This window comes from Cucumis melo, chromosome 1 (genome assembly GCF_025177605.1).
Source record: "Cucumis melo cultivar AY chromosome 1, USDA_Cmelo_AY_1.0, whole genome shotgun sequence".
Taxonomy (NCBI): Eukaryota; Viridiplantae; Streptophyta; class Magnoliopsida; order Cucurbitales; family Cucurbitaceae; genus Cucumis; species Cucumis melo.
Window position 1 is genome coordinate 23,685,343 of NC_066857.1, and position 72,089 is coordinate 23,757,431.

Here is a 72,089-nt window from a genome sequence, read left to right on the forward strand (position 1 = left end):
ATGATGCCCTCCTGCTTCTCAGGGTTTGTTCATGATAGACATGCAACTCTATCATGACGCCCTCTTGCTTCTTAGGGTTTGTTCATGATAGACATGCAACTCTATCATGACGCCCTCTTGCTTCTCTCTTGCTTCTTAGGGTTTGTTCATGATAGAGTTGCGTGTTCATGAAGATCGACTGCGCCGCAATGAAGATGATCATCGTGTGTGCTGCATTGAAGAGGATGATCGTCTACGCCACATTGAAGATGATGATCGTCTGCGCTGCCTTATTGAAGATGATGATTGCTTACGCCGCATGAAGATGAAGATGTTGATCGCCTCGACTACAACACATATGAGAAAATGAAGATGATGCTCTTCTCAGTTGCAATGTATTTAAGACGACGATCTTCTCTGTTGTAACATATTTGAGACGACAACCTTCTCGGCTGCAACATATTTGAGACGATGACATTCTCAGCTACAACATATTTGAGACGACGATCTTCTCTGCTGCAACATATTTAAGAATGACGATCTTCTTGGCTGCAACATATTTGAGATGACGAGCTTCTCGGTTGCAACACATGTGAGAAGATGAAGGTGAAGATCCTCTCGACTGTAACACATGGAAAGATGCTCGTCTGCAGCATATCGAAGAGGAGTAGAGCTCGTTGGTCAACATTTTGGAGAGAGGTGAAGCTGCAGCTGCAACGATGAAGTTTAAAGCTTTGAACTTGAACTTGAAGAAGCAACGACGAAGTTTCCTAAGGATGTCCCCACTTTCATGTTTCTATATGAATGATCCAGAATTACCTCATTTGTACTAACTACAAAGCGAGCCGCATCCATAATTTCTCTAAATAATTAGTAATTTGCTATTTTTCTTTTTTCTATCCATAAATTTGCTATTCTCACGATTTTCCCTTAAATCTATTTTTTGGCTCAATTGATGTAACAATTTGCAATTGATCCAAAATTTCTTGTTCAAAAGTTATATTAATTCTTTTGTTTGACATCTAATTGTAATGGTTAAGTTTTTGTAAATCACAACATTAAGAACATATAATTGATATAGTTTTAAAAGGAAATTGATATAGTTGCAACTTTTGTTGAAATAAATTATTAATTTCATATTATGCTATCAACATTTACTTATATCATTTAGAAATTGAATGTTCAAACTATCAATGATAGATTCATGAAAAACATATTGACATATTGACATGATGTTGATGTAGCATGAAGAAGAGAAGTCAAGCAGAAGGAAACTAAAGGACAAAATTGACATTTTAAAATCATTTACCATATGACCTTTGACAAGTTGCCATTTTTACAAGTATTCTTTATTTTTTTTATAGATTTTTTTTATTTTCTAATTGTGCTATTTGGTATAATCATTTTCTTCCACTTTTTATGTGTTATTATTCTCCTCTTGCACTTTTTTTTATTCTTCTCATGCACTTCTTCCTTTACCAATACAAGCTAGAAGCTAGACTAAGATAGATTATAGAAAAATATATAGCTACGTCTAGTGAGGAATAAATTAAAAGGGCTCGAAGTTAGAACAAGGAACAAGAATTCATTTCCACCACAAACTCTCAAGATATGAGGATAAATTGATATTTTAACACACGACTGACATAAGCAAAAGCATTTTCTTTTTATTTAATTCAAAAGTTGGATTAAATTCCATTTTAACCCCTAAAAAGAAGTCATCCGTACAAAAATGCCTAAAATAACTAACTTATCGCAATTCGATGATATGGCTTAGGCATCATACCATTTTGTTGCATTATAATGCTTTTCGAAATAATGTTTAAGTTGTTAAATGAACACATGAACCTATTTATAACTAAATTAAAAAAAAAGTACATTGATAGCAAGAGTGAAAAAAAAAAAAAGACAATGAATGGAAAATGCCCAGTTAATTTGAACTGTTATTATATTATTTTTGTTAAAAACTCTTAACCTTATAACTTATTGATAGCAGGAGTAAATGAATGTAATATAAATACAAATATAATGTTCAGCGTGCTTAGGCATATGGAAAATGTTCATTTAAATTTGCTTCTTTCTTTTTTAGTTTCATTTGTCATTAATGTTCATACGTACTATGTTTTCTCAAATAGTCTATTGAGTTTAGAAATTTTGAATCAAATCCAAACCCATTGACCTGTAAACCCTGTAAAATAATCTGTCGGTAAACAAATATACATCTAGATGAAGGAAAAGTTAAAATCAATTTTTTTTTCATTTACTTACCCTCCGAAATCCCTTTAATTTTCAAGCTAACCCTGCGATGCAAAGAAATTTGAAGTGAACAAATAAGTCCCATATTGAAACTTCAAAGTTCAAAGTAATCATGATATTCTGATGCATAACAAAAACAACAATAATAATAGTAATTTGTAATTTGTGTTGTCATTTAGCAAAAACAAACCTTGCAAGTCAAATAACATATTCAAAAAAATTGGGTGAACGGGTTAACCAATTTTCAACTTTGAAACGACCCCATCACCCTGGTTAATTAGTTACCCAAAAAATTATTAAATACTAAATTATTAACTATTGAAAAAGATGATCGTTTAAAGAAGACAATAGCTGAGTTAGAGAAGGCAGAAGAATCAGAAGGGAAGTATTCCATACAGTAGGGGATGCTGAAGTATAAAGACAGATTGGTGATTTCCAAATCATCAATAGTAATTCCCAAGAACTATATTGGGGAGGAATGAAGCAAGATGTTAAGAAATATTGCGAGGAATGCATGGTGTGTCAAAGGAATAAATTATTGGCGTTGTTACCAGCGGGTTTGCTACTGCCCCTTGAAATCCCTAACAGTGTATGGAATGATATCTCAAAGATAAGACCTTACCATGAGAAAGAATCGGACTAGTTGCATACAAGATGGAATTGCCCAGTACTGCAACCATTCACCCTATGTTTCAGGTGTTGCAATTGAAGAAAATGTTGGGTGAACATAATGATGTTCAGCAGGACACCCTTATGTAACAGAGAACCACAAGTGGACGACTGTACCAGACAAAGTGTATAGAAATCTGAAGAATAAGGTTCGGATGTGTTCTTTAGTTGGAAAGAGCTGCCAAGACATGAAGCTACGTGGGAGACCTATGAAGAGATTCAACATCAGTTTCCAGAGTTTCACCTTAAGAGTAAGGTAAATTTGGAGAGGGAATGTAATGATAGACCTCCTATCATACTACAATACAGCAGAAGAGACCATACTAGGGTAAATTTGGAGAGGGAATGTAATGATAGACCCCCTATCATACTACAATATAGCATAAGAGACAATACAGCAGAAGAGGAAAGCAAGCTTCAGCACGTGTGAAAGGGGATGAAAGCATGGAAGTTTTGATTAAGTGGCAAGTATAAATAGTTTTTTATTTTGAGAGGGAGTTAGAAGTTTCATATGTCAGTTGTACTCTATTTCATCGTTGAGAGATAGGACAACAGAAGTGTGCCATAGTTCCTGAAATGAGACCATCTCAATTCGTTCTTCTACTTGTTGGATTCTGTAATAGAATTACAATTCATCAATACTATCAATAAGATTCTAAACTTGATATTCAAATATGGTTTCCATCGGTAAACACAAGAAAAAAAAGGTTCTTAAAAATGCATAACTATGAATGTATAAAAAAAGGTGTTGGAGTGTTTTCCAAAACCAAAAGGTAACTTAATCAACCTACAAGAGGCTACCACACGGCAAGATAGCCACAAAACATGTATATACATACTTATACATATAAAATGACAACCATTATTGCAAGATAGCCATATAACAATTCAAACAAGAGATCCTATAAATCACCAACATGCATATAAATTTATCGATTACTCAATCAAGCTCCAGCTCATGCATTTATTCTATGAGCTAGAAAGAGGTTAGTGAATTATGAACACAAAAAATCTCTTCCTATAAGGGGATTAAGAACAACCTACAGTTATATTAATATAATTGTAGTGATGGATCAACATCCATTACCACTGCCCCAATCAAAGTTGATATTGGAAATGAATTCAAGGACCTTTTCACATAATTTTTAATTGACGAACAATTAGAACATTGAAGTGATACATAAATACCTACAAAGCGTGACTAACTCCAAACCAAAGCTATATAAAGGTAATACTAAAATAAGAAAGTATCTCATTATCCTCCATTATCGTCATAAAGTTGATAGAAAATCAGCTACAAAATTACAACCAAGGAAAGAAAGTGTACATAAAGTAGTGTTCAAAGTTATTGACCTTCTGTTAACATGACAGACTTGGTTCATTGGATTTCGTTTTCACTAGTCTTCTCAAAACCTTTGTAGTTAAATTATCAATTTTCATCATCCAATATAAGGCTTAGAAAACCATGAAAAAACTTGACATAGAAGAGAATATGCATCATTGAAGAGAAAAGGAGAAGAAATATGGAAATCAACTGTTATAACAAGCCAACACACCTGAATTTTGTGGTTTTTGAGGAAAGGACTTTCAAGTGCAAGCTACCGTGAAATCGAGTTGACGTAGTCAATTAGCTCTCCATCTACGCTCTGTTTCAACCATTAATACAAACATGAGAACAAACTTGTCATTTAATCCAAACAAATCAACAAAAGCAGTAAACACCAACCTCATTATGTAATGAAAAATTTGAAGCAAGAAATGTAAAAATGTTTCCAACTTTGAGGACGAGGATACAAAAATCAACGCGAACGAAAAACTAAAAATTTGAAAACATATTATCGTCAAGAAACAATGATATCCTCACCATCCCCCAAAAGAGGATGCTTAAAGCAATGTTATTCATTGTTTGGGACCTATCACCTATCCTGCCTAGCTTATTAGAGTGGGGAAAATGGGATATTAAGGAGGTTAGTAGAAACAATAAGGTAAGCGCGGCCAACTTTGACAGACACCAACTGTCTAGGCTGTAAAGTACAACTCCCATTTCAAACCCTTGACCATCAAAATTGTAGTGGTACCTACACAAGGAAGAAAGATTGAAATGGAAATACAAAATCTTCTATCTAATTGACAAATAATGAAATCCCTGTACCAAATTAAAAAAAAAAAGATGATTAGACCACTTACTAGCATAACTTTTCAAGAAGAGTCTATTGATGCAATGCTAGAATCTGTCTAAACATTACCATTTTTCAAATTTCATACAAGTCCCGACTCGACAACCCAAAGAGCTTGGATATGCAGTGCTATTAATCTCTGCTTTGGATCAAGAGTGGAGTTGAATTGACTGGATGTCCAAATCAAGGAGGCTGATTTCTCTTCAAGAAGCACCAGAGGATGCATTCCTCTACTTTGGATCAAGTGCTATTAATCTCTGCTTTTGGTTGATGCATTTGATGTTAATAAAGGAAGCACTAGAGAATGTCCTCTCTACATTGCTTTGAACGCAAGTTGCGCCCGGAGCCTTCTGGCCGAGGGCACGTCTGCCTAGGCGTCACGCATCGCTGCCCCCACCACACAACTCTCCCCATATGGGGTCGTTGTGAAGGCAGGGGACACACACTGGCCTGCCGTACGCACCGTCGTACGGATGGCTTAAATTCGAGTCCTCGATGCTCGTCGTCGCGACACTACGGTGGTTGATCCAACCTCGGTGACGCGTCTCGACCTCGATTATATGTAAACGATTATTTACAAAATACCAAAGATTATGTCATTATTGGAAAGGATCGTGGATTCAATAACCTTTGAATGATTGGTCTGTTAGTCATAAACAATTAAGTGGTAATCTATAAGTTAACGTTTATGAAACTGAACAATCTGATAATTAAATCCAAACGTTTTAAAGGAATGTGTATATTCTTTATTCTTAAGATTGTTTTACAATATGTAGTCATAGACGATTGTTTTTAACAAGTGTAATACATAAAAATATTAAAACGTGTACAATTCCTTGAGTTGTTGTCTTCGCTGACCATGGAATCACGAGTAAGAGTGTCAAGCCTTAGAAACTCGTATTTACTTGCTCTTAATCTCCTTAATCATGTTTGGCAACCAAAACTTCATCTGGTTCTGTATCGACCACCAAAAAATTTTTACAGTCATGTAAACCCAGAATGGTATCCTTGGTTAAAATGATTGTAAACATTTTTTGATGGCTTAAAAACTTCCAGATAAATAGGAAATTTGTAGCTGGTGCTTTGAAGATGAATAAGGTAAGAGCTTACCATGGTCTTTTATAGACCTTTTCGGAATCACCATCATAGTTTGCTTTGTCAAATCTACCATGTATTCCTTTCGATCTGCATCTTGCACGCCTTTTTCTTCTTCTTTTCGATCTTGTTGTTCTTCATTGAGATAGCAGCATCTTGAAGTACAGATTAAGAAAGGTAAATGTTCGAGCGGAAAACATTGGAAACCCTAAATCAATTTGTTTGAGAGTTCGAGTTTATAAAGAATATGAAGGATCCGAAAATGAAGATTTTTTCTTCCACAAGCCTTAAACTGCACACATGGTCGCCACGTGGCCTTAATGCCCTAATTTTACAAATGAAATTACATTCATTAATTACACGATAAGGTAAATGATCGTGTAGTTATGTCAAAGGATCTTAAATGGGAATTAATTGATTATTTACAGCACGAAAACTCTTCCCATGGTCACCATGTGGCTTTAAATGATTGTGCTATTGTAAAGAAAAATGAAGATGAAGGGACGAAAGTTGAAGCATCTTTTTGCGTTGTACTCACTGACAAGTTAATAAATGCGAATTGATTACTCACAAAATGCGTTTTGACCATTTTTACCCACAAACTCTAGAACTCTACAAATGGTCGCCACGTGGCCATAATACACATTTTTAAACGAATGTAAACGATCGTGTTTTTAAACCTACTCGATCGTGCTAGTAAATGTAAAACAAAGCTTCTAATAAATATAAAAGATCGTGCATTTATGTTAAAACGAAATTTGAGTAGGTCTAAACGATTTTATCATTAAATGTAAACGATAATTACATAATGTCTAAACGATTGGTCAGTGAATCTTAAACGATCATATTGTATTTTTTCAAAATGGTCCATCTAAGCGTTGATGTTATACAATTTAAACGATCTTGTAGTTAATGCAAAACGATTAAATGTATAAAACATAGAAGTTCTGAAAAGTTCTTATACATTGATTGTAAAAGTTTTTACATGTAAATGTTATCTGCCTTCCTCGATCCAACTTTCCATTTGTATGTAAATGTTACAGAACAATTTCCCGCTAAAATAGTAGTAAAAAATATACGATAATCAGAAAGAAGATTTGGAAAACGGGAATGGCCAACGACTTGCAGCTAAAATAGGACACTAGAAACTTTGAGGATTAATTAATGTTACATTTTGAGACTGTATTCTCCTTTTCCTACTAATTATTTTATCTTCTTGAGTTGTTGAATCTCACTCTCCAACTCTTGTTCCTGCTCAAGTTCTTGTTTAAGGGTACCCAGGGTCGGATTTTCATCTTGAGCTTGTCTGAGTGGAGTCGTGCACCAAAGACAGAATATATCTTCCTTTCTGAATCCACTCCTTTTCTAGTTTTGGCCGAAAGAGGCTTGGCAATCTAGGAAGCAGTTAATAGCATACCATAGTCTTTTACATTCCTTTTCTAAAGCACCTTACACATCGTTTCCTTTTTCTTCTTGATCTCGTCATTTTTTTTTTCAAATAGCAGCAACTAATGGTTTTTAATGAATGAGGAATAGTTTGACAGGAAAAATTTGAAATAAAAATTTTGAATCGAAAAGTTGAGAAACTTAAGAACTATGGTTTGTGAGAAAGATTTTAAAGGAGGATGAAAACGAACGGACAAAAAATGAAGCGTCTTTTCGCATTGGAATCGTTGATAGGTTAATAAATGCCAAGTAATTATTGACAAAACACGTTTTGATCATTTTACCCACAAACCCTAAAACTCTACACATTGTCGCCATGCCACAATCGTGCTAGTTTATCTAAACGATTAGTCTGTTAGTCATAAACGATTATGTGGTAATCTATAAATGAATGTTTATGAAACTGAACAATATGATAATAAAATCCAAACGTTCTAAATGAATGTGTATATTTTTTATTTTAAAGATTGTTTTACAATATGTAGTCATAAACAATTGTTTTTAACGAAGTGTAATACAAAGAAATATTCAAACGTGTATAATTCCTTGATTTGTTGATTTTCACTCTCTATTTCCTTCAACTGCTTGATTGACCTCAATCTTGTCTTCACCGATCATGGAAACACAAGCAACTCATATTCTTTATTCTTTCTCTCAATCTCCTACATCATTTTTAGCAACCAAAACTTCCTCTAGTTCTATACAGACTACCAACCACGCTTTTTTCTTCTTTTTTCGTTCTTGTTGTTCTTCGTTGAGATAACAACATATTGAACTACAGTTTAAGAAAGGGAAATGTTCAAGAAGATAACATTGGAAACCCTAAACGATTGTGTAGTTATGTCAAATGATCTTAATTGATTATTTACAACTAGCAAACTCTTCCCATGGTCTCCACGTGGCTTTTAATGCTTGTGCTTTTGTAAAGGAAAATGAAGATAAAGGGACGAAAAATGAAGCGTCTTTTTGCGTTATACTCGCTGATAAGTTAATAAATGCGAATTGATTACTGATAAAACGTTTTTTGACCATTTTTACCCACAAACCCTAAAACTCTACACATAGTCGCCACGTGGCCATAATACAATAATTTTATAACTGAAATCACATTTTTAATTACACAATAGGTTTAAACGATCAGTTAAGATCACCCAATAATGTAGACAATTCTATAATCAAAATGATATTTGTTTGAAATGCAAATGATCGTTTCATTAAACCTAAACAATTGTGCTAGTTTATCTAAACGATCCGGTTATACGTTTTTACGTGATGGTAATATATATGTTAAATAATCGTGTACTTATTTCAAATGATTTTTTAGTACGTTAACCAATCTCGTTATTACAAGAAACTATAAACTATCTACAAAATATAGCAGAATATTACGATGAACTATCTTGTTGTACTCTATAAACGATCGTTTATGTGACTAAAAGATTTGATAATAAACCCAAAAGATCTTTAAAGCATAATCGATCTTCAAAATTAAAAATTTGATCTAACAATCAATTGATAAAAACCAAACGATAAAGTTAACTATTATAAATGATCATTTACAACATACAAGCGATAATGTTAATTTTTTTAAACGATCGTTTTACAACATCTAAGCGATGATGTTATACAATTTAAACGATCACGTAGTTAATGCAAAACGATTAAATGTAAATGTTTAATAGGTAAAAACCAGAGAAATTCTGAAAAGTTCTTATACATTGATTGTAAATGTTATTACATGTTTTCATTTTATATAAATTTTACAGAACATGTTCATGCACATAACGTGATGAAAATGGAAAAAAGTTTAATTCAATTGTATCGCCATCTATCATTATTTTTGCAAAGATTTGTCCTAAACCATCTGCTTCGTAAGTTTTCATTAATTGCAATAAACATTTCGGCATTCTTTTCCTTCCGAAGAAATTCAAAGGCTTCAAAAAGAAGGTCTTCGTCGATGTTTGGTAATGCCTGCAGATTTTCAATGGTTATGCAGTTGACCAAGTTCGTGCACAACCTCGCAAGTATCTTACACCAAATACTGAGGATATCTTTCTTTGTGAATCCCATCATCTTCCAACTTGGCTCGGAAGAGGCCTCGGAATATAGGAAATTGTTAAGAGCACACCATAGTCTTTTGTAGACATTTTTGGAAGCAGCTTGCACGTCGTTTCCTTTTTTTTCTTGAACTTATCGTTCTTTGTTTAAATACTAGCATCTTGAATTTCAGCATTTAGACCTTTATTTTGTCCGAATGAATAAAAGTTTAAGAGAAAAACTATGAGGCGAAAAGTTGAGAATCTAATTGCTTGTAAGAATGGTTTTAAAGGATAATGAAGATGAATTTATGGAAAAGGAAGCGTTTTTTTTTGCGTTATACTTGCTGATAGGTTAATAAATTTAAATTGATAATCTAATGGTTTTTAATGAATGAGGAATAGTTTAACAGGAAAAGTTGAGAAACATAAGATCTAATGTTTTGTGAGAATGGTTTTAAAGGAAGATGAAGATGAAGGGATGAAAAATGAAGTGTCTTTTCGCGTTAATAAATGCGAAGTAATTATTGACAAAACACGTTTTGACCAGTTTTAGCCACAAACCCTAAAACTCTACACATAGACGCCATGTTTCCATAATACAGTAATTTTATAACTGAAATCACATTTTTAATTACACGATCGGTTAAGATCACACAATAATGTAGACAGTTCTGTAATTAAAACGATATTTGTTTGAAATACAAATGATCTTTTCGTTAAACCTAAACGATCGTGCTAGTTTATCTAAACGATCTGATTATACGTTTTACGTGATGGTAATATATATGTTAAACGAACGTGTACTTATTTCAAACAATCTTTGAGTACGTTAACCAATCTCATTATTACAAGTAAACTATAAATGATTAGGTTGTTAGTCTTAAACTATCTTGTTGTACTCTATAAAGGATCGTTTATGTTACTAAACGATTTGATAATAAACCCAAAAGATCTTCAAAGCATAATCGATCTTCAAAATTACAAATTTGGTCTAACAATTGATTGATTACAACCAAACGATAAAGTTATCTATTATAAACGATCGTTTACAACTTACAAGCGATGATGTTAATTTTCTTTATATGATCGGGTAATAAAATCCAAACATTCTAAATGAATGTTTATACGCTTTTTTTAAAACCATGTAAACGATCATGTTCATACAGCTACACGATCGGTGCTAATAAATATAAATGATCTTCTTATTTCTTTTACGTAATTGAATTATTTGTTAAATGATCGTGGATTGATGTTAAAACAAAATTTGAGTAGGTCTAAACGATTTTATCATTAAATTTAAACGATCATTATATAACATCTGAACGATTGGTTTGTTAATCATAAACGATCATATTGTATTTTTTCAAAATGGTCCATCTAAACGTTGATGTTATATAATTTAAATGATCTCGTAGTTAATGCAAAACGATTAAATGTAAATGTTTAACAACTATAAAACCGAGAAGTTCTGAAAAGTTCTTATGCATTGATTGTAAAAGTTTTTACATGTAAATGTTATCTGCCTTCCTTGAACCAACTTTCCATTTGTATGGAACAATTTTCCGTTAAAATAATAGTCGAAAAAAATACAATAATCAGAAAGAAGATTTGGAAAACGAGAATGGCCAACGACTTGCATTATTATTATTAATTATAATTTATTTTCATTTTTATTTTTTTCTTTATCATTTTTATTTTTATTTTTATTTTCATTTTTATTTATTTAATTATTTGTCTTTTTTATTTACCCTAAATCTAATCTCATAACGAAGGAAAAACTTAGTTGGAGGTTGCATTAGGTAGAAATTTACTCCCAATGATCCGCACCCCCATACAACAAGTAATTTTCTTCGAGATTGAATCCTTATTTTGGTTCTTCGTTTTTTAAATGTAAAGAAAAAGAAAATGTATTAGGAAAATTTCCTATGTTTTTATTTTTTGTCACTTTCTTTTTTATTCTATAAAAAAAGTCTTTTAATCTTTTTCTCATCTCTAAACAATAGAGAGAAAGAAAAAGATATAATGAAAAGTTTTTGTATTATTATTAGTATTGTTACATTATTATCTTCTTTTCTTTTAGGGTGGCGGCAAGCCACCCCTCTGTTCTATTTTTTCTTTTATAACTTTTATTCATTCATTTATTTATTTAGTTTTTTTCATAGGAGTTTTTTTAAAAATATAAAAAAACGGCAAAATATTTACACTCTATAGAACAATTCCAAAAACAGAAAAAGCTCAGAGGTCCACCGTGAAAAATACCAAAAATGCCCCGTCAACCACGCCATCAATAACGCGCGTAATATATTTGCAATTTATACACGATCGTTTAGATATGTTTATAATTTATACGCGATCGTTTAGATATGGCTACAAGGCGATCTTTTAGATATGATTCAATATATACGCGATCGTTTAGATATGACTATAATTTATACGCGATCGTTTAGATATGGCTACGACCCGATCGTTTAGATATGGCTACAACGTGATCGTTTAGATATGGCTACAATTTATCTTTTCAATTCCATTGTTTAATTTTGTTATACGATCGTTTAGATTTGGAGATCCAAATCTAAATTTTTTTTTTAACTTGGTATACGATTTTTTTAATTCTTTTGCTACACGATCGTTTAGATTTCTTTACACGATCATTTACTTTTTTTACATGATCGTTTACTTTTTTTTACACGATCGTTCACATTTGGCTACTCCAATTCAAATGAATTTTTTTCAAGTTTTTTTTCAAGATTTTTTATACACACGATCGTTTTATTTTTTTTAAACGATCGTTTACATTTGGCTACTCCAATTTAAATGATTTTTTTCAAGATTCTTTATACACAATCTTTTATTTTTTTTACACAATCGTTTACTTTTTTTTTACACGATCGTTTACATTTGGCTACTCCAATCTAAATGATTTTTTTTTCAAGATTCTTTATATACGATCTTTTAGATTTTGCTATTTTTTTGTACACAATCTTATACACATTAGATTTTACTATTTTTTTTATACACGGTCTTATACAAAGTCTTTAGATTTGGTTACCTAAATGCAAACGTGTAAAAAAAGAAAAGAAGAAAGACGATAGAAAAAATCGCAGCGAAAAAAAGAATAGAAAAAGTAGAAAGACAATGAAAAGAAATCGAAGCGAAAAACAAAAAAGAAGAAAAAAGAAGAAAAACGATGGAAAGATTAAACGACGTAAATAAAGAATTGAAAAATAAGAAAGATGATGGAAAGAAATCGCAGAAAAGAAAAAGAGGAAAGAAGAAAGACGAAATCGCAGGGGAAGAACGAAGAAGACGAAATAGAGGAGGAAGACGAATTGCAAGGAAGAAAGAAAGATGGAAGGACAAATCGGAAATATTTAAAAAATGGCTAACTTTATGAGCTTTGTTACACGGGTCGTAAATAGTTTGGTATTTTGTTACATTTACAATAGTTTCCCTTTTTTATATCTATAAACTTTTTTAACTTCTTATTAATTTTATGATTATTATACGTATTATTTTATTTTATAATTCTTTTTATTTTTTAACTTATCGTTCCCTTTTTCTTTTCTTTTATTTACTTATTTATTTAATTTCTTTTTTATATATTTATTTGTTTATTATTTCATTTAGTTTTTTTCCTTTCTTTTTATTTTTCTTATTTTATTTATCGTTGTTATGTATCTTTCTTTTCCTTTTCTTTTAACTTATTTTCATTACTATCATAATAATTATTATATGCATGCATTAATATCTTACGTTATTTGCCTAATTTATTGTGTGGTGTATTTGATTTGGTTAATGATGTATTATTCCTATATGATCTTCATTAAAAATTTCTTGAAGTTTTTAAAATAATTTTAACCTTAATAACATGTAATTTTGAAATCTTTCTTAAATTTTCCTTTTTAAACTATTTAGAATTTTTTTCTTTAAAATTATTTTTTAAAAAACTCAAAATTAAATATATATTTCATAAGGTTTTCTAATCAACATTTTTATAACAACTCACATCGATTTTGTTAGAAAAAATCCTACGATGGAATCTAGAAATTTCTGAGAGTTCTTTATTTCTAGATTCTTGAGGTGGGGGATCAATATATTTGGGAGTCTAAGATTTTATCCCAAGAAGAAATGAATTTAATCAATGATTTTTAAAAAAATCTTTGTTCAAAGAGTAGCCTATGATAGAATTTGAGAAATTATAATAATTTCTCATTCTCTTGAGGTGAGAAATTTTTCCTCAATATAGTCTAATTAATGAAATATATTTCACTTGTTTTATGGGATCATTGCTTCAAATATTAGAGTGGTGAGCATTGAAATAAGATATAAAAAATCATTTCTTTCTAAATGAATTTTATTCAAGACATTAAATTTGGCCACTATTTTCTAAACGAGTGTTATGGGGTGCCAACACCTTCCTCGTACACAAATGACTCTCGAACTCAACTCTAATTTTTTGCAGACCTTTTTTTATTTTATTTAAAATCATTTACTTTATTTCGATGTCCAATCACACCGTAAAGAAATTGGTGGCGACTCCCTTTTTTTTCAAAATGAACCACTTTTAAGGACGTCGATCACTCCGTATCGTCTCAAGTACGTGGCAACAATATGCATGAAGAAATGTTCTTTAATTTTGAATGCACAGTATAAAGGTCATTTTGAGCATCAGTGTCTATGATCACTTCCAAAGAAAAATAATTTTTTGTTTCCTTTTTTTTTTTTAGTTTTTATTGTATTTATTTTTTGGTTTGCAAATATATTATATGCTTTAAGCATATTTGTCAAGTGAAAATCAATACGTATCAAAGTATGTATAGGCAAGGTCATTACAATCAAGCACAAATATATTTAGAAATGAAATTTATTGCTAAGGGTAAGTTGCACTTACCTAGATTTGCCTCAACAAAAAGAATTTGAATTTTATCCTTACTTTTTACTGTAGTTTGGTGGGAAGTACAGGTGTCGAACCCAAGAGAATGGTGGCTAAGTATGTTTCTTGAAATTAAGCTTTAAAGAAATGATGTTAGTAGAAAAAGAAAAGCATTGAAGAGTGTAGGACAATCAAGTAGAACCAAGACTTAAGAGTAATTTATGATGTAAATTCAATTCACAACAGAAAGTAAAGACTAAACTCTTATGAGAAAAATGAGGGACAGGGCAAAGGGCACTAATCAATTCTCATCATTTAATTAATGAAATGATTTTTGCTCAATTAAAAGGGGTTCTTGATCAATATTCTATCTTGTAAGAACTTTGGTCAAGATTTCAAGACAAGAGACAATCATCTCAAAGTTTTAGTGCATATTCTTGCAATAACAATTAAAGTCTAATCTTGCTCCTTAAAGAAATCAAAGTATTTTTCACACTTTTTTTTTATACAATTTGCAATCAATAAATTAATCGGATCTAATTGTGCACAATAGAATTGATGCAATCAAATTAAAAAATTGCCAAGAACAAGGGAGATTCATCTAGCATTGATCAATTTCAAGATTTGAGATGTTGCAGTCAAGAATTAGATTAAGTTTTTGGGTAGACAAAGGGTAATCAAATTAATCTTGCATTGATTTTTCATACCCAAAGTATCTTGCATACAAAATAGTGAATCAAGAACAATATCAAGAATTAAATTGACAAGAATGCTTGTAATTGAAAGAAGGAATTATTTTTATTCAATAAAATTAGGGATTCAAAGATTTGATCCTATCTAATTAATAAGAAAAAATAAGAGAAGAATTCTCCAATAATTGAAAAGCCCTAAGCGTACCTGCCTCTTGGTAATTAGCCCTCCATCAAGAAATAATTCTGGAAATTAATTGAGAGAACAAAAATAGGTAGAATGGAGGAATAATTTTTTGGAGTTTGAGAGAATTTTGGGAGAATTTGGGGTTTATTTGAGAGAAAATGGTGAATGGACGATGAATTTGGAGGGGGGAAGGGGGGAGGGAAATGAATATATATAGAAAATATTTGGAAATAACTGCTCATGAGGCTTGAAACCGTGACTTCAAAGCCAACCGCACGCTTCAATTAACAGAAAAATTAGTTATTTTTCAGATTTTTGCGAAATATTTACAAAAATACCACTCAAATATTCTTCAAAACTAATTTGCAGCTGCTAAGGATCGAACTCGGGTAGTGGAAGAGGCGTGCTCGACACGTGGTGCAAGGAGAGAGCTGGGCGAATGAAGAACACGCACCTACGAGGGATTTGAATAATTCGAGTTTATTTTGCGTCTGCTGAGTTGCGAACCTGTGATGTCTAAGGCGTACAAAGGGTAGGATCAAAACGACGTCATTTTGACTTTGAAAAACTTAAAAATAAAGCGGTGCTTCGGATTCGAACACGTAATCTGGGTGTGGCTCACGTGTGTGGATGGCTGACATGTGTCACGGCTTTTTGAATATTTACCAATTTGCCACTAAACTTCAAATTGACTTTTCTCCTTCGTTGGAACTCCGTTTTAAGTGATTTTTGTTGTGCTGGTTTGTTATCAAAGTTCTTTCATATTCTGTACAAAAATATCAAAATATTGAATATATGTATACTATGAATTGATAATAGTGTACAAATAAATAGGTCAATAATTGTCCCAACAATATTATTAGCCTATCCTGATTCATATTGTGCTATATTTGAACATAGATATTTAAAATAATTTTCCTTTAGAATGAAGTTTATATTTGGGAACTAAAATGATATGTTGATATTACCAAATGTAATCCTGAAGTAAAAGGATATCCGTAAAATTTTAAGATAACCCTTCAGCTAAAAAATAGTGTACTTTTAGCTCTAGTGCCCCTAAGAGTTCACACCGTGAAGCCCATGTAAGGCTTTGGGTCGTGCATAGGAGCGGACTCGCTTTGGAAAGTGTTTGCATGGATCAATATCAAGGTGATTAAGGGAGGTAGTTCATAGTAAGTAGGTGAAGGATATGTGACAACATATTCCGGGGTCTCTTCCATTGGTTGCACTCTGAGATTCCTATAATGCGTCTGCTTGTCTGTCCTGGAGCGACGTTTCCTTCAAATGGTTGAGTTATAGGATTCGAAACACCGCAAACTCTAAATATGGATAGGGTCTCTTTGATCATTTTTCTTATTGACTTTCCACTTTTGGGAGCATAATCATTCTTATCTCTGAGATCCAAAAATGGTGGGTTACACTTACAAGAATTATCGAATTCTTAGTATATTCTTCAATGAAGTAGTGATAATTAAATGCTAGAGGAATATGAGAAATTCAGGAGATAGCATCTGGTTAAGATTGTTTTGCTTCAAAGAAGGAATAATCGACCACCCACCGGTAGAGGTTATTCTAAACCTTTGAAATATTCTTGCAAATCATAATAGTGATGGATACATAATTAAAATTTGCTAAACATGATTAATTCTTAAAAGATTATAGTTTTTCACTAAATAGAATTTTTTTTTTATTCACTACAAGAAATATGGTCTATAATGTTGATCAGTTGGAAAAATGAACACGAGTCTTTAATGTCTATTTTAAAAAAGTGGATCTAAATGATCGCAAATATATTACTCACGCGTTATTGACGGCGTGGTTGACGGGGCATTTTTGGTATTTAACATGGTGGGCCTCTAGGCTTTTTCCATTTTTGGAATTGTTCTATAGAGTGTATATATTTTGCCGCTTTTTTATATTTTTGAAAATACCCCTTTGAAATATTATTAAATTTGTGATTGTTTTTGTGTTTTTTTTATTTTGGTTTAAATTTCTAATTGCTACCATTGTCAATCCTTTTTTTCACTTGTCATCATCACCAACCCACTAGTATATAATTCTTTTATATCATTTTGTTGTTGATTGTCTAAATTTTATTTTTATTGTTGATTTTATTGTTATTGATTGATTATTATTTTTCTTTATGTTCTCGATCCCCCCTTCTGGTGCCACCATCGACCTTATCTCTTCCAATTAGTTATTTATTTAATTTATATTTTTATTCTAAAATACTAAATCCTACTTCTAATTTTGCCTTAGCCTTACTAATTTTTTCATTTATTTGCTTAGATCTCATTCTCGGTTTTGCAAAAAAAAAAAAAAAAAAAAAAGATAATCTTCCGACGCACAAATATAGCGTCGGGAGATCCCTTGCCTTAGCTTTTGGAGGCTTCTCTGCTTGGTTTTAGTGTGTGTCATTCTTTACCCATTTTGTACTAGTTAACTAGGGGAATAGAACCCATGCACGTGAAAACTTTGAAAAGATGCAAGCTAGGGGAATAGAACCATCGTCTCATGTCTACACAAAGTAATAACTATTCCTATTTTCCCCTTTTCTTTTGCCATATGTTAATTTGATCTCAATGTTAGCTTAATAGTTTTCTTCATTTATTGATATAAAGGTCACTATTCCAGTTTTAAATATGGTTAAAGTTTGATTGATTTGTATAGAAGGTCAATTGAGTATTTTATGCTTGAATATATATTCTGATGGTAGATATGTCATTGCCAAAGTATATTTACTATATTAATTCAATTTAAATATTTTTGTGATAATAGTAAGCTTTAATGAGATGTGCATCCTCATTCATGCTTATGTAGTTGGCAGAGACATGGAATAAGCACTATCTTATGTTAGAAAAATGAAAGAAGAAGGCATAGAAATGAGCTTGATAACTTGCAGCATTCTAATGGGTGAATCTGCCAAAATAGAAAATGCAGAGTAAGTAATTATCATTAGATGTGTGCATGCGTAGGTTCATAAAGCTTTTGTAATTTGGTATTTGCTTTTGTCTATACCATTTGCTTTGATTATTTGATTTTGGTATGAAAGTTTAATTTCACTTTTCCTTCCTGGTCTGTATAAAATGAGGTTTGTGCTATTAATAATGTAGGACGGAAGTTGCACTATGTTAGAGAGAGGTATTTACAACATTAGATGTATAAGATTTATGATGGTGAACATATGAAAGGTTAGCTCTAACCATTGAAATATTTAATACATTAAAGTTGCTAGGGTGCCACATTTTTTTTTAAAGCTGCCTTCTTAGAATTCTAAAGATTAAATGGTTGATTTAGATATTGTTTGTAGAATGATTGAAGTCATATTTATATTTGATTATACGTTCCTTCAATATGATCATTAGTTCTTATGCACGAAACAACAAATACAAAAGGATTATGTTTGATTATACTTTCGATTATACAAGCTGCACTTGAAGAAACAAAACAATCAAAGGATGGAGGACAAGGAAATTGACCTCAAATATGAAGTTAAGGTTATATTTCTTGCACTCAGGCGATCGGGTAGAAAGCTAAGCGATTGTTGAAGGTTGAAGACTATGAAGGCGTTTAGGATTTCTTATTTAAGTCTTGTATTAGGGTCTTGTTTCATGTACTATTGTATAATGTATATATACACAATATCAAGATTTCATTTTGTATATACATATGTAAAAGAGAAATATTATAGTTTATAAAAGAATATTAATTATATTTATTTGTTGGCATAAGAAAAAATATTTATCTACACGGATCCATAATTAATGTCAGTTTTTAACTATTTGGCGTCATAAAAAATGGACAATAATGCAACAATTTAATAAAAATAAATTTGTAAAAATGGACCTAGAAACAAGGCTTTAATGTTGGTTTTAAACTGACATTAATGGGGATTTTTAATGTTGGTTTTAAACAGACATTCTTGACCACTTTAATGTCGATTTTAAACCGACATCAAAGCCCAACCAACATTAAAGGCCTTTAATAACACTATCAAAGACGTCGGTTCTAAACTGACATTGGAGGCCTTTAATGTTGGTTTTAAATCGACATTAAACGTCTCTTTAGTGTTGATTTTAAACCGACATTAAAAGGCTTTTTAACACTATCCAAGATGTCGGTTTGCCAACCGACATTAAAGCCTAGTTTTATACTAGTGATTCTTTAGCATGAACAACTCAGTAGAATTTTTCTAGCTTCTGCTTAACGAAAATAATAATTCGACATGCAATTCAATATAGTAGATGATCCGAAATTTGTCTTAACAGAGGAATGTCCTCCAGTCCCTATATCAAAAGCTAACCAAACAAGTCAAGAAGCCTATGAGTGTCCGCAATTTCTAGACCATACAGTATATAAATGGAAGGAAGTAAGAGCAGATGTTGCTAACAGTTAGAAAAGGTTTTTAAGAGAATTGTCCTCTAAAACTAAACGTTGAGCCCTTGAATATAAAGGGAAAGGGAAAGACTCCTGATCTGAGCAAGGGAGAGAGTTGCAAAAGGTAAATGTTACTAATGCAACTAAACTGGACATTGGTTTTAGAACTGTTCGAAGTACCTTGGTAAGAAGAAAGCTGAGAAGAAAACACAAAGTAAATATGATTTACTACTTGTTGAAACATGCTTAATGGAATATAATATTTAACTTAGATACTAGATTCAGGAGACAATAATCACATGCTTCTCATTTCAGGAAACTAGTTCTTGGAAAAGGCTTGCAGAAGGGAGATCACCCTCAAAGTTGCAGCTGGTGAGGTTGTCTCAATCGAAGTAGCAGAAGATTTGAATTTGTTTTTTTATGACAGATATATCATACTTTAAGATATTTTGTATGCTCCTCAAATAAAAAGGAATTTGATATCTATCTCTTGTATTTTAGAACAAAAGTATAGAATATTTTCTGAAGTCAATGAAGCGTTCATTTTCAATCAAGGTATTCAAATTTGTTCTGCTATACTTGAAAATAACTTATATAAGTTAAGACCAACTAAAGAAAAATTTGTATTAAATACTGAGATGTTTAAAACGACTGAAACTCAGTATAAAAGACAAAAGGTTTCTTCTAATAACTATTTATGGCATTTAAGATTTGGTCACATAAATCTCAATAGAATTGAGAGATTAGTTAAGAACGGACTTCTAAGTCAGTTAGAACATAATTTCTTACCTCCATGTGAATCTTGTCTTGAAGGAAAAATGACCAAGAGATCTTTTACTGGAAAAGGTCTCACAGCAAAAGTACCTTTAGAGTACATTCGAACCTCTGTGGACCAATGAATGTCAAAGCTCAGGAAGGGCATGAATATTTCATCAGTTTCATTGATGATTATTTAAGATTTGGTCATGTTAACTAATGCATCACATATTTGATTCTCTTGAAAAGTTCAAAGGATATAAGGCTGAAGTTGAAAATCAATTAGGAAAAACTATAAAGACACTTCGATTTGATCGAGGTGGAGAGTATATAGACTTACGATTCCAACACTATTTGATAGAACATAGAATCCTAGTACACCTCAACAAAACGGTGTATTAGAAAGAAGAAACTGAACATTGTTGGACATGGTTTGCTCTATGATGAGTTTTGCTCAGTTACTTGATTTCTTTTGGGGATAAGCATTAGAATCTGTTGTTCGTGTTTTGAATAATGTTCCCTCTTAAAGTATTTGTTAAAACACCTTATGAGCTTTGGAAAAGACGTAAAAGTATTTTACATCATTTTAGAATTTAAGGATGCCCGACACACGTGTTGGTGCAAAATCTTAACACATTGGAACATCGTTTAAAATTGTACCTATTTGTAGTTTACCCAAAGGAAACAAAAGGGGGTTTGTTTTACTATCCTCAAGAAATAAAGTATTTGTATCGACAAATGCCACATTCTTAGAGGAAGACCATATTAGGAATCATCAACCTCACACTAAATTAGTATTGAAAGAGATTGCCAAAGACACAACATATATACCTAGTTCATCCACTAAAGTAGTCGATAAAACTAGTATATTTGGCCAGTCACATCCTTCTCATAGCTTGAGAGTGCCTCGATGTAGTGAAAGGGTTATTCATCAGCATAACTATTACTTGGGTTTAACTGAAACTCAAGTCATTATACCTAATGATGACATAGAGGATCCATTAACCTATAAACAAGCAATGAAAGATGTGAACCGTGATCAGAGAATCAAAGCCATGAACCTCAAAATGGAGTCAATGCCCTTCAATTCTATGTGGACACTTGTAGATCAACCAAGTGATGTAAAATCAATTGGTTGTAAATGGATCTACAAGAGAAAACGAGATGAAGACGGTAAAGTACAGACTTTTAAGACTCGACTTGTGGAAAAGGGTTACACTTAGAGAGAGGGAGTGGACTTTGGAGAAACTTTCTCTCTCGTTGCCATGTTAAAGCCAATAAGAATACTCTTGTTCATCGCCACCTTTTATGACTATGAAATTTGGGAGATGGATGTCAAGACAATATTTCTAAATGGTAATCTTGAGGAGAGTATCTATATGGCTCAACCAGAGGGGTTTACAAATCAGGGTCAAGAACAAAAGGTTTATAGGCTTCAAAAATCTATTTATTATTTGAAGCAAACATCTTGCAATATAAGATTTGATATTGCAATCAAGTCTTAAGGTTTTGAACAAAATGTTGATCAAACTTGTGTCTACAAAAAGGTCATCAATTCCATCGTAGTGTTCTTAGTTTTGTATGTCGATGATATTCTACTCATTAGGAATGATGTAGGTTATCTGACTGACGTCAAGAATTGGCTAGCCACGTAATTTCAAATGAAAAATTTAGAAGCTGCATAATATGTTCTCAAAATCGATGTAAGGCCTTAATAGCATACCGTCAACGTGATAAAAACCCTACGACAAGGATGCTAAGTGAAGAGATTCTTGACCATACAATATATTCTGCGAAAGGAGTATACGCGAGGCTCTGACCCAAAGAAAAGAAGTTGGGTGGAGAGAATCCTTGTTAGGAATTCACTTCGAATAGAAGTTTAGGACATCCCGTGAAGGAACATGCAAAAGGTCAGAAGGTGACTAAGAAAGAAACGCCTAAGTACCATCGCAAGAAGGCAAGCGATGCGATAAGGATAAATGGATGAGGAAGAAGCATGTGTTAGATGCCAAAAGTTAGGCAATTGGAATAGTAATACAAGAATAAATGTCTATGCCTAAGGAAAAGGCGAGGAAGTATCTTGTCAAGATGAATTAACCACTCACTGAATGGAAGTAAATGTTTGCTGCTTCTCGAAAAGATATGACGATCAGACGATAAAAGAGTTTGGCTTCTCAAAGAGATAATGTGTACGTCTCGAAAAGAAAGTCCAATTGCCGCTGACAGGTAGCCCACGTGTCGAGTTTAGGTTGGCTGCATGGCGTGGTGAATCAGTAAGGAGACATGTGTAAAGTTTTGAAGTGATCACTGGATGTGGGAGGTCACTATAAAAAGGACTAAAAGCCGAAAAGGAAAATGAAGTTTTTATTTGAAAGTATTAGATGTTTGAATGAAGTTGAAGAAGGGAGATCCCGAATGATAATGGCTGGTCGAGGAAATTGCTAGGCGAGAAGAGATATCCAAAAGCAGAGAAGAAACGAGTTGCGACTAAGTATATTAGTGGGTGACAAATAAGATTCCCACGTGATTTCTAAAATTTGTCACTTATGTTTAAATGTTTTTTTTTGTTTATGTATGAATTATGAATAAATGTCCATGGACGATTCTTCCAAATCCTAGTAAGTATCTTTGTAAACATTGTTGTCTTTAAGTAGCTATCGTAAGTAGAATATCTGTAAAATCTGGCCAAGGGAAGACATGTTTAGGAATGTCTTCATAAATAGTGAATATTTATGAATCTTTCGTCAATGGAAGAAATGTTTCCAAATGTCTTTCATAATTAGTTAGTGATGTGATTGTAAATATGATACGTGAAAATAGTAATCTGTTGATGAGAATGCCCTAACCTTGACTCTTATTATCTGATCCAGATGACTACTAAAATACTATGTAAGGAATGTAAGTAAGTGTGTTAACCTTTCTATGTACCGTTTATAGTGGTTTTTTATTAAAGAAAGATGTGATATACCGCTAGACGCTGGTGGAAATCTCAGGTAACTCCCATGACACTGGTTGAGTGTGAATCTCAAGTCTAAGCGAGAGGAGAATCCCAAGTCTAGGTAAGTCACAATGAGACGCTAGTTGAATGAAAAAGGATGAATGTGCTGAGGCGTTGGTGGAAATCTCAGGTAACTCACATGGCGTTGGATGAATGTGAATCCCAAGTCCAAATGAAGGGAGAATCCTAGGCCCCAATAATGAGTTGGAACACGTGATGACTTGAATGCGTGGAAATTAATTGTGCTTATGATGACGGTCGTGGTGGTTAATACGAACACATGATGGCTTGAATACGTGGAAATCTATTGTACTTAGGATGAGGGTTGTTGTGGTTTCAAACCCATGGAATTCTTTTATGCTTATAGAAATGGTGGTTGTGGTTTGATGCAATGAAAATTATTTGTCCGCAACCTAATCTTGTTGAAATTTGTTATCTGAATATTATTGTTTTTCCTATAAAGGTATTTTCTTAACCCATCACTCACTAAGTCCGTTTGATTTATGTTTTAAAGTTTTCCCTCCTCAAGTTGTCAGACGTTGAAGCCAAGTGAAGGACGGACTTTATGCGTTGTAGCCTAGTTAAGAAGGAAAGGCAGAGTTACTCTATAGTCTTATGCGGCATGATAGATGTGTCATCTTATCTCGCATCTAGGGAGTCAATTGGCAAGCGCATCACTCCTTAGTGCAAACAACCCTATTCAACAGGAAAGTGAAACGAGAGCAATACCCAGGCTAGTAAGGCTAAGCCAGGGGAACCAAAGGACTAGAAAGCTGAGTCAAGGGAGGAACAGGTCGAAACGAGATTCACTAAAAGAGGTGGTTAGTCAATCGAGGCGAAGGACTAAGTTGTGCCTTTACACCTCTAGGTACCTGTCTCACAAGCAGTGTTCGATGGCGCAAAGAGAAAAAGGTTGTGGAGGGCAGCCCTCGAGTTAGAACGTTAATGACTCACGAGGAAGGGGTTGAAGAAAGGGATTCTGGAATCCTAAAGACCCTAACGCGAAGAGCTCCACCTTGGCGGCGAGGTGAGAATAAGGTGCATTGCTACACGATGAGGGGAGTAAACCAAATGTAAGGTTGGAAAAGCTGTGCTAGGCAACAAGAAGCCGTAAGATTATGTTTTTAAGTCTTGCTGTGAGGAAAAGTGTTAGTTATGTCTTAACTTTGTAAAAGTGTTAAGTTAATAAAGAAAAGTTTTGTAGTCATTCCGCACTGTTACCTTGTGTTTGTCGCATAAATAGCAGAAAGGCTTTGTACGATAAGACTTAAAGGCTTAGTAATAAGGCTATGATTAATGAATTTTAAGTCGTAATCTACTGTTGCGTTAAGAGGACTTAGCGTTTAAGCCCTATGTCAAGGTTATAAAAGAGAAGTCATTTAGCTTACTAGGCGTTTAGCGTTTACTACGCGGCGTGGTAAGCATTGAAGGTCTAGGCGGCACACCTCCACTTAGTTGCGAGAAGCGACTTTAGGGCAGGCGTGACAATCCAAAGTGTTCAGAACCGTAATAACAAAACTCTAGCCACGTCTCAAGCATCTTATATAGACAAAATGTTGTCAAGATATAAAATGGAGAATTCCAAAAGAGGTCTATTGCCTTATACGGAATTCATTTGTTAAAGGAACAATGTCCTAAGACACCTCAAGAAGTTAAGAATATGGGACAAATTCTCTATGCTTCCGTAGTTGGGAGTTTGATGTATGCAATGTTATGTACTAGACCTGACATATGCTACTCAGTAGGGATCGTCAGTAGGTATCAGTCCAATCCTAGACGTGATTATTGGACAGTCTTTAAGAATATCCTAAAGTATCTTAGGAGAAAAAAATATTACATGCTCCTATATGATAATAAGGATTTGATCCTTACTGGATACATTGATTTTGATTTTCAATGTGGTAAAGATGCTAAAGAAGTTCTTAATAGACCTGGATTGTTCCTAATATGCATCTACCCATCATTTTGTACTGTGACAATAGTGGTGCAATTGCAAATTCAAGCGAACCTAAAAGCCATAAACAGGGAAAGCACATAGAGCACAAGTACCATCTTATCCGAGAAATTGTACACCATGGAGACGTAGTGACCCTGATATCTTCTGAGCATAACACTATTGATCCTTTCACAAACGCCCTCACAGTTAAAGTGTATAAAGGTGAATTAAAGTGTTTAAAGGTCACCTACATAGTTTAGGTCTACGATGTTTGTAAACTAGGACAAGTAGGAGACATATTGAGTATATGCCCTAGTTTATTGAATTCATATTTTTATTGTACTCGTTATACCCTACTTGAAAATTTCCTTGCGCGTTGGTTTAATTTCCTTATTTTTTTCCACTAATATTAATATTAAAGATGGGTAGTTTTGATATTTGGGTTAAATATTTATATAAATTTATAGTCCACTATGACTGTAGTGGAAAATAATGCAATCTCGTGTCCAACTTATATACAGGATGCCTATTTAATCTATACTAGTTAAAAACCCTTAAAATAATAGACTATTGCTTTCAACGAATTAAAGAACCAAATTTGATTAAATAGAGGAGCTGTTGGTCAATCTTGTCGAACTCAATGCTTTCAAATTGGCCCATGACTATTAGAACTTCATCAATTCAAAAAGAATTTAATGGGTATTTGTAATTATTTTTTCCAGGGGAACAGAGGAATGCAATTCAATCTTTCAAAGATTAAAAAACATAAAATAATCACTATGAGTTCAATCTGCAATATGAATTTTCATTAAAATTCGTGATAAAAAAGCAAAAATGTACTGCATTCTATGTTATCTCAAATTGCAATTGATAAAAACTAAACCAAATTTTCAAGTTGATACAAACTACAAAAAAAATCAGGAAACTGAAATAATGGAGAAACAACCAAATAGAAATCATAACTACCAAATCTTCATTTCCACCTCAGTGACTGCCTGATTCCTGTATAGATGAGCCCTAAAGATCTTCCAATCAGACAGACGAGAAAGAATGATATTCCGCTACTGATTTTATCAATTACTACTCTTATCAATGGCATCGTAATGTCGGATAATTCAATCAACAGGCTGAAGTAATACCTCCTGCAATATTCATAAGATTACACTTCTGTTAATTTAAGCCACCGCCAAAGACAAATGTCTTATTATGGAAAACACCCATTGCAAATAATTATGAAATGACTCTTTCATATTTTGGGAGTTTATTATGCATAAGCGAGAGCACACGTATGAACCAATGTGTTTCTTTTTAATGAATAATGGAGAACGCTCTTCTCAAGAACCCAAGAGCATACAAAAATAAAGTCCACAAGAAAATGGCCCAGACTATGAAAATAAGCTTCACAGTAAAAACTTGTCATTTGAATTTCGAAATCCTCTCAAGATTAGATTATTTTGATCTCCACATGCCCACAAACGTCAAGTACCTCCCAACTCCAACTATCTCTCTCCAAAACACTACTTGGGTGTATTAAAAAGAAGACAAAGATAACACAAGGTATATATGGAAAACCTTAGTACATGGAGGAAAAAACACAATAGAAACTGTTCTTATTATTTTCTAATAATCCAAAGATTACAAGGGGAAGAATATATATAGACTACAACAAGCCCTAACAAATAAGGAAATAAAACTATAGTACAATAAATCACAAAAATACCCTTGAGGCTATAAACAATCAACTAACCCCTTATTTCCAACTTATTTTCAACACTTCCCCTCAAGGTGGATTGTAGATGTCAATTAGATCCAACTGGCTAACACAAGAGTCAATTCTATATAAGTAAATCCTTTCATGAGAACATCAGCAATTTGTGACTAGACAAAATATACAAAATACAGATACTGCCATTATCAAGTTTCTCCTTTATAAAATGCCTGTCAATCCCCACATATTTTGTTCTATCATGTTGAACTAGATTATTAGTTATACTTATAGCAGCTTTTATTATCATAGAAGAACTTCACAGCTAACTCAGAGCCCTCGTGAAGATCAGACAAAACTTTATACAACCAGAGATCTCTTCACACATTCTCAAACTCATAGCTGAGATTCAACCTCAACACCACTCCTAGCAACAACACCCAACCTCTTACTCCTCTAAGTAACAAGATTACCCCACACAAAGGTACAACATCTCAAAGTGGACTTTCTCACAGTAATTGATCCTTCTCAATCAAAGTTGCCTCAATACATTTTCTGTCTATAGTCCTAAACATCAGACCTTTACCTGGAGTAGTTTTCAAATGCCTTAGAATACGAATCATAGCTTCCATGTGATCTTTGTAGGGTGCCTGCATAAACTAACTCACAGTACTAGCCGCATAGGAGATATCTGGTCTACTAACTGCACAAAACATATCTATTTAGTGTGGGATAGATAAATTAACTTTCCCACTAGACACTAATACTTCTCTTTATCAACAGGAAGTTGTCAACAAAAGTTCCAAATTTCGCATTGAATACCATAAGAGTATTAGCAGGTTCGCATCCAATGATACTTGTTTCTTTTAACAGGTCAAGAGTATATTTCATTTGTGAAGCATATATTACTTGATCTTGCCCCCTCCATCCCACGAAAGTACTTCTAATTTCCTAAGTCTTTGATTTCAAATTCGTCACCCATTTTCTTTTTCAGTCTAGTAATCTAAGCAGTATCAACTCTGACATAAGAATATCATCAACATACACAATCAACACAACAATTTTCTCAGATTCAGACCTTTTTGTAAATAGTGTGTGATAAGAATGTCCCAGAGTGAAGCCTTCAAATTTAACAAAGGTGGTCAATCTAAACCACGCCTTGGAGGATTGTTTCAAACCATAAAGAGATTTTCAAAGCTTACGAACTTGGTGGTTAAACTTGTTGGAAAACAAACTAAGGCTAAATGTAGCGGAATTAACATAAAAAAATTTCTCTAACCCTTAGAACATAAACAAACCATGCATAAATAATTAAATCACGAATAAACATACCTTTGTGTCGATGTTCCAAATTCGAACTGCCTTGTTCTAATAAAGATGATCATTCAAATTTGCACAACGCTGTGAAATCACAAGCGTTCTCTGACAGTATCCACACACGAACTGGGAATTTGAGTCCTTGAATTCGGTCTACTAGAACCTCATAAAGTGAAAATTTCGACTCTCTCTATCCTCTCTTTTGTGTAGAACGAATTTTATGTCTTTGCTTGCATGTTTTAAGGTCTTATTTATAAGATTAGGATTCCTAATAAGCTTGCAACTCTCCAATTAGATTTATTAATTACCCAGCCTAAAGACAAATTCGAACCAGTTCTTTCGTATACGACCCATTAGGTTAATTTAATATGGCACTGGGCCCATAACTCGTTTTATGGCCCATAAGTCATAATTGGTCTCTAGCAAGACATTATGGCTACCCATATTAAATTAAGTCGGTGATCCAACATAACCTAATATAATTATTGCTTTAATTCTTTTATCATGCGATAACCATAATTGAATATAAGGCATGGACAAAGTCACCCTATCTAATTCAATTACTTTCTTGATCAATAAGCATATTGAAATGATAAATGACATTAATACCCTTATTAATTGTTTATAGCACGACCATGCATTTCCATAGTTACGCTTAATTGAGGGGCCCAGAGATATCTCTCTATACTAAGAGGGATAAATTCCATCTTGATTAGTTATTGTCAACTACATAATTTATAACGTATTTGAGTACAACCTTTATAATTATTCGGTTAAAGATAATGTTTGATTGCATCAAAATAGATTAACTCTTATGTTTGACACTACGATAATCTCAAGTCTAAGGATCATCAAAACAATCAATTATTTGAGTTTATTTGTGACACATGTCCATGTAATAATCTCAAAAGGGACTAGTCCAATTCTTATTCTCTAATATATAAAAATATGATTATAATTTATGTCTCTACGTATATAATCATCCTATGATTATCAATTATAACTCATATTAATCTTAATTTATTATTATTCCCACAATAATAATCGATTAGGGAGATCTATAATATAATAACATATTCATGGATATTATTATGCAATAACATCCAATTGAATAATAATGAGAATAATAACTTTTATTAAATAATTAAACAATAAACCAATTATCCATAAAGTTATTAGAGAACATAATAAAAAACTAACAAAACTGATCTTCAAAATTTGAAAGAGGACTCATGTACACTTCTTCTTCCTAATCACCATTTGGGAAAGCATTCTTCGCATCAAATTGATAAAAAAGTCACTCTCTGTTGACTGCAACAGACAAAAAGGCCCTGACTGTTTTTAACTTTACCACAAGAGATAAAGTCTCTAAATAATCTACACCATAAGTCTGAGTGAACCCTCATTTGCATCCCATTGTCTTATGCGCTCCTATTTCTTCCATTCGGCAATCTTCCACTCAGGATTCTCAATAGCTTCATGTATGTTCTTTGGTACTCTTGCAATATCGAGACTTGCAGTGAACGCCTTGAACTTAGATGATAGATTACTGTAAGACATACAATTACACAGAGTGCTTCACACAAAACATAGTATCCATTCTCAAGGCAATAGGCATGTCAAGAAATGGATCATAACTCCCTGGTTTGTCTGAGTCATCCTGACTGGTCTCACCCATCTGTTTTTCTGCTAGAATTTCATCACTTCTGGCAACGTTCTTTCCTAGAGCTATCATACTAGTCTTGTCTCAACCACATCAACAGTATCATCCTCAACATAAAAGTTGTTATTATTAAGTTCAGTCATACTTTGAGCTTATGTTGGTTTAGATTCATAGACCACGGATGAGGGAGCTAAGATTCTTCTTGTAATAAGTTATCCAGAAGACTTGGTTGGTGGGTATAACAGTCTCATGGAGGATGGATTTAGGAGGCTCAATAGAAGCTAAAGGAATGAAGGGAATGGGCCATTAGCCTCTTCACTCACATTCTCCCCCTAAAGAAGGCTTGTAGGAAAGAAGGGTTTGTCTTATAGGATGGTGACATCTATGGATACAAAATACATTCGAGAAGGATGGTAACATTTATAACCTTTTTGGTGCAAATGATACCCCATGAAAACACATGACTAAGCACGAGTAGAAAACTTAGTATAGTTAGGGCCATGACTGTGAATGGAGGCAATGCACTTAAACACATGGAGAGGAACATTAGGAATAAGTTGTGTGGAAGGGTAGAACTCCTTGAGACATTTTATTGATAAGATGAGTTGTAATGAGGATTGCATCCCCTCGTAAGTAGAAGGGAAGAGAAGTAGATAGCATGAGAGAGCGAGCAACCTCGAAAAGTGACGATTTTTTTCGTTCAGCCACCCTATTCTATTGAAAAGTGTAGACACAAAAACTTTGGTGGATAATCCCTTTAGAGGACAGAAATTTAAGAAGGGTATTATTCAGGAACTCACACCCATTATTGCTATGCAAAACCACAATTTTGGCATTGAACTGTGTCTTAATGGTTATGTAAAATTGTTGAAATATTGATTACCTCAGATTTATCAGTAAGGATAAAAACTCATGTGAGACGAGTATGATCATCAATAAAGGTCAAAAACCAATGTTTCCCCAAAGCAGTGGTGATTAGCAAGGGCCTCTAAACATCACTATGAATGAGGGTGAAGGATTAGTAGGCCTGTAAGGCCGAGACATAAACAAAACTCTATGTTGTTTTGCACGAATACACACGTGATAGGACAAGAAGTGACATCCACTTTAGAAATGAGGAAATAGGTATTTCATATATTGAAAATTTTGGTGGCCAAAATGGGAGTGCCACAACATACAATTTTAAGTCCTAAAAAGAAACAATATAAGATGAGAAGACAGTTAGACAATGTAGATCCCTTGTTATCTTACTAATAGATAGCAAGTTGCAAGAGTTGGCCGTATCTTCAATGAGGAGTACATTTCCTCAACTACATCAAACCAGTGTATGATAATCAAAGAAGACTGCTAAAAGCATGACATAGATCCCATTGTTGAACCTGACGAGGAAAATGGAAATTAAACAAAAAAGACATCACTAACGGATGCTAACTCCTTCTTCCCCTTTGGAAAAAAGATTGCTTTAAAGCACTTTGGAAATCCAACAGCCAAAGGAGAATAAATGTTCTGGTTTGGGTTATGGCATTCGGTCTTTTTAATGGCTCCGGGACTTTGCAAAGGAACTTCCTAATAATTGTTTGCTTCCATCAGTGTGTCCCTTGTGCTTGAAGGACAGTGAGCAACTAATGCATTTCATTTAAATGCCGGTTTAACATCTTTTCTATGCTCAAAACAGTTTGGGTTTTTTATGGTTTTCTTCATGTCAATGTATTTCAATTATTGAGAGGGCCTTATTTATTAAAAAGAAAAACCTTTTCTCATATGGGTTAATTTGATAAAAGCGTTGGCAGAGAATTGGTTTGAGCGCAACCAACGCATTTTCCATGATATAAAAAAAAAAAAAAAAAAAGAAGATTGGGTTGATATAGTAGAAACTTCTAAAAGAAATGCAGCTGCTTGGTGTTCTTTAAATGTTGAATTTAAAGATTATTCAATTAAGGACTTCTGTCTCAACAGGACTGCCTTCATCTGAAAAAATTCAGGACTGTTATGTTCCAAATTGCTATAACAGATTTCGTGTTTTTGTAGTGTTGTTGGGATTTATTCTATATTCCTACATTTGTTTATCTCTTTTCAACTTTGCATCTGTCTTCTATTAAGTAGTATTTATCGTTGTTTTTGGTCTTAGCATGACCTGAGTATCTTTCGTATAATTTTAGATTTGATGAGGGTGCTGTGAGGGTATCAACCTAGTTTTGATGTCCAGGGTCCCTACTGATCATCCCTCTTTCTCTCTCTCTCCCATTTCTAGGCTTCTCTATTATTCTCAATGTATAACTCTCTTGTACTTTAAGTATTATTTTTAATAAAGAAGCACGTCTCCTTTCAAAAAACAAAGTTGCAAGATATCTTAGACACATGTAACACACTCTGTAAAGTGGGACCATCAAAAGGGGAAACATAACCCTTGATGCCATAAGAGCAAAGGACCCATCTACAATCCTAATTTTTTCATTTCCAACACAAGGAAGATATGATATAAAATATTAAGAGGATATAGTTAAATGGTTTGTAGCTCCTGAATCAAGTATCCAAGGTTTCTTCCTATTGATGCTGATAAGACTGAAGCATTGAGAGTTACTTAATTATGTAATGGCTCCAAAAGAAGAAGTACCAGAATCACTTTGATTCCTTTCAGGGGTTGGAGTAAGTGATGTTTTGGCAGATTCACTCAAAAGCGCCCTACCAAAATTATGCTTGTCATTTGTCGGACGTTTCTTACCATTGAAACTGGAAGACTTGCATTGAAGGTCGCAAAATCAATGTCAAGAACAATCATGAAGTTCATTGCAATTATGCGATCTTCCTCTTGATGAACCTCAGAACACACCTCAATCAATGAAGGGATAGGCCTCTGACCCAGTATATGATGTAAGAAGGTAAAGGTTAATTGGGTAATTAGGTAATATTATAGATTAATTCCCTTTTTACCCCAATTGTAATAGAACTCTATAAATAAGGAGTCTTCTCCTCTTGTATGAATTATTCATTCTAATAAAAGATCTACAATCTTGATTCTTGGAGGATTTTTCCTCGAGGTTACTTAGGCTACATCAAATTGGTATCAAAGCAAACCGTCTAGGCCAACGTTGACTGCCGCCGGTGAAGACCGGAAAACTCTTGTTGACGGCAATCACGAGTGGGAGCTTTGAGTGTTGTGCTTGTTTCCAAACAACACGTCTAATTAGGGGAACCCATAGCAAAGATTTATCAAGATTTTTCAAGAATGGACTTCTATCGATCAAAGAAGATGTCCAAGAAAAAAACTAGTAGTAGGTATAGACAAGAAAATCAATTTACTTCCATAAACAATGTTGGAGTTTTGATTCAAGCGATTCGGAAGAAGAATTTCAACATTCAAATTTTGGCCATGCTCGATTTTCTCAAAGAACCAATCATTATCCAAATTGGAAATTTGATTCTAGTGATTCTAGTGACTCCGATGATTTTTCTAAGGCAGTTTGGGACGAATAAGAAGGTGACAATACCCAAAAATGGCCTAACAATCCCATCAAACCCATTTTTCAAGAAATCAATGTAAAGATTGAAAGTTGGATAAATTAAAGAATCGTCAAGAATGGATTTTTACCATCCAAGAACATCGAAGACTCAAAATTACTCTTTTGGTTATGAAACAAGATCAAGAAAGATTGATACAAGAAAATCAATGGATGAGTCTTATACCCGCTATGAGATTGCAACATATTCAAGAATTCAACAAAATCACTACTTCGATCCCGCAACATTGGAAGAAATAAAGAAAACAACAAAAGAAATTTAACGTTTATCGGGGGAAATGACTCAACTTATAGATCGACTATCAATTCATTGGCAAGAGTTCAAGAACAAATTTGTTTCATATACAAAAGAAAAAACAAAGGAATCACAGTTGGAAAATTTTCAAATTGAAAATTTTGAAGATAAAATTGAAGAACAAGAACTTGAAAATGTTGATTTGGAAATGGTCACAAGTGAAGAAAAATCTAAAAAAGAAGAGGAAAAAGAAGTATCAAACACCATGCAAAAATCAAACAAGAACAACACATTGGTTGCAGTGGAAATGAATCTTCAAACTGTCAAAGAATTTGAAGCGAATGATAAAGAAAATGTGATTCTTGAAGGGTTTTCTTCGAAAGCTAATTCTTTTGAAATTAGTTCTTTGAATACGGTTTTGAGTGAGATTGAAGGAAACATCTTTTCCAAGTTTACGGCCGAGGTAGAGGTTCATCTTTTGGTGACCATATTTGATTTTTTGTCTCAATTTTATCTCTTCGATCATAATATTTTTGTTCCAAATGTAGGAGCTTGGTTTGGTCATACTCCGTTGAACAAGTTTATTTCATTCCGTTTTTTTCTCTATAAATTACTTCTTTTTAAAACTCGGGACGAGTTTTCTTTTTAGAGGGGTACAAGATGTAAGAAGACTAAGGGTTAATTGGGTAATTAGGTAATATTCTAGATTAATTCCCTTTTTACCTCAATTGTAATAGAACTCCATAAATAAGGAGTCTTTTCCTCTTGTATGAAGCATATTATTCATACTATCCACAATTTTGGTTTTTGGAGGATTTCTCCTTGAGGTTACTTAGGCTACATCAGTATACGACCACAAACTAAGTCAAACTTGGAATTCAAGCCAGTCAGGAAATCATACACACCATCAACTTCCTCAATTTTGGAGTACTGAACACCTCTACTGGGGCAATCCCAGACTATCTTCCGACATAGATACATATCTTGCCAAATCAAGGACAATTTGTTAAAATATGAAGTGGCATCCATTTTCCCCTACTTGCACTTGTGAATCTGCTTATACACACTATAAAGGGGAGATGCACTCTGCCTCTTTTAGTAAAACTTCTGAAATGTATCCTATATGTTCCAAGCGGTAACGGCTTACAACAAAGATTTCCCAATTTGAGGTTCCATATTCTTAATCAACAAAGACCAAAGAAGACAACCCTCGTCTTTCAAAATTCGCTCTTAAGGGTTTCCTGGTATAAGTCTTGATACCTCTGCTATTAGATAACCAAATTTGTGACGCCCCTCAAGGGCCATCTTAATGGATTAAGATCACGATAAATAATTCTGGCCATTCAATTCCTCTCATCCAATTACTTCCGTGGAAATTCTCATGGAGCCAAATAAACAATTTGTAGCAGTAAGGAAAGAGGTTACCAGGTTCTTCGAACAAACCTGCAAGAGTAAAGGAGTGGCACAATTTATGGAGTTTGTGGAAGCTCCTAGAGCTGCCCCAAGAGCTGCGATTTGTTGCTGAAAACTTGACTGAAGATTAGCCAACTGCTTTAAACCATTACCGGAGATAAACCAAATGAACCTTGATGTTCATGACTAGGTGATGCATGATGACGAAAACCCGGTTGCTGCAAGAAGTTTGTTGTCGTGGCAGGTTATTTACTTATGTGGTAGGTGGACGACTCACTAATCTCATTGTACAGTGCATGTTTCAATTAGGGTTTCCATCAAAGGGTTAGTGGCAACACTAGAGTTGGATGGATATGTAAGGATTGAAGAAAATGAATCAACAACAGCTTGGAGAACAATGGCAGTATCAGCATCGAAAAAACGACAGTTCTGGTGGTGGTAGCGGTTGACGGCAATAATTGTGGCTGAAGTAGGGCCGGTGCAAAACTAAGGCTATCTTGCACCTATTGGTTTTCACCAATAGTAGCTAGGGTTTCGTCACCACTCTCTGATAAGAAGAAAAACACAGGGTATACGTAGAAAACCCTAGTACAAGGAGAAAAAATTATATGAACCAATCAGGCATCAAATTATTAAATAAACTTTATTTAATAATTATGATGTAATTTTAATACTTTATAGTTTTGTCCTTTTTAATAACATTTAAGTAGGGTTAATTTAGTCCTTTCACAATGCCTCAGGGTTTTTATTGGGAGGCTATTTAAATCTTGCCTTTAGGTTTTCAAAGGTGTTTTTGATAATGGATGTTTTAATGTTTGTTCTATCAATAGAAATTCTTTGGTAGATGACAGTGTCTCTTCACCACCTTTTTGCAATTCTCGATTCAGGGTTGCATGCCAAGAACATTCAAGTAGATCACCTTGCTTATGGAGTGTTCGAATTTGGAGTGGGGAACTAGTTCTCCGTCTCTTGGTCTTTGTCAAAGGGTAATCCAAATCTAATCTATTCCTTGGATTGTTGCCAAATTGATTTGAGGATTTTAGAATTTGATATTAAGGGCTCACCAATTGGGTTCCTAATTTTCATATCCTAGGATTGCCATATAAAAAAACCACGATAAAAGCAGCTCTTATTATTTTCTAATAATCCAAATAATACAAGGGGGAAGAATATATATACGCTAGGATCAATTTATTAGAAAATACAAGGAACCTAATTGAACCACTAAAGGTATATAACTGAACCATCTCGAACCAACTAACTAAGATCTCGTGGTTTATTATTTGGGTAAGCAGGCATGCACATATTCAGGGAACCTAACTGAACCACTGAAGGTATATAACCGAATTATCTGTAACCGACTAAGGTCTTGTGGTCCACTGTTTGGCAAAGCAGCCACACACATATCGGGAACTCATGACCTACTGGGTACTGGTTCCAATTTTATGCCAACTAACCACGTTTGACATGACTCTCAAACACTGTTTGGCTAAGCAGGCCCGTGCATATTGGGGACTCGTGACCTTGTGGATACTAATTCTAATTTCACACCGATTAAACTCCGTTATTCGTTAGATGAATTGGTTTGTTCGATTTATTCTTATGCCAAACCCAAATCTGACATTTTGGTTTTTTTTCATTTTCAAACTAAAACCACCAAACTGATCGTTTTCAACCTGAACCGATAAACAGTTATGGTCAGCTTAATGGATCTTTTCAGTTTTTTGATTTTACCTTGAACCCATAACACTACTCAACATCATATCATTCACTCCCTTTTACCCCAATACAACTCCTGTACTCCTGGTCAAATGGTTCCAACCAACAAACTTCAATTATTAGCTGTTAGTTCAATTAACAAGTGACATTAATATTTAAACAACAATATCCATAGTTAATCCCTATAACGTCAATCAAATTGCTCCTGCTAAAGCTATTTCAGAAACTGTTAAAGTGGATTTCAAAAGTATGCATGAAAATGAGAATTATATTGAAGGAACGTACCATCCCCTTAAAGCTCTTAACTCCTTGGTGCGTTTTACAGGCATGGCAAAGGACCGTATCACAACATAATATAACTGAGAAGACAAAGTTTCTCTTCTTCTGAAGATATATTTCATCCACCAGTTATCAATATTGGCCTGTCCACTGCCTGGTAGGTCAATCGGTTGACTACCAAGTGTACATAAATCAAACCGGTCTTCATACATCGATACAATGGCCTCAATGTTTTGATATAACCATTGGTTCATAGCCACCTATTAACAAAATTCACCCTAACAGTTTTATACAATGTACGGAAATAATTTTGCAAAAGAAAAGGTCAAACTACAGCAGTCTATTCCTCCTACAAGTATGCAATTTTGAACGACTGAAATCATCCTTTTCTGTTTTACCATCAGTTTTAATCTGACAAACGTATTTCCTTCATGCGAAAAAAATCAGTACTACTCATGTTATTGTAACACGTCCTCCCTCTCCTATTCAAAAAAATCAATCAGTCCCCAAATGACCTAGAGACTTCCACAAGGGAATTTTAAAATTCAACCAGCTCGCATTGCAAAAGACTGTGCTCCGAAATTGTCTTCTCCAATTTATAAAAAGGGAGAAGCAATTTGTTTCAATAAATTTTCTTCATACATCTTCAAAGCAGAATAACATTGAAAAGCGAAATTGCAAACAAATGAATATAGCTAGAGTAAAATTTTATGCAGGAACGAAATAATCAAACACAAGACAGTAAATTGTTCCTGTTTTCTTTTTCCCATACCACAATTTACGGGTAAATGAAATTCACTACTTGGCTCTAACATAATAAAATGTAAGGAAAATAAAACTTGGAATTCCCAAATTTGTCATAAAATAATAGATTAGAGAAGCTATGAGGATTCATCAACCTCGTTAACCACAGGTCCACAGGCAAAAAGGGAAAGAAAAACAGTACCTCGTTACGCAGTCTTTGGAGTGCTCGTGTTGATAGAGTACACAATGCCAAGCCAATATTATCCACTTCATCAAAGAAACTGCTGTCAACAGAAATAAATTCTAGATACATACTTGCAATCCCATCGGCGAAGGTTATCAGCAAATCTTCTAATATTGAAATCGCATGCTTGACATACAGGCTATGGTCATAATAGCAATAATCCCTGCTAAAAGCCAAAATTCCAGAATGGAACAGACACATGTCAGATACATATTTGTCTAGACATGCTAGAAAAGATGTTTGAATTAAATAATTTTCTTTTTCCAATTTCAAAAACGACTTGGACATGGCACTGGAAAGAAAATTAACATAAAAAATAAGGGGAAATGGCGAGACTCTTTGACTTTAGTTGTATTCTTAAAGTAGTAGAATGACATCTTTTAGTTTTAGACAACTTAATTTAGCAGTATGTGTAGAAATTCTATGTAAAAGAGAGGGGAAAAAGTGTTCCCAACGTGTCCATGTCTAACTCTTTTTAAGAACGACATGTCGATACATTTGTGTTTATGTTTGCTAGAAGGTAGAAAAGAGAACACAAGGTTTACGTTGAAAAACCCTAGAACAAGAAGAAAAACCACAATAGTCTCTTTTATTATTTTCGAACACAATCAAAGTTACAAAAGAAGAAAACTTTATAGGCTCTAGCAAGCCCTAATACGAAAAAGGAAATAAACTTAGGGTAAAGTAAAATACTAAAATACCCGCAAGGCTATAAACTATCAACAAAGCCCCTTATTCCCAACATTGTCCATGCATCTTAGGTTAGAAGACAAGTTATAGAAGAACTAAATGGATCAAGTCTGATCCACCATTAAATATTTGAAAAGCCAAATAAAACAGGTCTTCCCCTTAAAGTAATATGCAAAAATCTAGGCAAATGAAAAGGTGCACCTCTTAGGCTTTAAAGATGGCACATAACACAAGTAATAAACACAAAGGAGAACTAACAAATACTAACTACACGTGACAGTCATAACAACCATAATATCCTAAGCTGAGAACAATTTCCAGAGGATAGAGAGACAGATATAAACAAATAAACTTCAAAAGAAAAATGCAAGGGAACTTTTGCAGGACGTTAGTTTCCAATTTAGTCTACTTAAATCTATTATATTCCATGTCAATTTTTATTTGACGGACCAGCTGGCTCCAAACAGTTCTTTCTAGAGAAAAAATACAACCTTTAATTGAACAATTGAGAAGTTGACAGTTAATCATACACAACTAAAATACTCAACTTGGAAACACCTGAGAATACACATACACACAAAATAAAGAAGAAAACAATATGAAAATAGAAGTGAAAACTAAGGGGGGGGGAACTTCATCGAACAGTCCCAGTACATATTTCAGTAAAAAATTCAGCTCAATTAATCTTTCCAACAAGATAAGAATTTCTAAAGAATAATATTCCAAAGATCTTGGTAAAGAGCACATTATAAGAAAGCATGACATCTGATGGATCAAATCTTTCCTCTCAACTATCTATTTTTTTTTATGAAGCCTCTCAACTATCTATTTACCCCTCTTGTATCTTCCTTTTGAACCTATCTGTTTACCTTCAAAAACACGTTAATTTCTTTCTAGCCATAAACCCCAAACCAAGACTTCAATGGCCAAAACATCCAACCTGTGACCACAAAGAAGATTGTAATATTGTTTTCGGCATTGACATTAAGAACTCACGAATGTCCAAAACAATGAGCATGTCCTTTTAATGATGCGTATTCAATGAGCAATGGAAAAGAAATAACCATCTCCCACTTTCGTATAGAACAAACAACAATAAAAACTCAATGTCCAAAAGAGAGATTTTTGTACTATTGACTATGTTTAAATCCTCTGCAAAGAGAAGCACAACCAATATATATCTACTTTTCTTGGACTTTTGGACTTCCAACCATTTTTTTTCAAAAGGGAAACAGGCCTCTTCAGGACTCTTGAGCTTCCATAACCGTTAAAAAAGCTTCCATTCAATGTATTAAAGCATTCTAGCTCAAATAGTATAACAAAATACGGAAACCCAATTACAGGCACTGTCACCATGGTATCTTCAGTTCTAAAAACAAGTCCACTTGCCAATCTATATAAAGTTTCCCTTCTTCAATAGTTGAGTTAAGGGGTGAATCCTAAAGCACTAGCTGAAAGTCACAAAAAAACCCTTTAACTCCCTAATGTTCCTCAGAATAGCCCACTCTTTCATGGCAGTGATCTTAGAAGGGCCTGCAACCTCCCATTTGAAGAAATGATATGGTGCAAGTATTCAATCTGTGGTAGTCTGAACTAACACTTCTTTGCATTGGCAACAATTCTTTGCTCCCCTAGCACAACTGTTAGGTGAACCGTGAGGTCCTAAATGATAACACTGCACACAAAGAATCATCAAAGTAAACCAGGAAATCCTTTTGTAGAAATGGCTACAACATAATAATGAACAGGAAGGTGGAATTGCGGTTGCAAGGGCATTACTTGACCTTCATGTGTTTGAAAACCATTTTATGCACATCCCCTACCTTAAGCCAACCCAATAGTATCTTAACTTGGTCGATGGCGATCTTCAAGAATACAGGCGCTCCATACAACTTATCCAGTTACTCCTCCATAACCAGAACTGGAAATTTATTAGGTGATATGATTGGTTTAAAGTACAATAGTCCATACAAGACCCTGCCATCCTTTCTTTAGTAAGAAGAATAAGGCTTGGAGAAAAAACTGATGCATTGATGCATCATCCCAACCAATATCTTCCTCACCAACTTTTCAACCTCTTCTTTTTCGAATTGTGAATAATGATGGAATGAAATTTGAATCCAGTGCGGAGGAGTACATGGAAAACTACAAGGCAGAGCTTGACAAGAGAGTTGCCGAAAAGCAGCGATTAGAGGAAAAGCGCAGACGGGAAAACATGGAGAAGTTGCGGAGAGATATGGAGAGCTCCAAGGGACAAACAGTGGTTTTGAGCACTGGTTTGAAGGACGACGAAAGTAAAACTAAGATGGTTGACAATGATGATGAAGAGATTGATGAAGAAGATGAAGACAATGATGATTATGATAGATTTACCGAAGAGGATGATGCCATCGATGAGGATGAAGATGAAGAGGTTGCTAGATTCTCCTTTTAGTAGTGGAGAAGGAAAATGAAATTGTGTATAGGTTTTACGAAGGAACTAAGTCACCATTCACTCCAAAAATGAGTCTCGGCCATTATTTTTCTGACATTATGACAGGTTTGCTTATTGGAGGCTCTTATGATATTGCATTTTGATGATGGTCCTTGTCATCTATAGGAGCTTTGGTCTGTAAGCTGGCTTTCCCATGTCCTTGTAATGTTGTACATTTTGATGGTCTGTGATTCCCTGTTTATGATGGCTAATGTAAAATCTTGAAAATTGGTGCTCCCAAAAATTGTGAATAACGATAGGAATGAAAAAAGGATGCCATCTGCTCAAATGGTCCATTTAAGCTCCCATTGAGGAAGGGGATGGGGAATTTTTTATAATCACCTGAAAAGTATTTCCCTGTTCACCAAATGGATTTGATGCTTTTATCAAGAAAAGGAGCTCTGCAGAGAAGAATTGTTGGTAATATGTATTACAACCCAGTTCAACTACAAGCCGGGAGCAAAGTCCATGTCTTCATCAAAGGCCCTGGAAGCCTGTTGAAAAATTGAGGCATCATGTCCATTGTCATATTGCATTTAGACTCTGGAGTTAGTAAGGGGAGACAAAACTCTATTCTGAAAAAACTTTTTGGTCTCGGAGCCAAAATCTTTAACTTACATTCTATTATTTATCACATCTAACACTAAAAAATGGAGGCTACCACCGTTGATGTATGGAATCCAATTACAAGATTATGGAATTTATTCATGAGAAATCTTAATGAGGTGGAAATTGGGTAATCAGCCTCGCTTTCCCTTCTTTTCCGCCCCTTTGTTACAACTAATCAATGACTTTTGATATTTGGTCTTTGGAGAGCAAGTTCCTTCTAGCTCATTAACTAAGAGACCCACATCTACTCAAAATCTAGCAAATGATACTAATCCCGAAAAGGTGAAACTTTATTTGGGAGCTAAGCCATTCTAGCTTAATACATGTCAATAGCTCCAACGAAGATCTCCTTGGCTAGCTATCTCACCAAGTTTCTGTCATCTTTGCATGAAGAACCATGAGACAGATTGGTATTTTCAGCATTCTGGACATTTCTACGAGAGTCTTTTGGCTGGTTTATTGCATTACATGAACAAAGGCGGTCTTCACTCTCCTCCATCTGAATCTGTTTAGAAAAGAGAAAAAAATTCTTTGGTGCAACTTTATTACAGCTTTTTATTGGAATTATGATGGAAAGAAATGCTTGAGCTTTCTCAGATAAGCACCCAAGGATTTTACTTCATCTTTAGCTTTTATCTTGGAGTAATTTATCTCCTCCATTTTGTAATTAAAGCTTATCTACACTGAGGTGTTCTTTTCTAATTACACCCTGATAATGGGAGATGATGAGGGTACTATGGATGTCTCAACCTAGTTGAGTTATTCAGGTACTTCTGTTGACCCCTTTAGCTCCTATCCATCAATGAAAAGTGTTGTTTTCGTTTCAAAAGAAGAAAAAACTCTGATATAATAATTATTTTGTAATCAATTTCAGTAATGAATATATTGGTTTATCTTTCTATTAGGATTCTCCGATCTGAAACTAAGAAAAACTCAACAGTAGTAGAAACAAACGAGAAATTGAAATAGTTTCTTCATAAGCTACACAGAAAGAACCAAATACAAGGAATTACAAAGTATTGAAAGTAGAGACAAAGAACACACAAATTTACGAGTAAACCCGAGAGTCGGGAGAAAAAGCACAATATTTTTATTTTTATTATTTTCTGATAATGATACAATAGGTACAAGAGGGAAATAAATAAAAAAGTACAAAAAAAAATAAAAAAAAAGGAAGAATATTTAAAGCAAGTCTCCCAATAGGCTAAGCCCACTAATTCTAAAACTCTCCCTCAAGTTGGGACGTAAATATCAATGAGGCCCAACTTGCTAACACAATTCGAAGTTTGGTCTGAGAAGCCCATTGGTGAGAACATTAGCAACTTGTCGGCTCGAAGGGATGTACGAAATGCATATGCTCCTACTGTCAAGTCTTTCTTTGATGAAATGTCGATCACTCTCAACAAGTTTAGTTCTATCATGCTGAATTGGGTTGTTAGCAATACTAATAGCAGCTTTATTATCACAAAAGAGCTTTAATGGAGTCTCACATTCTTGATGAAGATCAGACAAGATTTTCTGGAGCCAAATTTCCTCATATTCCCAAACTCATAGCTCTATATTCGGCCTCACTACTCATGGCCATAACACTTTGCTTCTTACTCCTCCAAGTTACAAGATTGCCCCAAATAAAGGTATAATAACCAAAGGTAAACATTTTGTCAACAACAGATCCTGTCCAATCCGAGTCAGTATATGCCTCAATGGTCTCTCTATTTGTCTTTCTAAACATCAACCCTTTACTAGGTGTCATTTTTAAGTATCTCAGAATTCTTTTGACAGCTTCCATGTGTTCCTCATAGAGAGCTTGCATAAACTGGCTGACAACACTCACAGTAAAGGAAATATCAGGTGAATATGGGATAAGCAAATCAATTTACCCACAAGGCGCTGATATTGTTCTTTATCAACTAGAACTTGGTCATTAGAGTTTCCTAGTTTACAGTTGAATTCAATAGAAGTGTCAGCAGGACAACATCCCAACATACTTGTCTCAATTAGCAAATTAAGGATGTATTTTCTCTGAGACACGGAAATGTCTTCTTTAGATCTGGTCACCTCTATTCCTTCCAAGGAAATATTTCAGATTTTCCAAATCCTTGATTTCAAATTCATTACCCATTCTCTGATTAAGTTGACTGATTTCTACTTGACCATCTCCAGACAAAACGATGTCATCCACATAAACTATCAGAACTACAATCTTGCCTGTCTTGGAAACTTTTGTAAATAAAGTATGATCAGAGTGTTCCTGACTGTACCCTTGGGGCTTGACAAAGGTAGTGAATCTGTCAAACCATGCTCTGGGTGACTGTTCAAGACCATATAAGGATTTCTAGAGTTTACAAACCTGCTGACCAAACTGGGCTTCAAAGCCAGGCTAGGGGCTCATGTAGACCTCCTCTACTAGATCTCCATTTAGAAAAGCATTCTTATCATCCAGCTGATATAGAGTCCAATCTTTATTTACAGCAACAGAAAGAAGGACTTTGACAGTATTCCATTTAGCAACGGGAGAAAAAGTTTCTGAATAATCAACACCATAGGTCTGAGTAAATCCTTTTGCAACTAACCTTGCCTTATGTCTGTTAAGTGTTCCATCTGCTTTGTATTTGAGAGTGAGCACCAATTTGCATCCCACAAGCTTGTGTCCCTTGGATATAGCACAAATCTCCCAAGTGTTATTCTTTTTGAGAGCTTTCATCTTTTCCATGCAGCATTCTTCCATTCAGAACACTTTAAAGTAATGTGAATATTTTTCGAGTATTGTGGTAGAGTCAAGGCTGGCAGTAAAAGCTTTGAACTGTGGTGAGAGATTCTCGTATGACACATAATTAGATATGGAGTGTTTTGTACAGGACCTAGTACCTTTTCTCAGTGCAATAGGAAGATCAAGAGAAGGACCATACTTGCTAGTATTTCCAGAATGGTTTGACTTAATTTCATTTTCAGTATGTTTAGCAACAACCTCGTTCTCATCAATCCTGTCCTCTCTATCGATAATGACCCTATCAATACTGCCTTGCTCACCCATATCTTCCAGAACAGCTGTCTCGAACCCGTCACTCTCACCTACCTTATTGTTGGTATGTGAGTCAATTGAATTCGTCTCAGACCTATCATTCTCACTCATTCTCTTATTACTATGTGAGTTAATGGAATCAATCATACCTTGATCTCTTATTCGTTCCGAATCCTGGATTAGAGTCATCTAAACAACAAGAGACTCAACTCCCTTTATGAGATTCCTCCTATAGTAGGTTTTCCAAGGGACTTGATTTGTGGGTAGGACTATACTGTGAGAGATACGATCAGGTAAGGTAACCACAATAGGACAAGTAGACTCTAAAAGAAGCATATAGTTAGACTCTTCACTCACACTCTCCCCTTGAAGTAGGCTAACGGGAAAATAAGGACGATCATCAATAGAGGTGACATCCATAGTAACAAAGTACTTACATTAAGATGGGTGGAAGCATTTATAGCCACATTGGTGCAGAGGATTCCCAACAAACACACAAGCCGAAGGGGAACATCAAGGATGAGACGCGTGGAGGGATAGGATTCTTTGAGGCAATCTAACAGTGTCTGGAAGTAAAGGACACAGGAGGGCATGCAGTTGATGAGATGAGCGACAGTGAGAATGGCATCACCCCAGAGATGGGAAAAAAGAGAAGTTGACAACACGAGGGAATGGCCAACTTCCAAAAGGTGACGATTTTTTCGTTTGGCAACCCCATTTTGTTGAAGGGTATAAGCACAAGAACTTTGGTGAACAATTCCTTTAGAGGATAAGAACTCATTAAGAGAGTGGTTTTGAAACTCACAACCATTATCACTTCGCAGGATTCCAATCTTCTTATTGAATTGCGTTTCTATGGTGTGATAGAAGTCCCGAAATGAGGAGGTAACTTCGGATTTGTCGGAGATCAGGAAAATCCAAGTAAGACGAGTATGGTCATCAATAAAGGTCACAAACCATCGTTTCTCGGAGGAGGTAGTAACCTTGGATGGTCCCCAAACATCAGTATGGATGAGAGTAAGGTCGAGTTGGTTTATTAGGTTGCAAGGGAAACGAGACTCGGTGTTGTTTAGCTTTTATGAACACATCACAATCTAAGGAAGAAACGTCAACTTTAGTAAAGAGATGAGGAAATAGGTATTTCATATATTTAAAGTTGTGATGGCCTAAATGGAAATGTGTTAGATACCTAGATTAGTATAGGATAGGGATATAAAGGTAATTAGTTAGGTGGTAGGTAGATGATTATAAATAGGAAGTTAGGGAGTGAAGAGAGGGCATGAGGTTTCTGTTAGAATTGTTTAGGCCTTTGTAATTTCTTGAGAGAGAGAAGTATATTGGAGAGTTGAGAGAAGGATTGAGATTTCCTCAATCCTTTACTGTAATTGTTTCTGAATTCAATAATGAGAAGGAAATCTAAAGGAAATCAGTGTTCCATCAAATTGGTATCATTTTTTTTTTTTAGTTATCGACAATTTTCAGTAATCTGTCCTTCAAAAAAAATCCTCCATCAGCTTTGTTTTTTTTTTTAATTATTTTCAGCTCTTTCTCCTCCAGTGGGCTAGGCCCATAATCAATTTGTTTTGTCAAATGCCCTCCACCTACTTAATGTTAGGCCTCCATTGTATTATTTAAGATAAGTTGCAGCCCATTTGAACAGATTTTAGGGTTTAGTTTTCTTTCCTCTAACCTCCTTTTCTATCCCTTTCTGCCACGTCATCAGAATCACGGCAACATCTTCTTCTTTACGCAACTCTCCCGCTTTTCGTATCGCCTTCTCGGACAACCACCATTTGCCGGCGTTTTCTTCCTCCTTCTCATCCACACGACTGTTGTCGTCTTCTTTTTCCATCGAAACCAGTCAACTTCCGGCGTCTTCTTTTTCCATTGAAACCAGTCAACTTCCGGCGTCTTCTTTTTCCATCGAAACCAGTCACTTCCGGCATCTCCGAACAGCAACTTTTTCTTCACTTGGACCTTCGTTTCGGGTCTCGTCGATCTTCCATGATTTCCGGTTTGTTTGATAAAAATCGCCCGTGGCTAAGTTCTTCCCTCACTAATTGGAAAGGAAGTAACAACCTCTGTTTTAATCTCAACCAATCCTTGAATGCATCGTGTTCATCCTTCGACCGAGACCAATCTAATGTGGTTCCATCGAATCTGATTACAGCAACGATTACTCTCTTAGAATCGATCGGTTTATATTTTTGGAAATTCTGTTCGGTCCAAAAAATAAATGAATCGAACTTCTTGCCGCTAAACCTCGGTAACTCTACCTTCTTGAATTTGTTTCGATCGCTTATATCTTCTTCAATTCCTATCTTCTTTGTTTGTTCTTCGCTCACCTTCTCTTCAGTTTCTATTTTCTTCCTTTGTTCTTCAGGATCTATTTCCTTCCTTTGTTCTTCGTTCTCGATTCTTTTCATAGGTATACTTCCTCCTTCAACTATACTCTTCATTACTGGTAGATTCGTTGCGATTCTTTCACTCACTGTCGATTTTTCCTTCACCATGGTTTCAACGTATTGTAAAAACAATTGTTGATTTTCTTCGGTTTGAATTCTTAACCGCTAGAGGCTCTTCGTTAAGGATCTCAGATTTTCTTCAATTGCCGAAATTTTGCTTAATTCTTTCTTCATCCCAATCACTTCTTGTTCAAAGGCTTCCAGTTTTTCTTCAATTTGCATTTGCTCCATTGTTGATTTCCTTCCCAAGATTCACCGCTCTGATACCAATTTGATGGAACACTAATTTCCTTTAGATGGAACACTGATTTCCTTTAGATTTCCTTCTCATTATTGAATTCAGAAACAATTACAGTAAAGGATTGTTCTCAACTCTCCAATGTACTTCTCTCTCTCAAGAAGTCACAAAGGCCTAAACAATTCTAACAGAAATCTCATGTCCTCTCTTCACTCCCCAACTTCCTATTTATAACCATCTAACTACCACCTAACTAATTACCTTTATATCCCTATCCTATACTAATCTAGGTATCTAACAAAATGCCATAGCATAAGATCTTTTTCAGAAGTGGAAAAGTAGGAAGATAAAAGACTCGTCCTATAAATGCTACTAAAGGAGGCATCATCATCAAGCAAGTAAAGACCCCTATTGTGTCGGGCAATGCCAATCATCCTCCCCGAGCTCAGGTCCTAAAAAGAAACAGAATCAGGTAAGATGTTACTTGGCAATTTAATTCATGAGTAATCTTGCTAATCGATAGAAGATTATATGAAATTTGTGGCACATGCAACACATTGTGTAATGAGAGCCCGTAAAAAAAAGAAATCTGCCATTTCCTGACAATGGGAGCCAAGGAACCATCAGCAATTCTTATCTTCTCATTCCCAGCACATGGAATGTAAGACACAAAGTGTTCAGAGGAACCAGTTAAATGATCTGTGGCACCAGAGTCTAAGATCCAAGGATTCTTACCATGAATACTAATGAGACTAAAGGGTTGAGGTATACCTGACTGGATAATAGCCTCAAGTGTGGTTGGACTAGAATTCACATAGGAAGAGGAAGTAGGGAACGAGATTACCGAATTCTCAGAATACATCGGTACAGTGTTGGGTGTCATCCCTATGGTAGTCTCAATTGCTGCAATCTGTTGTCGAAGCCTTTCAATTGCTGTTGAGCTATTCCCAAAGAAGAGGAAGCTTGTACGTTATGGTTGGAATGTGCCCAAGGTTCACCAACTTCAAATATTGAGTGAATTTGAGGGTTCCTAATATCGGGATGATAATTAAGGTCAGTGGGTGGTAGGGCATATGGATTTGACTGCAGAAGTGGTGGTGGCCGACCAGAACTAGGTGGCAGCATGTGTCGTCATGGGGGACGCTACAGGTAGTGGAGGAAGATGAGGTTGGCACAGTTAGGTTAGTTGGCAGTGTCTGAATAGGATGGGCCGGCGCGTGGAGTTTCGGCGAGGGCGCATGGGAGGCATGTGGCTGGTTTCTGGCAGCGGACCACGAGAAATTATGCGGAATTATGTTTCTAGGTGTTTTCTAAATGTGGTAGAACCATTCTTCCATCACAGCGTTGATCCGAGCATCGACAGCGGTGCTAAAACTGGCAGCTGTCCTCTTTGTTTGATTTTCATCACTAGTTGTGTTGTTTAGGGTTCGTTCAATGTCCCTCTCCGATACCATATTGAAAGTAGAGACAAAGAACACACAAATTTAAGTGAAAACCCGAGTACCGGGAGAAAAACCACAATATTTTTCTTTTTATTATTTTCTGATAATGATAGGTACAAGAGGGGAATAAATAGAAAAGTACGAAGAGATAAAAAAAGGAAAGAATATTTAGGGCAAATCTTCCATTGGGCTAAGCCCACTAATTCTAACACAAAGAAATGATAATAACGTCTAGCTCTTTCGAGAAGGTTGGCAACCTCTCCCTCTAAAAGCCACAGCAGCTGTTACCAAAATAAAACCTACCTACATCAATCCCCAAAACATTCTTTAACTCATCATTAGGGATCCGATCAGGTATTTTCCCCTCTCCTATACTCTCTCCCATAGCTATCTCTTACGGGTAAATACTTTCTTACCCTTACGTTAGAACGTATGGATAATCAGGAGCCTAACAGTTTCCTATAAATAATCATAATAATAATAAGCCACAAAAAAGTTGCTCTGTTTTTTGGTATATATTCCATTAGATTTACACACGTTTCTTGTTTTTCATACTAAATAGGTAAACAATAATTAGATGTTTAATTAATTTTTATGAGATCAATCATTTGTTTCTTTTAGTGAAAAAAGTTGTGCATAACATAAATATTCTGGCCACAAATTAAACAAGCTAACATTATTGAAGCCCTACCAAGCAGGAGAGTATTAGAGAATACCAAAATAGAATTCTGATTTCCCTTTGAATATACAGAATAGCCTAGACATCGCAAATGTGACAGAACTTCCCAAACTGGGAGAAAGATTAAGAGAACAAAGTACCTGCGAGCACCAAAACTAAGAAAGTGCATCAGTTCTGCAAACAGCTCTTCCTTGCCAGACTTCTTAATTCCTGGTAAGATATTGTCTTCTGCCTTAAATTTTTCAGACATCAAAGAAAGAAATGCCTGTAGACATTCAAGGAAAGGTAGAGGCAAGAGCGTTAATGAATAAAGCTAAGAGAAAATGACTAGAAAAACATATTTGGAGGCTAAAATTTATTCCTAGAAGTACCTTACTAGAATCATTATTTTCCATCGACAGTTCGTTTCTCAGCCAAGACATGCATACAGGTCGAGAGGATTTTAGAATAAATTCAGAAAATATTTTAGACAAATCATCCATGTTCTGAATAGTAGCAACGGAAATATTGTTGACCTGCAGAACAGATGTCAAATTAACAAAGGATGCAAAATTTTGCACAATGAAATTGAATACTGAAAATTTTCATATTCCTAAAAAAAATTGCCATATTATTTGTAAACTAAAGTCTCATGAAAGCAAGGAAAGTAAGCTTTCGGTGGATACCCACTTGGAGAGAGAATGAGAGCTGGAACCTATAGGTGAGCTTAGTGGTCAGGCAGTTTCAAAGGAAGAGTGCCAAGATCATTTATTCTTTGCTCATGCAGAATGTCCAGTGGAATACTTGTCACTCAACTACTCAGCGGACATATACTTAAAAAGCAAGGCCAAATTCTTTGGATGAATGGGGTGAAAACCCCTACTTTCCAGAGTTGTGGAAGCAAGCACTTATAGAGATATCATCATATAAATTCACATTTAAAAAAGAAAAAAAAAACACGAGCACACACATAAGACAGCTCAATGAAAATTTGCAGATCCCACGTAATGAACAGAATGTATAACAATAGGCTATTATTAAAACTAAATGATTCGTAGTTGAGGGATTCTGGAAAGAACAAGGAAAAATAGATTCCTCTTCCAATCAATCTACAAGTTTCAACACCAGTAAACAAATTTATATTAGATCTCAAATTTATAATCTACTTAACCTAACAAGTAACAACCTTGGAACTCAAGGGCACACTTGTACTACCTATAGAACAAATCTTGTTCAAGTAAGACCGTCGTAACAAATAAAAACCACCCAAACATTAAAACAAACGTGTAGAATATAATGTGACAAGAGGGTACAGTACAGTTAGATGCCTGCCTCTTCCTCGATTAGTTGAAAAGAAGCCCAAAGCAATCTTAACCTCGGACCCTCACCAATTGCATTCAAGCATAGTGGTCGCTTGGCCTGACATTCTGTAAATTCGAGTACCTCGGTTTCCATACTTTTCCTACGTTCAAAAGCATCTAGAAAGTCCAAAATTTTTCCTTTAACTACAACTAATGCATGCTTCGGATTAATTTGACCATCAGTCTTCATGCCACTGCAATAATAAATATATACAAAAAAAATATGAAACCTCAAAATAAACTGAAGCAGACAAAAAGAGCAGATATACACAACAAATAGCAATGGAGCAAACAGTAAATTATGTTAGTTAGCGACAACAAATCTCAAACTTGTAAACTGTGCACCCTTACCTACCAGAAAAGGTTTGGTTATCTAAGACTGAATTGGTCTGAGAGTTGATATTTCCATGTTGATTAGACTTTGGTACCGGTATTACTCCAGCCATATATGTTAGAAATATACTGGTCATCAAAAGAAATTGATCAACAAAAATTGCCTCAGAGGCTGTTGTTCCATCGACATTTACCAAAGACCTTAGGTAAGCATGCTCTCTGAAGGTCTTCCTGGGAGCAGGATTTACAATGAAGTTTGAGCCACAAGAACCAATAAGCTCATGCCTTCTCCAAGTTGAGATCCTTATGAACTTATAGCTCTCAGAGGAGGATTTTCTAGAATACAAAAAGTTGAAAGAACGTCAATTGTACTTTCTACATATGAAGAACCAATATGAACAATGCATTCAGTTTATACTTATTTTCTCTCTAACCCCTCAGCACTATTGCACATAAAAATAAGTTCACAATTTAGTAGTCAGTTCCTAACCATATCTTTCCAAGACTCCAAAACTAGATATACAAGAAACAAAAACAAAAACAAAACAAACATAATTAGGGCTTATATTAAATGCAGAAAATGGAAGAAGGGTTGTCTTAGATAAGATAAAACTTAAGGTTAGCAAATAAGAAAAATCAGTTAACCTCGGTTCTCTTTTAAAACTGAGATTGCCTAGAGCGAGGCTTTTCACTTTGAATGGAGCTCTCCAAATTTGTAGCTTGATACATGGTGATGGTGTGACTGCCACATGCTCCGCCATCTGTAGAAAGTTCATTGCCTTCAGTCAACACAATAAGGGTGAAGTAAATTTTGAACATAGACAGGAACGATAGCATGTTTTACAGTGAAAGGTAGAGAAATAAGACAACAGACTTAGTTTGTAAGCCTCAAAGAAACAATGAGACTCCAAAGGAGCTAAGGCACCTTCGAAGAAAGGGAAAAACATAATTTCATAAAAATAAGAAGTAACCTAAACAATTTATTTCCAATTCTTGTCCAAAATAAGCAATCACATATAAATGGAAAGGAAGAGCATCCGGAAAAAGAAATTTAACGATAGAGAAGCAAAAGAATGGCCTCTTAAATTTTGATCACTCTCTCTCATTGAGAAAAACAAAAAGAATACATGGACCAACTTTAAAGAACCCACTATAAAGGAACCATGGATTCCAATCAAACAAAATAAAACGTAGTCAACACAAACACAAAAAAAAACGACAACAAATTTTACACAAAAACCCAAAGGGACACGTTGAATCTATTGGACAACACCTGACTCAGAGACCTCTCAGAAACCTCTAATAATTCTATTGTTTCTCTCTCCCAAGGCCTCCACAATAACACACACCCAAGCTAGCCACAAAACCTTTCTTTCTCACGAAAAGGAGAACAGGGAAAGAATTACTCAATCATCTCTCTACAACCTCTATGCCTGGCCCAATCAAAACCAAACACCTGATCGACAAAAATTGTATAACTATAATCACAGGCCCCCAACTATTTTGTACTCCTCCAAAAAACGGCTCCAAACTGCAAATATTTATGCACCTCCTAATACGAACCATATAACTCTCCTTACCTCCACCATAAAACTGGTTTGACAGGCCAAAGCTCCAAAAAGTAAAATAAAATACCATTTTGCTACTTTAGTCACTATTCAGTAAAATAGCATCCCTTTGCCACGTTAGCCATTATACACCCTAGGAGTATCAACTCAGAATTTGCAAGGGTTATTTTACGTGGAACTTTTATGAAAGATATGCCACTTCTTTGAGGTCTATCTTTGGTTGGAACCAAGGAAAACATTGTTTGATTTTGCTGGGTAGTGCAGCATGCCTAAGAAGGTTGAAGAATACTTATAACAACGACTAAGGGACAGATATTTAAGAACAGATCCATTTGTCAATTACATTCGGGAATCTAGGGAGAAAAAGGCGGGGCAAGTGAGAGATGACGACTTTATTTTGTGGTTTCTCTTTGGTTTTCCCAAAGAATTTCTGAGTACATTATGTTCCGTTAATCACTACCTCACGGTTAAGATTCCACACATACTCTTCCCTCCCCATATTATAATCACTTCTGTACAATACAGCTGTCTAGCTCTTACACATAGATATATGTATACAAGGAATCATAGATGAACCTAAGCTACCATTAATAGGTGTGAAGCAATATTAGTCTAAGAAACCACCCCATAAATAAAATGCAGGTAAAATGAAGAAACCGGAGGCAGAATTAGCGCAGAACTTGGGAACAAGCAAGGGGGACTAAAAATATCTAGAATCTCTTTACTTCAAAGATCTAAATGTTCTACCTCCTATAACTAATATCGCTGTTTTTCAACTTTATTCGAATTTTGTTTTCTTTTAAACAACAATCCTGAATGCTCAACAAATTGAAAATCTTACATCAACTCAATCGCATTCATCAATCCACACTTACAACTAGAACAGTTACCACTGCCGCATTGCACTCTAGACCCCAAATCAGAAACCAAACAAAATCTACAAAAATTGAGAACTTTACCGTAATTATTAAATGGAGGCGGTGGCAGTGTGAGGTTGAACTGAAGAGGATCAGTCGGGTCCTTAACTTCTATGGGTGAACAAAGAAATCAGAGATGGAGAAGAAGTCAAAATTGAATGAACGGTAGGAAAGAACATTTTTTTTCTTCACGAGGCAAATGAAAATGACATTAGAGAGATTCAAGGCTGTGAGGTGAAGATGTGGTTTAGAAATGTGGGAAGTCTTTTTTTCTATTTTTCCATTCATTAAACAAACTCCTTATCCCTATCACATTTCACAAAGACCAATAATCAAATTGTTTTAGAGAAAGACAATTGATGGTATGTTTTTTACGAATGATACCTCTATTTATAGGGTTGTCAGAATAATGGTTACAAAACCAAATATAAATAGAAAACAAGAAAGTTATAGAAATTAATAAGGAGATCATTGGATGAATTTGTAACCTAAGGAGGATATTTAAATTTCATGTAGAATATTCATAATACTCCCCTTTAGATGTTCATATTATATAAAATAAATGTTTCATTAAAACTTTACTAGGAAAAAATCCGATGGAAAAAAATCCTAGTGAAGGAAAAAAGAGTACATCATTTTATATACTTTAATAAATGCCTCATTAAAAACATTGCTAGGAAGATCCAATGACAAAAACCATAGTCAAGGAAAAAAATGCAGTATTTTTTCCCTCATGAGTATATCACTTGAGTTCTTCGAGTTGTCACATTTCAATGTTATGTTTAAGTTTTTCAAATGTTAGTGTTGGTAATGCCTTTGTAAATAAATCTAACAAGTTGTCTTTTGAAGAATTTTGTTGAATATTGATGTTATCATTTGATGCTTTGTCTTCATATAAGAACACTAGTGACTAGTTTTGTACATCATCAATATCGCAACATGAGTTAAGTAGTTGTTTTGATCTACTTCATAAGCTGCCATAATATAAAAAATCTTCTATATGTTCTAAGTAACTCGTGTAAGATCTAGCTCGTATCGGTTAGATAAATAATCTGCGTCTTCATAATCAACTAGATCACAATTAGATCTATTAGAATAAAATAAATTACTATGAGCTAATAATTCTTAAATTAAGCATAACATAGTTTAATTCTACTTCAATATTTTTGGATAAATATTGTTTTTTTTTATGTAATAGAATTACTAAAGATATTACAACAGGTAGTGTATAAACTAGTAAAGTATTTCTCAAAATTATAGTTCTTCAAGACCTCAAGTTCTTCATTATCTTTCTCATACCATATGATATAATTTTTTTTCCACATGGCCAAGTGAATGAACCACCCTAGGAATGTTCCATGATATAACTAGTCCAATTTCATTTGCTTTATGCTTTATTTGCAAGTTAAGACAAAATCTCAAATTCTTTCTAGAGAAATTTTATTGTCTTTAAAATCTCTTCAAAAGTTTCTACTCAAATCATCAAATTGTGATTTCTTTTACAAGCATGTGAACAAATAGGGGTTATTTTTATACTCTCATATCAACAAAAATGTAATAAGACGATGATATTCGTCTGGAATATTTTATAACTATCTTATTATTGAATCATATGATTTTATAACCTTTATGTAACGCCCCAAAATTTTCGAGGTAAATTTTATCTTTTTATGTAAATTTTCGGGAATTTAAAAACTTTGGTGTTAATTTTTTTGGCTGGTTTTGAAGAGGGAAGAAAAAGAAATCGAAGGGTATAATTTTTTTTTTATATAATATAGTATAAAATAATATAATATAAATTATATTATTATTATTACTTATATTATTATTAATATTCTTATTTAATTTAAATATATATAATATTTTTTAAAAATAAAAACCCTAAACTCTCCCCTCGCCCGCGCGCCGCCCCCCCCATCCTCCTTCTTCCTCTTCCCGTGCATCTTCTCCTTCTTCAGCCGACGCGACGCCCGTCTCTTCTTTTCGATCAACACTGACCTGCAGCCGTCGTACGTTGAAGCTTCTCATCGTCGTCACCTCGCCTCCAATCCCTTCGCTTCCGTTCGGTTTCACCGTCGGCCCTCCCAATCTCCACTTTGTATCCAGCCAACGCCACCGCCGTCACTGTCCGTTCGTTTTCACCGTCGTGCGTCCCCTCCGTTGGCCGTCTGCCGCGTTGAAGCAGAGCCGATCGTTGAACTTCTCCAAGCCGCGAAACGCCACTGCCGTCGAGCACCCGAAGACCCGTCACTCGTGGTTGCCCTGGCTTCAAGCTGACCCGACCCGAGCCACCCTCTTCCAATCTGACCCGTAACTTAAGCCGCGAATCCAAGTCGTGCCCACGCCGTGAGCCGAGCCTAGCCAAGCCGCGAGCCAAACACTGAGTCGAGCCGCGAGCCGAGTCAAGCCGAGCTGAGCCACGAGCCGTGAGTCGCGAGCCGCGAGCTGAGAGTCAAGCTGAACTAAGCCGCGAGCCGCGAGCCAAGAGTTGAGCCAAGCCGAGCCGAGCCACCTAAGCCATTTTCTTTCCACTTCGGGTCACGGTGAGCCTTCGGTAAGAATCATTTAGTGAGTTTCCTAATGTTGCGATAATCGATTCGAGTTTAGATATTGGGTTAAGACATGGTCCTAACTTTCGTTCCTTGAAGGTATTAGGAAGTTGACATTCAAGTTCTCGGGTTCCACGACAGGCTTATTTGGAGATAGCTCTCTTTACTCGGGTAAGCCGACGAATGTTGTTTGAACGATTTAAAAGGTGACTTTTACTAGTGTCATCGTTTAAACCCTTATGATTTCATTTAGGTGGATTCGTTGGGCGTGGACTCGATCAAGGGGCATAACCAAGTTTCAGGTAAGGGATTTCTTACTACTGGACCTCGGATCGAGGCTGGAAATGTAGTAATCCACAGGGGATTATACGTTAGTAACTGTACTGAATGAATTGACGCATGTTTGACCAATACATATCACTTATATGCTCTTGCCTGATTAAAGGTAGCGTGATCGCTAGTTATAGCTTGTGTGCCATCGTGTGTAATGAGTTGCTTACGGATAGACACCGATGCCCGGATGTTCTGTGTACTGTAGTTATGTTGGTGGGCTACGTTGTGAACTGGAATTGTATGTCGATGGACTTTAAAGTCTTAATGTTAGGTATGTGGTAGTCTATTGTCCGGATATTAGTTATGGAGTTATGTCGTGGAAGGACTAAGAGTCCGATTTTGATTTGACTAGTTGACTGGATTTAAAGAATGTCACAATGATGTGTGAATTGGATATGCATATACCAACTGAGGATATAGTTGTTTAAACCTATACTGTCTGATTGGCGAGGCCTAGAACGGAATTGTTAGTATGAACGTTGCCGGAGTGTGACTGTTGTAGACGGTTTTGTATGAACTGAGGGGTAATGGTTAGCTTCATCTATGGGGTAGTGTACCTTACTGATATGTGCATCCTTCGGGATCACTAGACTGATATGTGTATCCTTCGAGATCACTAGACTGATACGTGTATCCTTCGGGATCACTAGACTGATACGTGCATTCTTCGGGATCACGAAACTGACGTGTGCATTCTACGGAACCACTAGACTGTTTATGTAGGGTACCCTGAATAGGAAGTTAACTGTTAATCCCTAACGGGCCCAGTAGTGGGTCCCTTACTGGGTATATCTTATACTCACCCTTTTTCCTCTTTAAATTTTCAGGTAAGGATACAACGAGGGGCAGACCGGCGAGGGGCAAGAAGGATGCGTGAAGGCCATATGGAAGCGTCTGGTTTTCTTTATGCTTCCGCTGATGTATTTTGTTGCTCGTTATTTTCATTGTCGGATCGAGTCATGGTTAGAATATTTGGTTTGTGGTTTTGTTGTTGATGAGTTGAGCACTATATTTTGGAATTCTCGTGAATGTGATTTAAAATAGGGCCCGAAACTGTTTTTATGATATTTTGAAACGTTTTTAATGAATTGTAACCAGTCTTTTATGAGCTTGTGTGTTTTATGGTCGAGTCTTGGTACTGCGTAGTGACCATAGCTCAGTCCGGAAAGTTGGGTCGTTACAGTTGGTATCAGAGCCTAAGTTTTAGGTTCTGTAGACTGACTTATGATGTGAGTCTGTGTTTTCATGTCCTTATGGCTAAAACGATCCTTGCTACTCGTCAAGTACGCTCTCATGAAATTATATGTATAACTCTATATGCATTACCTTACCTAAGTTAAACTGCGAAGTTAATTATCACATGTGACTAAAGGAATCATTGGTGGTGGTTAGGGAAATGCTGCCAAGGACGGGTGCACGTAGGGGTGGCCGAGAAGGCCGAGGAAGGGGAGCAGGACGTGTTCAACCTAAGGTGCAGCCTGTAGCCCAAGCCACCGACCCGGCTGCGCCAGTTACTCATGCGGACCTCGCTGCTATGGAGTAGAGGTTTAGAGATTTGATTATGCAGATGCGGGAGCAGCAGCAGCCTGCCCCGCCAGCTCCTGCTCCAGCTCCAGCTCCAGTTCCAGTTGTGCCTCAGGTCGTGCCGGATCAGTTGTCGGCAGAGGCCAAGCACTCAAGGGATTTCAGGAAGTATAACCCCACGACATTCGATGGGTCTTTGGAGGATCCCACCAGGGCTCAGCTGTGGTTATCTTCTTTGGAGACCATATTTCGGTATATGAAGTGCCCTGAGGATCAGAAAGTTCAGTACGTCGTTTTCATGTTGACAGACAGAGGTACTGTCTGGTGGGAGACGACAGAGAGAATGCTATGGGGTGACGTGGGTCAGATCACTTGACAACAGTTCAAGGAGAGTTTCTATGCGAAATTCTTCTCTGCTAGTTTGAGAGATGCTAAGCGGCAGGAGTTCCTGAACTTGGAGCAGGACGACATGACAGTAGAGCAGTGTGACGCGAAGTTTGACATGTTATCCCGCTTCGCTCCCGAAATGATAGTGACTGAGGCGGCCAGAGCTAATAAGTTTGTTAGAAGCCTCAGGCTAGACATCCAGGGTTTGGTTCTAGTCTTCCGACCCGCCACTCATGTCGATGCACTGCGCCTGGTAGTGGATCTCAGTTTACAGGAGAGGGCTAACTCGTCCAAGGTTGCAGGTAGAGGTTCGACCTCAGGACAGAAAAGGAAGGCTGAGCAGCAGCCTATTTTAGTGCCATAGCGGAACTTCAGATCAGGTGGTGAGTCTCGTCACTTCCAGCAGAAACCTTTTGAGGCAGGGGAAGTTGCCAGAAGGAAGCCGTTGTGTACCACTTGCGGGAAGCATCATTTGGGTCGTTGTTTATTTGGGACCAGGACTTGCTTCAAGTGTAGGCAAGAGGGGCATACAGCTGACAGATGCCCGATGAGGCTTACCGGGAATGCACAAAATCAGGGAGCAGGTGCTCCACTTCAGGGTAAAGTCTTTGCTACCAATAAGACTGAGGCTGAGAGAGCAGGCACGGTGGTGACAGGTACGCTTCCAGTGTTGGGACATTATGCCTTAGTTTTGTTTGATTCGAGTTCATCACATTCCTTTATCTCTTCTGCATTTGTGTTGCATGCCCACTTAGAGGTAGAGCCCCTACACCATGTTTTATCAATATCTACTCCTTCTGGAGAGTGTATGTTGTCGAAAGAAAAGGTGAAAGCATGCCAGATTGAGATAACAGGTCATGTGATTGAAGTAACGTTGTTAGTCCTTGACATGCTCGACTTTGATGTAATTCTGGGTATGGATTGGCTAGCTGCTAACCATGCCAGCATAGATTGTTCCCGTAAGGAGGTAGCGTTTAACCCTCCCTCGTTGGCCAGTTTTAAATTTAAGGGAGAAGGGTCAAGGTCGTTACCTAAGGTAATCTCAGCCATGAGGGCCAACAAACTGCTTAGTCAGGGTACTTGGAGTATCTTAGCGAGCGTGGTGGATACTAGAGAGGTTGATGTATCCCTGTCATCAGAACCAGTGGTAAGGGACTATCCAGATGTTTTTCCTGAAGAACTTCCAGGGTTACCTCCTCACAGAGAGATTGAGTTTGTCATAGAGCTGGAGCCAGGTACGGTTCCTATATCCAGAGCTCCATACAAAATGGCCCCAGCAGAATTGAAAGAGCTGAAAGTGCAGTTACAGGAGTTGCTCGATAAAGGCTTCATTCGACCGAGTGTGTCACCTTGGGGTGCGCCAGTTTTATTTGTTAAGAAGAAGGATGGATCGATGCACCTATGCATTGACTATCGGGAGTTGAATAAGGTAACCATTAAGAACAGATATCCCTTGCCTAGGATCGACGATCTGTTTGACCAGTTACAGGGAGCTACAGTGTTCTCTAAGATTGATCTTCGGTCGAGATACCATCAGCTGAGGATTAAGGACGGTGATGTACCGAAGACAGTCTTTCGTTCCAGATACGGACACTATGAGTTTATTATGATGTCTTTTGGTTTGACGAATGCTCCGGTAGTGTTTATGGACTTGATGAACAGAGTGTTTAGGGAGTTCCTAGACACTTTTGTGATCGTGTTTATTGATGATATCTTGATATATTCCAAGACAGAGGCTGAGCATGAGGGGCATTTATGTTTGGTTATGCAAACCCTTCGGGATAATAAATTGTATGCAAAGTTCTCGAAATGTGAGTTTTGGTTGAAGCAGGTGTCCTTTCTAGGTCATGTGGTTTCTAAGGCTGGAGTTTCTGTGGATCCAGCTAAGATAGATGCAGTCACCAGTTGGCCCCGACCTTCCACGGTCAGTGAGGTTCGTAGCTTTCTGGGTTTAGCCAGTTATTATCGACGATTTGTGGAGAACTTTTCCCGTATAGCTACTCCTCTTACTCAGTTGACCAGGAAGGAAGCTCCTTTTGTTTGGAGCAAGGCATGTGAGGACAGTTTTCAGAACCTTAAACAGAAGCTAGTTACTGCACTAGTTCTTACGGTACCTGATGGTTCAGGGAGTTTTGTGATTTACAGTGATGCTTCTAAGAAAGGTTTGGGTTGTGTATTGATGCAGTAAGGTAAGGTAGTCGCTTATGCTTCTCGTCAGTTGAAGAATCATGAGCAGAATTACCCTACACATGATTTAGAGTTGGCAGCAGTAGTTTTTGCATTGAAGATATGGAGGCACTACTTGTATGGAAAAAAGATACAAATCTTCACGGATCATAAGAGCTTGAAATACTTCTTTACTCAGAAGGAATTGAATATGAGACAGCGAAGATGGCTTCAGTTAGTGAAGGATTACGATTGTGAGATACTGTATCATCCAAGCAAGACGAATGTGGTAGTTGATGCTCTTAGTAGAAAGGTATCGCATTCAGCAGCACTTATTACCCGACATGCCCCTTTGCATCGAGATTTTGAGAGGGCTGAGATTGCAGTGTCAGTAGGGGCAGTCACCATGCAGTTAGCCCAGTTGACGGTACAGCCGACTTTGAGGCAGAAGATCATTGATGCTCAGGGTCACGATCCTTATTTGGCAGAGAAGCGTGGCCTAGCAGAAGCAGGGCAAGCTGTTGAGTTCTCCATATCCTCTGATGGTGGACTTTTGTTTGAGAGGCGCCTCTGTGTGCCATCAGATAGTGCGGTTAAAACAGAATTGTTATCTGAGGCTCACAGTTCCCCATTTTCCATGCACCCGGGTAGCACGAAGATGTATCAGGACCTGAAACGGGTTTATTGGTGGTGTAATATGAAGAGAGAGGTGACGAAGTTTGTTAGTAAATGCTTGGTGTGTCAGCAGGTTAAGGCACCAAGGCAGAAACCAGCGGGTTTATTACAACCCTTGAGCGTACCAGAATGGAAGTGGGAAAACGTGTCCATGGATTTCATTACGGGACTGCCTAGAACTCTGAGGGATTTTACAGTGATTTGGGTTGTGGTTGACAGGCTTACCAAATCAGCACACTTCATTCCGGGTAAATCGACCTATACTGCTAGTAAGTGGGCACAGTTGTACATGTTTGAGATAGTGAGACTTCATGGAGTGCCAGTGTCGATTGTTTCTGATAGAGATGCCCGGTTCACTTCCAAATTCTAGAAGGGTTTGCAGGCTGCTATGGGCACGAAGTTAGACTTTAGTACGACGTTCCACCCATAGACTGATGGTCAGACTGAGCGTCTGAACCAAGTTTTAGAGGATATGTTGTGGGCTTGTACATTAGAATTTCTAGGTAGCTGGGACTCCCACTTGCATTTGATGGAATTTGCTTATAATAACAGTTTTCAGGCTACCATTGACATGGCACCATTTGAGGCCTTGTACGGTAAATGTTGTAGATCCTCTGTTTGCTGGGGTGAGGTGGGTGAGCAGAGATTGATGGGTCCTGAGTTAGTTCAGTCTACTAACGAAGCGATACAGAAAATTAGATCACGTATGCAGACCGCACAAAGTAGGCAGAAGAGTTATGCTGATGTGAGACGAAAGGATCTTGAGTTTGAGGTGGGGGACAAAGTGTTCTTGAAAGTAGTACCCATGAAAGGTGTCTTACAATTTGAAAGGAGAGGAAAGCTGAGTCCTCGTTTTGTTGGGCCGTTTGAGATTCTGGAGTGGATTGGCCCTGTAGCGTATCGCCATGCGTTGCCACCATCACTCTTGGCAGTTCATGATGTGTTCCATGTTTCTATGTTGATGAAGTACGTGCCTGATCCATCCCATGTAGTGGATTACGAGCCACTAGAGATTGATGAAAACTTGAGCTATACAGAACAACCCGTTGAGGTGTTGGCTAGGGAGATGAAGATGTTAAGGAATAGAGAGATTCCTTTGGTTAAGGTCTTATGGCGAAATCACAGGGTTGAAGAGGCTACATGGGAGAGAGAAGATGACATGAGAGCTCGTTATCCTGAATTGTTCGAGGAATAAAACTTTCGAGGACGAAAGTTCCTTAAGGAGGGAAGAATGTAACGCCTCAAAATTTTCGAGGTAAATTTTATCTTTTTATGTAAATTTTTGGGAATTTAAAAACTTTGGTGTTAATTTTTTTGGCTGGTTTTGAAGAGGGAAGAAAAAGAAATCGAAGGGTATAATTTTTTTTATATAATATAGTATAAAATAATATAATATAAATATAATATAAATTATATTATTATTATTATTACTTATATTATTATTAATATTCTTATTTAATTTAAATATATATATATATATAATATTTTTTAAAAATAAAAACCCTAAACCCTCCCCTCGCCCGCGCGCCGCCCCCCCCGTCCTCCTTCTTCCTCTTCCCGTGCGTCTTCTTCTTTTTCATTCTCCTTCTTCAGTCGACGCAACGGCCGTCTCTTCTTCTCCTTCTTTTCCGATCAACACTGACCTGCAGCCGCCGTACGTTGAATCTTCTCATCGTCGTTGCCTCGTCGCCAGTCCTTTCGCTTCTGTTCGGTTTCACCGTCGGCCCTTCCAATCTCCACTTTGTATCCAGCCAACGCCACCGCCTTCACTATCCGTTCATTTTCATCGTCGTGCGTCCCCTTAGTTGGCCGTCCATCGCGTTGAAGCAGAGCCGATCATTGAACTTCTCTAAGCCGCGAAACGCCACTACCGTCGAGCGCCCTAAGACCAGTCGCTCGTGGTTGCCCCGGCTTCAAGCTGATCCGACCCGAGCCACCCTCTTCCAATCTGACCCGCAACTCAAGCCGCGAATCCAAGTTGTGCCCGCGCTGCGAGCCGAGTAGAGCCGAGGACTGAACCGAGCTGCACTGCGAGCCGAAGATTGAGCAGAGTCGCGAGCCGAGTCAAGCCGAGCTGAGCCACGAGCCGCGAGCCGAGAGTCAAGCTGAACTAAGCCGCGAGCCGCGAGCCAAGAGTTGAGCCAAGCCGAGCCGAGCCACCTAAGCCATTTTCTTTCCACTTCGGGTCACGGTGAGCCTTCGGTAAGAATCATTTAGTGAGTTTCCTAATGTTGCGATAATCGATTCGAGTTTAGATATTGGGTTAAGACATGGTCCTAACTTTCGTTCCTTGAAGGTATTAGGAAGTTGACATTCAAGTTCTCGGGTTCCACGACAGGCTTATTTGGAGATAGCTCTCTTTACTTGGGTAAGCCGACGAAGGTTGTTTGAACGATTTAAAAGGTGAATTTTACTACTGTCATCGTTTAAACCCTTATGATTTCGTTTAGGTAGACTCGTTGGGCATGGACTCGATCAAGAGGCATAACCAAGTTTCAGGTAAGGGATTTCTTACTACTAGACCTCGGATCGAGGTTGGAAACGTAGTAATCCACAGGGGATTATACGTTAGTAACTGTACTTAATGAATTGACGCATGTTTGACGAATACATATCACTTATATGCTCTTGCCTGATTAAAGGTAGCGTGACCGCTAGTTGTAGCTTGTGTGCCATCGTGTGTAATGAGTTGCTTACGGATAGACACCGATGCCCAGATGTTCTATGTACTGTAGTTATGTTGGTGGGCTACGTTGTGAACTGGAATTGTATGTCGATGGACTTTAAAGTCTTAATGTTAGGTATGTGGTAGTCTATTGTCCGGATATTAGTTATGGAGTTATGCGTGGAAGGACTAAGAGTCCGATTTTGATTTGACTAGTTGACTTGTTTAAAGAATGTCACAATGATGTGTGAATTGGATATGCATATACCAACTGAGGATATAGTTGTTTAAACCTATAATGTCTGACTGGCGAGGCATAGAACGGAATTGTTAGTATGAACGTTGTCGGGGTGTGACTGTTGTAGACGGTTTTGTATGAACTGAGGGGTAATGGTTAGCTTCATCTATGGGGTAGTGTACCTTATTGATATGTGCATCCTTCGGGATCACTAGACTGATATGTGTATCCTTCGGGATCACTAGACTGATAGATGTATCCTTCGGGATCACTAGACTGATATGTGTATCCTTCGGGATCACTAGACTGATACGTGTATCCTTCGGGATCACTAGACTGATACGTGCATTCTTCGGGATAACGAGACTGACGTGTGCGTTCTACGGAACCACTAGACTGTTTATGTAGGGTACCCCTGAATAGGAAGTTAACTGTTAATCCCTAACGGGCCCAGTAGTGGGTCCCTTACTGGGTATATCTTATACTCACCCTTTTTCCTCTTTAACTTTTCAGGTAAGGGTACAACGAGGGGCAGACCGACGAGGGGCAAGAAGGATGCGTGAAGGCCATATGGACGCATATGGTTTTCTTTATGCTTCCACTGATGTATTTTGTTGCGCGTTATTTTCATTGTCGGATCGAGTCATGGTTAGAATATTTATTTTGTGGTTTTATTGTTGATGAGTTGAGCACTGTATTTTGGAACTCTCGTGAATGTGATTTAAAATAGGGCTCGAAACTATTTTTGTAATATTTTTAAACGTTTTTAATGAATCGTAACCGGTCTTTTATGAGCTTGTGTGTTTTATTGTCGAGTCTTGGTACTGCGTAGTGACCACAGCTTAGTCCGGAAAGTTGGGTCGTTACACTTTAATCATTCAGGGATAGAATTATTAATAGATTCATAAACCCTAAACCCTAAACCCTGATAAGCTTTTCATACACAATATGTTACATATCTCATGGTATTGTACCCACCATAGGAGAATATGTATCTCTCATATAACCAATACCAGTTCTTTGCGTTAATTATTATGGAACTTGTCCCGCTTTCTATTTGTTTTTCTTACAAATACTTTACTTATATTATGTATGTTTGACATTCTTTAAATGTCTAACTAGTTCCACGATTTGAAACATAAGTTTATTTTGATTGGATTGTTTCTTTTCACATAAGTCAATCCTTTTTGTGTTGTCGCAACATTGTTCGATATGTCTAAGTGCATATTACTTATTTTCATAAATAATACCGTAAGCAACATTGTATGCAAAAATATTGTTAAGTTATTCAAGTATGGTTCCATTTCTTACCATGACATATAATTTTATCGAGATCTCTTTACCACTTTTTTTTTTTTACTTTAAGATTCTTATAAGTACTTATATTTAGGATTTCTTCTAGAATATCCATATTCTTAACTGACCATTAATTGACTATTTTTTCTTCAAGGATTTTTCTCTTTGGAACTCACATTTGCCTATCACGCTTTAAATGTATAGTATTGACAACTTGTTGCACTTGGATATCATTATTAGATGGTATCTTTGTAAACACTATAACTCGGTCACTTTCTTACAATTGTAAATGTTCTGTAAATGCATTTGCATTTAATTTTATATCATTTTATTACAAATGAGATACCTTTTTGAACTTCTAGTTCAAAGTAATATGTATGATGATCAAAATGAGACAATACTTATGCATTTCATTCAATTTATTTTTCCAATATTTTCTTAATTTCTCCCTCTAGTGTTGGGAAAATTGTCTTATTAATGAGAACTAGAAAATTGCATAGTAAATATAACATCCATCTAGTGTTTAATTGCTCCATCATCTTAAACATGATCCCATACAGATTTAGAAGTTTTGCTATTCAAACATAAGCTACAGGATGTTCATTCACTTATCTCAATCTATTATCAAATGTTTGGGATGCAAACTCACTAGCATTCTTAAAACAAAATAATAAAGTATATTTATGACCATTAATAGGATGTGTAACGCCCCAAAGTAAGTAATTTTAAGTTTAATTATCTTAAGCTTAATTTTAACAATTGTTGAAATTATTTTTTGGGTGTTATTTGATTTAAATGTTGGAAATCTTTGATTTGTAGAGATGAGAATTGATTAGATATTTTCAATTGAATTTGGAATCAATGATTGAATTTGCTTATTTTTAAGTGATTTTGTGTTTGGGGTTTTGAATTTTAAAGAATTTTGGATAATTATATATAGGAGTATATAATTATTTGAATTTAAAGTTAAAATAATTGTATTATGAGAATAATATAATTATTAGAGATTGAGTTATTATTTTGGAAAGATAAAGTGATGTGATTAGAAAGAGAGAGAATAATGGAGTTTAAGAGGGATTAGATGGGTTTAATGAAGAGAGATGGTAGAAAATTTTATTTGAATTAGAATAAAGAAAGATAAAATAAAATGATAATAATTTTATATTATTACTAATTTTTTCTTTAAAAGGGCTCGAGATGCGTGTGTTATTCATCTCCTTCTTCCTCGTCACAAGAAAACCATAGTGAAAACCCTAGCCACCCACTTACATCGCCGTCGTCGCTGCCTAGCCTCCGGTCAACAGCCACCACGAAGCACGGTTCGTTCAAGTCGTCGATCGTTGTTGTCTTCATCGTGTTTCGTCTCTCTACCATGCAGTCGCCGATTGTCTTGTCTTGTTGTTTCGCTAAGTAGCTACCCGTCGAACCAGCCCTCCATCAAGTCGCATCTGCCGTTTCCACCTATTCTTCCATCGATCCGTCAGCTGTCGTATCTCTCCTGTTGAGCCGCGTCTACCGTTTCTCGCTTGTTCTTTTGTCGTTCTACCCATTAGCCATCGAGGAGCCCCATCAACCGCTGATCGTTGGTTTCATAAATACTGAGCTTTCCGTTACCTGAGCCGTACCCGAGCCGCCCTACCTTCCAAGCTGTCCGAGTCGTCCGAGCTGCTACTCCCTTGAAGCACATCCCAACTGATTTTCTTCCCGAACCGACTCCTACCCCAGCCAATTCCCTCCCTCAGTTGAGCCGCTTAGCCGACTTTTCCCTCCAACCGAGTCGTTTGAGCCACCAAGCTTGTTTTTAATACTTTTTAAACTATTTTTGGTAATTTTTTGTAAGTTTTAATTGGGTTTTTGGCATACCCAACAAATATTGAGTTTGGACCCTAAATAATTTAATTTTGGATTAAATTGGTAGACTTGAACTTGAAGTTTGATCTGTGGAATTTTCCCAACTAAAGGTAAATCGGATTCGACCTCAACTTTGGGTAAGTTGAATTAATTGAATTTTTTATCATTAAGCAACTGTTAATTAAATTATTAAACTTAGTTATTTACCCTTATTATTTAGGATTTTTCCTTGGAAAAATTAACCTTGCTGTCAGAATTAAATATGGTTTAAGCTAATCTCCAGGTAAGAAATTCTCCTACTAGACCTTCGAATTGAAGTATGAGCTTGCATGTAACTTTCCATTATGCATTATTGTAGCTAATATGCATAATATGTTTATGATTGATAATGATTGGTAGTCATGACTAGTCTATGCTTATGATGATTGTTAGTTCCAACTGAGTTATGTTGATGATGACTGTTGATGTTGATGTTATGCATGAATATTAATCTCATGATTAAGAATGCTATGGTTAATATTCATGCCATGATTATGATGTTATATTATGCTACATGCTATGAATAGGTCGTACTGTTAGCTTTATCTATTAGAATCGTACTCACATCGGTGTCCATTAGGATCACCACCTTTTATGATTGTGTAGTTCGACGGGATCACCAGTCCAGTAATAGATGACATGTTACAAGTGACTTGACGGGGTCACTCACAGTCCGATTGTTATGTGTTCCTTTCGAGATGCACTAAAGACCAGTTTGTCCTAGGTGTTCCTTGTGTTTACCGAAGACCAGTTTTGTCCTAGGTGTTCCTTTGGGTTCACTGAAGATCAGAGATGTTCTTATGGGATCACAAATTGCACGTGTTCGAGAACGTGCCGGTTTAGGGGTATCACTTTACAGGACTCTAATAGGAAGTTAACAGTCACCTAGCGGGACTAGTAGTAGGTCCCTTACTGAGTATATTTTTATACTCATTCTTTTATGTTTAATTTTTCAGGTGAAGGTAGAGGTAAGAGCAGAGGAAAGCTGACGAATGACAAAAAGTGACCGTGGCATGCCATAGGGGAACACTTTTGCTTTCGCCTTATGTTATTAGATTTTGATTTCAGTATTTATGCACATTTATTTATTTTACTCTTTTAAAACTAGATAAGACCCGAACTAAGAACTTACTTTTAGATTTACTTCTACTTACTTTAGTTTATTTATGATTTTATTGAATAATTGAGATTTTAATTATGAAGATATGATATTTTCTATTTGGATTTAAGGAAGTTTTATTATCCTTTAAGTAGTAATGACCTCAGCTCAATATAAAGAGTTTGGTCGTTACAGGATGCGCCAACAAGAATTAATAAACCATGAATCTCTTCCAAAAGCATGAGAGTTTCAATTTCAATTTTCGCTAGTGAGAGTTTGATAATTAATCTTTTGAAAACAAGAGACATTGATAATTTATTACATGAAAGAATCTTCTAGTTTTTCAATGGATGTCAATGTATATTTTCAATCATATATTAATTTCATATATTATTGACCCAAGATGACTCTCATGTGAAATAAAATTATATTTGGATCAATAAACTTTAGGTTCATTGTTGCAAATATATCAATTACACAAATGTGTGTAATATAATTGGGAAGTAAAAGTAGACAAATTTTCTATATGCACCACCCACAGAAGATTATATATAATATATGTATATTATATATTATATATTATTCTTATAATCAATCTCTCTAGATGATATCAATTACAACATATACCTTCCCAATTTACTAAACTTCTCTTTGATATTTACAAAGATAGTAAAGTATATCAAGATTATCAAGACTATCAAGTCTTGAAAATGTATTGTTTACTTTTAAGTATTGTAACAACCCAACTTTCCGGACTAAGCTGAGGTCACTACTCAGTACTAAGACTCGACCACAAAACACAAAAAAACTCATAAAGGACCGGTTACGATTCATTAAAAACGTTAGAAATATTACAAAAGCAGTTTCGGGCCCTATTTTAAATCACAGTCACGAGAGTTTCAAATACAATACTCAAGTCATCAAACTCAAATCACAAAACCAAATATCCTAACAAAAAATATATCAGCGGAAGCATAAAGAAAACCAGACGCGTCCATATGGCCTTCACGCATCCTTCCTGCCTCTCGTCGGTCTGCCCCTCGCTGTACCCTTACCTGAAAAGTTAAAGAAGAGAAAGGGTGAGTATAAATATACCCAGTAAGGGACCCACTACTGGGCCCGTTAGGGAACAATAGTTAACTTCCTATTTAGGGGTACCCTACATAACAGTCTAGTGGTTCCGTAGAACGCACATATCAGTCTCGTGATCCCGAAGGATGCACGTATCAGTCTAGTGATCCCGAAAGATACACCTATCAGTCTAGTGATCCCGAGGGATGCACATATCCATCTAGTGCTCCCGAAGGATGCACATATCAGTCTAGTGCTCTCGAAGGAAGCACATATCAGTCTAGTGCTCCCGAAGGATGCACATATCCGTAAGGTACACTACCCCATATATGAAGCTAACCGTTACCCCTCAGTCCATACTAAACCGTCTACAACAGTCATACCCCAACAACATTCATATTACAATTTCGCCATAGGCTTCGCCAGTCAGATAGTATAGGTTTAAACAACTACATCCTCAGTTGCTATATGCGTTTCCAATTCACACACCATTGTGATATCCCTAGATCCAGTCAACTAGTCAATCAAAATCGGACTCACCGTCCTTCCACGACCAAACTCCATGATCAATGTCCAGACAAAAGACTACCACGTACCTAACCGTAAAACTTTAAGGTCCATCGACATACAATTCCAATCCATAACGTAGCCCATTAACATAACTACAATATACCGAACATCCGGCATCGGTGTCTATCCGTGAACAATTCCTTACACCCGATGGCACACAAGCTACAACTAGCGGTCACGTTACCTTTACATCAGACAAGAGCATAGCAACGATACTTAAAAGTCAAACACACATACATTTATTCAGTACAGTTACTAATGTGTAATCCCCTGTGGATTACTATGTTTCCAGCCTCGATCCGAGGTCCAGTAGTAGGAAAACCCTTACCTGATACTTGGTTATGCCCCCCGATCGAGTCCACGCTCAACGAATCCACCTAAACGAAAACACAAGGGTTTCAAACGAGGATACTAGTAGAAGTCATTTTAAATGGTCCTAAGCAACATCCGTTGACTTACCCGAGGAAAGGAAGGCTATCTCCAAATTAACTTGCCGTGGGACCTTGAACTTGAGCGTCAAACCCCTATTACCTTCAAGGAACGAAAGATAGGACCCAGTCTTACTCCAATATTCAAACTCGAAACGGTTATAGCAACATTGGGTAAATTACCAAAATGATCCTTACCGAAGACTCACCGTGACCCGAAGTGGAGGGAGAAAAATATGGCTTAGGTGGCTCGGCTCGGCTTGGCTCACCCTCGGCTCGGCTCACCCTCGGCCTCGGCTCACCCTCGGCTCGCGGCTCGACTCAACTCGGCTTACGACTCGGCTCGACTCGGCTTGCGGCTCGGCTCGACTCGGCTTGCGGCTCGGCTCGCGGCTTGGCTCAACTTGGCTTACGGCTCGGCTTGCGGCTCGACTCGACTCGGCTTGCGGCTCGGCTCGTGGCTCGGTTCAACTCGACTCGCGGCTCGGCTCGACTCGGCTCAACTCGGCTTGCAGCTTGAATCGCGGGTCAGACTGGAAGCGGGTTGTCGGGTCGGGTCGGCTTGAAACCGGGGCAACCACGAACGACGATCTTCGGGCGTTCGACGACGGAGACGCGTCGCGGCTTGGTGGAATCCGACGACCGGCTCTGCTTCAACGCGGCGGAGGGTGACTGGTTGTCGGCAGAAACAGTCGGACGAAGGACGCACGGCGACGTCTGAGTGCGTGAGACCGAGAGGAGATCAGAAATGGTAGGGGGCCGCGGCGGACGAAACGTTGAAGCTGACAACCTCGACGACGGAGACGGAGACGCGACGGGGGAGAAGAGGCGAAGACGGCCAGCAGCAATCGTCGGGTGAAGGACGGAGAGGGAGAAAGCACTGGAAATGGCAGCGACAGCGCGAGGAAGAAGAAGACGAAGTGGATGAAGGGGGGCCGTCGCGCGCCTTTTAGGGTTTTTAAAAAAAACAAATTATTATATATATATATATATATATTAACTAATAATAATAATAATATTATTAAAATAATAATAATAATATTAATGTTAAATTATAATAATTATAATAAATAATAATAATAATAATAATACTAATAATAATAATAAT

At 36.2% G+C, this 72,089-nt stretch overlaps 1 protein-coding gene across 4 annotated transcripts; it reads right to left on the minus strand.

Annotated features, from left to right (window-relative positions):
* Window positions 1-26,257: 26,257 nt before the first annotated feature.
* Window positions 26,258-54,392, minus strand: LOC103489745 (uncharacterized). 4 transcript variants are annotated; one of them, XR_537682.3, is made up of 10 exons: window positions 54,133-54,337; window positions 52,251-52,366; window positions 51,624-51,941; window positions 51,244-51,466; window positions 50,304-50,447; window positions 50,073-50,197; window positions 38,273-38,480; window positions 37,333-37,586; window positions 27,769-27,885; window positions 26,471-26,619 (listed from the first exon to the last, which is right to left on the minus strand). XR_537682.3 is itself a non-coding variant. In XM_008449043.3 (9 exons), exons 2-9 carry the CDS (start codon window positions 52,364-52,366, stop codon window positions 26,451-26,453), a joined length of 1,554 nt encoding a protein of 517 aa, XP_008447265.1. In that variant the 5' UTR covers window positions 54,133-54,392; the 3' UTR covers window positions 26,258-26,450. The 4 variants fall into 4 exon arrangements, 2 of the variants coding, with proteins under 2 accessions (XP_008447265.1, XP_008447264.1); XR_007823282.1 differs by having other exon boundaries at window positions 38,273-38,477; window positions 54,133-54,335; XM_008449043.3 differs by lacking the exon at window positions 27,769-27,885 and having other exon boundaries at window positions 26,258-26,619; window positions 38,273-38,477; window positions 54,133-54,392.
* Between the last annotated feature and the right edge of the window lie 17,697 nt (window positions 54,393-72,089).

Coding starts and splice junctions, on each gene's coding strand:
- LOC103489745 (XM_008449042.3), bottom strand. CDS start 52,366: ATGGCGGAGCATGTGGCAGTCACACCATCACCATGTATCAAGCTACAA. Junction 50,448..51,243: donor TTCAACTAATCGAGGAAGAG/GCAGGCATCTAA, acceptor TCTGTTCTGCAG/GTCAACAATATTTCCGTTGC. Junction 37,587..38,272: donor TCCAAAGACTGCGTAACGAG/GTACTGTTTTTC, acceptor TTTTGTTAATAG/GTGGCTATGAACCAATGGTT.